Here is a 71,578-nt window from a genome sequence, read left to right as displayed (position 1 = left end):
CAGGCACCTAAATTGTATTTGAGGTCCAAATTTTTCCAGCATAGAGTTTATCACATCCAGAGTAAAGACTTCATAAAGCCGATTGAAATGGCACCACTGAACCTCAACTTGCAGCTGGCAAGCACAACTTCTTCAGTTAGGGTGCCAGGCCTGATACAGAGGTTCTCTAGATGCTTCACCAGTGAAAGTGGTGTCACTGCACCAACACATACCAATTTCCCAACTGGGTTTGCAGCGCAGGTCAGAAAGCTATTGCTGTCTTTAATCACTCAGGTTTTGAGAGCTGCAGCATCTTGTAGTTCACTGAGGGCTCCAACCCCTCCCAGGAGAGCAGGAGAGCTCTATGCTGTGGTGGTAGACGTGCTGCCTGTATCTAAGGCAGACATAGGAAAGCAGTCCTGAGTGTGTCCAAACTGCAGTGCAATTCAAACTGGACAGTGTGACAGATAGCATCCTCCTTGATCTCTTACATATGAGATCTCTTACATGGCTGTTTCATATTTCAAACACTCCATAAATTTGTGTGAGGGATCTTGCTGCCAGGCACAGGAGAAACATCCCCTTTGGGACCATGTTCGCACTTGCAAAAGAAGTCATGACCATTTGCTGTCAGTTTTACTCCTTAGCTCCGAAGCAAGAGATAAAACAGGAGAAGGGGAGAGGGTGTTTATTGTGGAAGTCACTACAACAGGGGCCATCAAGGAGTGATTTTCACTTCAATGCTTTGCTGGAGAAATCTCAGCTCAAAGAAGGGGCTTAACCAAAAGAAGCAGGAAGACAATATTATTCAGGTAATCTAATGTTATGCTTCAGAGAGCATAAGAAGTTTACATGGGAGGGTGAGAAAGCCATTTTTCACACGGCTGAGGGTATTGCACAGCTCACCGGCTGCATCCTGGGAAGAGTCTCATCTTCCCAATGAGCAGTTGCTATCTGAGAAGATGGGATTAACTGGAACAATGGTCTGACTGAACTACTGGACTGTAAGAATTGGCTTTGTCTGAGTACCCATTCTCTTCCCTTGCCTCCCCCTTGAAAACACATATCAAGAGAGATCACAGCTCTGTCCCACCAAACTGCGAGGTGTGCTGCTGCTTGCTTTAAAAGATAGGGCATGTACAAGCAGATATCAGAAGTGCTGGACCTTGCTTCCGTTGGGTGTTTGCACTGCTGTGAAAAAGTCATGACACTTGGCACAGCTACTGAACTAGGTAAGAGATAGAAGGGTAGCCCATATCTCAAAAAGCAATGAAAGGCACCCTTGTGTTGGTACTTCAGTATGAACTCAGCCTGTCATGTTGTGGGCAGGCTTTTTATTAAAAATTCCTTTGGTCAGCAACCATCTTTCATTGCTCTGCCTTGGCTTTTGTTATAGAGCAACTCCTAGACATCAAGCCAGGAAAACTTTTAAACATTCTTAAGATCCCTTGATTTCAATCATGTACAACTAGTTTGCATTTTTCTTTAAGCTGTTTTCCTTTCTCTGCCATCAATGCCACCTTAAAAACAATTTCCAGGGTGTCCTGTCACCCCCATTATCTGGTGTTTAAGATGTCCTGCCCAGTTCCTATCTTGCTCCTTCTAGAAACAATAATCTGTGTATGCAGCGTTGTTGTGGGATAAATATTGCCTGAAAGACTTCAAGATGGAGCTTAAGGAAGATTTGTAGGGAACATACCTTTTATTAGGCCAATTGCTTTAGCCTGAAAAAAACAGAGGAGTTCCCAGGCACATCAAACATTTGACCTGATGTTGGATGCAAACAGAGTCACCAGCATCACACTGCAGCAACAGAGGCACACTGACCTACCCCAGGGCACGTAAACAAGAAAGACCTGGAACAACACATGAAATCATCACAGATTTTAAGAGCTGGGTAGACCAGAGACAGGACAGACAATCTCCATTTTGCAAGAATTTCCAGTGTGATTTGGACGTCACTGCCCTCCCAGTACTCTCTATTCCTGTATTTCCTAATGCAACCCTGGTATAAATGAAGCCACTCACTCAGCATGGAAGGATCCCTGACCCCAGGCTCTCATCTGAGGAGGCTGCTTTATAAAGTGTGTGCTGTGTTGAAACTGCTCTGGGAAGATGTGAAGAAGAAAAGGAAGAGTGCAGTTGGCTCCAGCTTCTGCTACAGAGACTGGATGTACAATGGGCATGAGGTTGTCTGGATTGTACTCACATTGTCCAGAAAAAGAAGGAAGATTTGGAAAGAGGAGAAGGAAGGAAGAGGGGCTGGTGGTCCCTGCTTGCAGGAACTCATCCTTGACAAGAAGCTCTGGCTGAGGACACAGGAACAGGAGGAGTTACAACCCTGGAGCACCTTTCTAGTCCCATTTTTTATGTTTCTCCAAAACTAGCCAGTAGACTAAAATATTGAGTCTTCAATGCAGGGCTGTTGCATGTTCCTGATCCAAAATTCCCACATCTGATCTCTTCTAGTAAAGGCCTGTGGAGCTTCAGTGATTTCCTTGAATCTGTTATTCTTTACCTGTATTGCCTTGGGCTGTTTTGGGTTGAGTCCTGACTTCACACAGTCATTTGGTTTAAACAGTTGAAAACTTCTCCTTCTATTACTCTGTCTTGGATAACATATGGTTATCCAAAGGATCTTTTAAACCTTGTACCCCCACAACCACCAGTCACCAAGTAACCCTATCCAAGCAGGTCACCTCTCACAACAGACAAGTCTAAGGAGCATCTCTGCTTGCCCTGGTTCTCTGCAAGCAGCTTGCTACATGCTTTTGCATGGCGGGCACATCCTGGAGAGCAGACGCCATCCAGTAATGGATTAGCAGCAATTAAGCAGCGCTCATCAACCTGGTCCTAACTGGACCTCCCCTGAACTGAACGGGAGCCACACTGGATCTTGTATCTTTCCATGTCTGGGGCTAATTATTACCAGCTAAACAGCACCAGGCTTTCCCTTTTTCTCTTTGCCATGCTTGTTAGCATTGTTTCTTCCAGCAGCTTTTCATCTCAATGGAGGCAATTGTGCCTGGCTGACATTTTAATTCTTTCCAGCTGCATCTGAACAAAATGACACAAATTAAGTGGAAGGGCTTGAAGAAGAGGGGGAAGGAAGCTCCCAGCCCCCACAGTCTGTCCCACAGGGAGGTTTTTGTGCTCGGTGCAGCAGATGCTCAGAAGATGCCACGGAGAAAGGTTTTGATGCCATGCTGACAGTGTGGTCTGGTCCTGGGGATGCTGTGTTGCACCAACATTACCTCTCTGGACCTGTTGCCCTGAAAGTCATGGTGGGGAAACTCAGAGCTGAAGGATTTGCAAGGTCTCCCAGCAGAGCAGTGACACACATTTGCCTTTATTTAGAGAAAGTTTCCCAAGGCAATCTGCTGCAGTGGGCCCATACCTTGGCTTAAGGACTCCTGCACCCAAGTAAGTGAGGTTGGGTGAGCTCCTGCCCAGGCTATGAAGGGTCTGCAGCTGAACTGTGCTGGTTAAAGGCAGATAAAGAGAACAGACTGGTAAGTTGTGGATCTCTTCAGCAATACATAGGAATCTCAGCCACAAACTAAGACCTCTGGGTAAAATACTGCATAAAAACAGAATAGAAAGCCTGCTTATACCCCTAGAGATAGTAAGAAGACCAAAGAGGTGCATTAAATCTAGTGTACTTAAATATTGTTTTTTCAGGTCTTAGGATGCTTTAGAGATACCCAAGTTGCATGTTTCAGAATCTAAGCCCTTTAGACTAAGCTAGGACAAAAAGAGATGTCAAAAGAAGAATTAAAGGGAAAAGTCTTAGCAGCTAGTATTAACCACAGAGAACAAGATCAGACTGGTTCAGTAAACCACAGGGCAACACAATTAGACTGATGCTGGATTAAGCCTGCCCTGAAACCAGAAGATGAAATCGGAGACGTTTGCTTGCCACATTTGTGTTACTGCAGCCTCGTATTAGTGAGCAGGGCCAGAAAAGGGTTTGGCCTTTCAGCAGTTCCTCATTCTAGCACCACACTCATGGTCACACACGGCTCCCAGCTGCAAGGCAGTAGGAGCCTTGTCTCCTTGATTGCTGCTTGGACACATCCCCATCATGTTGGCCCTTCTTTTCACATTTAGGAAGGATACATTTTTGACACTCAGCTACTTTCTTTGTGCTACACTTGGACAGATTTTCCAAGGTCTTGCAATGCCTAATATTCCTACTGCTTGGTTGCTGTTTCACATCAAGCATTTTAAAGCCCAGCTCCTGTGTGAGGACAAAGAGTTTGTACTATGGTCTGAAGGTGCAGCTATGGTTGTCACCAGAACTAGCATGGGGCTACCTGGCTCAGACACCAGTAGTACTGTAGCCACATCAACTGGGTGGTTCAACATCCCAGGAGCTTCCCATTTCAGCACACAACAGGAGACAGGAGCTTGTGCAGGAGGTAGTAAGGAACTGGAGATCAGAGGGAGTGCAAGGGACCACAGAGAAATCAGGTGCAGGAGATGAAGAAAGAAGGTGGAAGAGAAGTGACAGACACAAACACAGTCCATGGTGAGCTGGTTGTCATTACCTGAAATGCCTGTGCTTTCTCTGCCCAGGCCTCCAAAAGGTAGCACCATTGGGTTTGGAGAGCCCAGCCCAACATTTGACACCAAACCAAAGTGCCTACATGGGGAATCGAATTGCTCAAGGTCATGCTATAGCCTACAGCAACTCAGAGATACTCCTGAAAGGTGATTTGGATCTTAGCAGGACCAAACCAGTTTCTGGAGGCACCCATTTATCTTCACTAACTACAGAGTCATAGAATCATTTAGATTGCAAAAGACCCTTAAGACCATCGAGTCCAACAATTGACCTAACACTACAAAGTCCACCACTAAACCATGTCCCTAAGTGCCATGTCTACACGTCTTTCAAATACCTTCAGAAAGAGTCAAGCACATCTGAGGTCCCAACCCACATGCCTCAGGAATTTGAACTGCTTTTAGTGGCAGAAGAAATAACCCAGGGAAGACCATGCCAGTGAAGGAGAAGTGAAGATGTTTTCCAAAAAGTCTCAGTGCTAAATTTTTCAGCTGCCTCAGAAACTAATGTGAACAGCAGACTCCCACTTACAAAAACCACCTCTGTGCCTTTCTTCCTCACATGCCGTGGGGTGCAAGACCCATTTTCCAGGTGATAATGACTTCTTTCAGGTGGTGGACTTGGTGGCTCTAACACCAAGAACAAACAATGTGATTCTGGCAGGTTTTCAAAGCAGCCGTCCTAACACCTGAGGAAAAGTCATCGGGATGTGCTGAACTGAAAAAGGAGGAGCGAAAGAGGGGAAAAGGCTTGCTGTTTTCAGCCTTTGCCATCATTTTCTTTTTCTTTAAAGATGTATTTGAACAGCTTTCAGCAGGGGTCTGGCGCTACGAATGCTGCCAGGCTTTCATTCTGCCACACAGCTTAAGGTGTCTCTGAAAATCCATGCAGATCTAAAATATTTGCAATCAAAATTGAGCTCCAGGGCACTTGTTTATTTATTGCATTATTCTGCATCTCTGTACATCCTCATGAAAGGAAGAGGCACATAAAGGAGCACAGGGTGAAGGGGATAATAAGTATTTCCTGATTTATAAAGGGCTGTTTGTTTGGGTTTTTTTTCTTGCAGAAAGGATCTCTGTCCAGTAAGTCGAATTCCTTGAGGGATTTAAAGGAACATGACACTATCCCTCTGTTATTTCACTTAGAGGCCTTGCACCTCAGGCTGTGGCTTCTTGATACATTTTTCTTTTGCAGCAACATCAACTTAAACAATTGCCTCCCAGTCCTTGTCCCTTACCCACTCCCAAGTGTTTGCCCCTGCCTTATTATGGTGTAGTGCCGCAAAGCTGTGGCTGAGTAGAGTAGGACAAAAAGAATCAGGGAAACAACCATTTATCCCAAATAAATCTGTTTTGGCTACGTTGCTTTTGAGCTGGATCCATTCCCCAAACCAGCTCTCAGCAGAGCAGCTGTGCTGGCAGGGGAGAAGGGATGGCATGCAGCAGCCTGACAGCAGGAGCGAGAGGCAGCAAGAGGGAAGGAGAGCAGAAAAGTCATCAAAGACAACATACCTTGAAGCTAAAGACTCGATTAGTGGCTTCTCATGCAGCTGTTCCATGAGAAAAAGATGGTAAATCACAGGTCCTGTATCCTCCCCAGCACACAGCCATGCCTGGAGCATTTGTGGTATTGATGCAGAGCCCTTCCCCACCTTAGGGACCCAGCAGGAGAGGAGGAAGGACCAGAGTGCTCTGAGATCTACACTAGAAGAAAGTTTGGAAAGATTCAGCTCACACCTTTAGTCACATCTGTGCACTTCCAAGCCCTGGACCTAAGGAAAATTTTGCAATAATGTATATGGAAAGGGGAATAAGGTGAACACTGCAAGGCCTCTAGAAATGTTTCCAAGCTCCTAAAATCAGTGTAGAAATAGTCTTGGCTAGTCAAACAGTTCGGTAAGGTGGAGATAAATTGATCGTAGGTGCTGCAGGCTCTCATGCTGCTACACTAAGCTCCTGTGAAGGGCATCAAAGGAGCAGGGAATGGGACAGAGTGAAAGCTAATGGCATGCAGCAAGCACACAGGCTGTTCTGATTTAGGCGTTAAGATGAACGAGGCAGTGGAGCTATAGTGGAGCTATTTGAGGAGATGAAGGACTTTCTGTCTGTCTTTCAGTGAAGAGCAGAAAGGGCAGGAGGGGGAAGGGAGCATGGCTTTGCAGAATGCTAATGAGGTGGAGGTGATGCTGCTTGATGTAGAGCTGAATGTGCTTAAGGGACCCTCCAGGGATGATTACTCAAAATGACTTTCAAAAAATGCCACTGGGACACTCCTGGCTCTGCACAGAGTACACAGTGCAATACATCTTCACATGGTGAGATTGACACACAGATGATGAATGTCAACAGTGCAGGAATTCTTCTTAAGGGGAGAAAGGTAATTAACTTTGGAAACAAGGATTGAGGCTGAATGCACGTGGGCATGTTTTGTGCAGGGCTGGATTCAAAAGGAGCTGGGTGAGACGGGTTGTGCAACACTCGTGGATATGTGTCCCCGTTGAGTGTGAGCTGGGGGTAGCTGACTGTCCCAAAGCCTGCCATGTGATGCAGATTTTACAGTCATGTCTTAGAAAGTCCCCAGAGTCCCATTTCTGACCTCAGTAATGAAAGGTGAAGGCAAGGGTGGTTAGTCCTTAACTTCAAGCTCAAGCCCTGAAGTTACAAAGGACTCAAAAGTGAGGGAGACTTAGCATGGCCAGGGAGAAACTGCAGCGCATCTATTGGAGGAACCGTGTCTGTGCCTTCTTATGATCTTACCATGAGAGTGTGTTTTGCAGTTAACACCTCCTTCATTAATACACATGATTACAGAGGAAGGGAAAATACATAACAACTTCCCACTTTATCAGAACCCCACGTAGACAAGCTGGTTGTCTAGCGGGTACCCCCAGCTATCTTGCATATTTAGGCATAGCTAAGGGTGCCAGCGTGGGGTTTGTGCCTGTGTTGGGAGGAGAAGAACCTCCTCCAGCCTTTACCACAGCTTATGAACAGCTGTAATTTGTTTTTGAGACTTTGTTTCAGCTGCAACACCACCCCTATTTCAAACCCAAACCATTTTGCTTCCAGTTCATTGTGCTAAGCAACAGCAGTATCCTCGCACTTACTGGGAGGTCCTTCACAAAACACAATCCAAATAAGTAAGAATAACCTAACGTCTTTCCCTACCACCTCAGAAAAAGAAACACATTGTTCCCATTAAACCCTAAGGAGTATGCTTTTCAGTGACGCAACATCATGTGGAGAGAAAACAAAGGCATACTGGGCAAAAACATGCCAAATTTCATTTCAGGGTTCATGTTTTAACATCTCATAACTCAAAAATGCCTTCATTGGTTTTAGTCTGTTCTGGCACTATAATTTTCCTTTGCCTTCTGTTTTCAACCAAAATTGATTTTGAAGCCGAAGCTACAAAAAAGTCCTAATGCTAGGTTTTATTACTGGAAGGTGATTTGCTCAGGGGAGATGCTGTTGCCTGTTCAAGATTCCTGGCTGGTTTCGGCAGCAACCCTGACATTCATGGTGGTGGGCGGACGTGAAGAAAGATACTGCTCCCATCCTAACAAGCTAAGATTAATGCCTATCATGACAGCCCTATTCAGTACACCTATTGTCAAGCCAGCTCATATTCCTGCTCTGAATTGCCCTCTGAAGAGGTCTCTCTCTTTTTCTCTCTACCGGTTATACCTTAGGTGACTCTGCTCATGACCTGAGCATGCAAACTGAGGTCCTGAAGTAGACAGCAGAAAAGTTCCCAGGGAAGGTTTTGTCTTTCTGTACTTGCAGGACTCAGAGGCAGTTGCTTGGCTAATGCACCTGGAGATTTCTTCTTGTTTTCTGCAATCTCTGTTGGTTATTTGAACAGATGCCAGGCTATGATTCATATCACCTAACTCTACATGCCTAAAAAAGATCAGCATTTAGTCTAAATATTCTCTCTATAGGCAAGGGAGAGAGATTTCCAGAGGGTAATTCAGCCAATCCACCTGGGACACATACATTAGGGTAGTTTGAATCAATCTGCACAAGTGCCTTTCTCTTTCCACCCACTAGAAAAGCAGCTCTGGACACTTTGACTAGTGGCTTCCAAAGACAAAGGTATTTTCTATTCCAGTATTGTACATTTCCACAGATCTTTGTTTCCTGTGAGCACTTGGAAAGCTATTACATTACCTTCCAGTCTCATTCTCCTTTCCAATTATTCTGTGCACAAATGTAGATAGGCTTTGTTTTTAATAATGGGCCAAAAAAGAAAGACTTTCAGGAAACAGCAGGGGTATTGGTTTAGAAATATGAAAAAGATAATAGATTTTCATGGTTTGGACCAATCCTGCAGTTAAACTTATGATTTTATAAGCTTTCTGTTGTGTAGTTCATCGTTTGGAATTAATTAAGAAATTATTTGTCCTTTGAGAGAGAGTGACCAAAATATGGTAAAGGCCAGGGTTACCGTCCTGAATCTTAACTCGATTCAATCCCTCTCTGAAGGCTGAAGCAGTTTATATCAGTCAGGAAAGGGTCCTAGCTCAGATACCTCAGTTAGAAATCCATGACAGGTAGGATAAACTTGGGGTCTGCTGGCTAGATGATCTCAAAAGTGTTTGATCCAAGCCCATCAGAAGAAGCTGTCAAGAAATGTGTCTGGTTAAGAAAGCTCTGGACTGGTCTAGAAGGTGATAACGTCCCCTCACTAGAATTTAAAGAATTTAATAACAGGGCTGCAGGGGTCAATACAGTCAAGGTCTACAGAGTTGTCAGCAGAACATCCCAGCAGTGACAGGAAAGGCAAATTCCCTCCTGACATCTTGGTACTCCCGGGAGGAGTTCATCTCAGATGGATGAAGCTGGGATTTCAGACTTCAAAGCGTGACTCTCTGGTGCCTGGAAAAAATTTGAGCAGGAAGTGATTCATTTAGGCTCATCCGTCTCTAGATGCCTACTCTTGAGGGGATGGAAACTGAATCCTCTGTTATCTTGGATTATTCAGGCCTGAACTTGAAGTGACTCCAGTAGCACCAACATTATTGGTGTAAAAGAGATGTTACTCTGGTCAGATCCTTATAGTTTCTCAAGAGGAACCACTTGCATTACCATGGTGGTGAGAAAATGAGACCCATCTTCTTAAGAGAGTCCCCATTCAGTGCGACCTTTAAGTTCAACACCACATTCAATGCAAGTTCAACACTGGGATCACAGTTCCCTCACCCTCCTCTTCATGAATAGCCAAAGCCCACCACAGGCTCTACACCATGCAGCAGCAGCAGCTGCACCCTGTTTCTCACCCCTGGACCTTCACCCTGGGTCCTACACCATGAAGTTGTTTAGTTGTCCACTTCCTATTCATTTCAGCCGCTTGTGTGGCTGATTCTGAACTGTGGATATTTCTCAATTCCTGGAAACTTCTTGAGACCTCCCACCTTCACAGTACCCAAGATCAAACCAACAGCTTCCAAAGCTGCAAAAAACCAAATACTTAATTTTGAGCTGAATAGTAAGCTTTTCCAGGCAGCCCCCTGCACAACACCTACCCTCTGTGGATAAGCAGGCATGCACTACACAGAGCAAGGACTCACCGTGCCCTTGGAAGAGGGAGGGAACAAGGACCACACACATCTTCCATTGAACCCTGCAGCATCCAGGTATGAAAGGGACAGGGCAGGGGGCACTGGGCTCTCCATGAGGCCAGCGTTGAATGCATGGAGCTGGCAAAGCCGGGTTTCACCAGGGCAGGCGCTTGCTGGCAGCAGCTACTTTTGTTTATCAAGTTCCTTGTAACCGTGTGAATTAGAGACTGGATCATTAGCTTCACAATGAACCAGAATGCTGATTTATTTAATGAATGTAAATGGTCTTTTGCTAGCTAATTAAATTAGGGAAATGAGAACTGTTGGTTATAAAATGGATAGCAAGGAGGGAAAAAGCTTCTGTACCCCAGTGACAGCTGTAATATAGGTCTTTCCATGCCCATGCCCCTCTGTAAAAGCTTTAAACCAAGTTTCTGTCCTTGAGGGCAGGCTTTTAATACATGATCTCTGATCAGCCATGGATTACTAGAGGTTTGTAAAGGTCCTGAGCTAAGACAGGTGATGGACTAGGCCTCACTTTCTAGTGCATCCAGACTAAGCTGAGTGGTCTCCTTGAGTTCTGATCACTGTAAATAAAATAATTTGCATAATTAGTGCAATGAGCTATTTACAATCATTTCCACTTGCATCTACCAGGAGTCAGTTGCTCAGCGCTTTGGAAATTCCCTGGGTTGAAAACTCTCCAAACCACCTGCTTGTGAAAACACACCATGGTCCCTCAGTAGTCAAGTCCAGCACCCATTAAGTCCAGTCCTGACCTTATAATGCTTAAGCCAGAGACAAAAAAAATTGCCTTCACACACAAGCTCACACAGGTGGTCCCCAGCCATGTATTTCAGGACTGTAAAAGACCCAGCACCATAGCAAGAGCAGATTCTGAGTCCTTTGTAGCAGCAGTGGGAGCTCTCATGCTTTGGGACAACACTGTGGAGGACCTCAAGGTGTCAAAGACACCACAATCTCTCTCACTAAACAATATTTGGCAACACTTCAGCTTCACAATGCTGAATTCCCAGTGAATTCCTTACTCCGTAGACTTTGCTCATCTCAGGAACCCCTTCTCCCACGTAACACAGCCTCAGCAATAGGAGACTTCTTCAGGTATCATAATGGCCAAATGCTAGGCAATAAATCTTAACAATTCCTTTCAGATGAGGTACGGGTATGCTTAAGATAATAGAGCTCATAGAGGAATGGCATTTATTTCCTGCGAAAGAACAAAACTAAAAGCCAAAGTGCCTTTTGACAGGTTTATAATCCACCCATGCATTGCCATCCGTGTAGGTCATACATTAGTCAAGCTGTATATTATGCAAGACTCCTCTTAATAAGAAACTTAAAGACTTTTAACAGCCTTTCTGTAGACTGTTAAGAAGTAAAGCAGTAACAGAAATATCAGAAACCACTGTCCATCCAGAGGACCTACAAACGGATTAATTATTCTCAGGAAATAAATCAAGTATAAGACTTCAAGCTTCAGGGAAATAACTTCCATCAATTAAACCATGTAAATGACCACGGTCTTCAAATCAAATGAAGATAGCATAACTAACCTGTCACAAAAGGCGACTCCTTGCCCAGAGGTTATGGAGGAAGTCACCATGTCTATAACTGTTATTAATAGGAATAAGTCTGTAAAGATACAGATCTATGCTTGAATTTTCAGGGCTATATATCTACATGGGAGGCAATAATTAGAAAGCAGTGATTATTAATATGCCTGATTAATTGCACTATCAGAAGACAGGCAATGCAATTACAGAGTCTTTCAGACATGCATGATCCTGCACTCCATCACCAACTGAATAAAGCCAACACAAACAGAATTAATCAAATGAAATGGGAAAGCGGAATTTAAGTAAACGTATGCAAAATGTCAAAGACACCTTAATTCTGGATCCCTCTCAATATCAGCAAGAGAAACGTAAAATTAAAAAGCTGAAGGAGATAAATGATGTCTCCCTAACAAAATCAAGGGAATCTCCCAGCACAGGCTGTTACAGCTCCCTTTGGTCAGCAGCCTGGTGGTGTGGGAGGAATACAAAGTGGATAAAGCCACCTTTGGGGTGGCGTTTCAGGACAGCCTGCAAAGTACTTGAGAGTGTTACCACTGGCCATGACTAATCAGGACTTCATCTGTTCCCAAACCAGCTTTGCAAAGACCTTTGGGCTGTGGTTGACTTGGTTCAGTAAGTCAACGCTGCAATTTATTACTGTTAAAAGGGAGTTGCTTTGCTTCCCTCTCCCATATTCCTCATCTCCCTTGCTCCTCACCAGCCTCTCCCAAGAGGGGAGAAGGACTTCTCTCAGCAGCAATCGTGTTCCCTCAGCTGGTGGTAAAACACCAGCCGTATTTTTGTTGGCAAAGCAGATGTAGCTACTCTCTCTCCACCTCTTCCCCACCCCAGCTGGCTGCATGCTACCACTTTGAATCATTCCCATGCAGCAGACTGGGGGTCTTATGCTAAACCTGTGAATCAATCCAAGTTAAAAATAATCTTGCCAAAAAAAAAGAAGATTTTTTAAAGTTGTAGGAGGGAGTGTGGCAGCCCATGGAAGGAAATAACAACCAGGGGTAGGGTGAGAGATGCTAAGGCCAGTTTTGGCTCCACAATAAGTACTTTCAGAGCCACAGTTTAGCCAAGGCAATAGAGGTGGGGGGTTACATGTGGACTAGGGTCTCCTCAGCCCCTCTGTAGGTCAACCTCTGCATAATCTGTGTGGAGGTCACAGCAAAATGGAGAGAAAAGACAAAACCTCTTAGCTATGAGGAGAAAGCCTTCACAAGAAGACACACCACCAGGAAGTCCTTCCTGGTGAGACAAAGCAGCACAACAGATCGGTGACTTGATGGGAACTGCTGCCTCCTTCTTTGGCAAAAGATTGGCGTGCCTTTTTCTGCTCCAGTGCACAACCTTTTTCTCCCTATTAATCCATGATACCTTTCACCCTTCCCTCTTCACTGGAGACAGACACTAACCCTGCAGATGGAATGCTTTCCAAGAACATTACAACATTTTAATATTATTTTTTTTGTCCCCTAAGGTTTTTTCAGGGGTCTGACATACATATTCCAGCATCTGGTCACGAACAGTCACAGCAACTCTCAACTGAGTTCTGGTACTTTTTTTGTGTGTGTTATTTTTTCACAGCAGGAGTTGAGTGCCAGCTCACAACCCTAATTTAAAGAGAGAGAGAGAAAGCGAGAAAGAGCTCCTCAGATGCTCCACTTTTCCTGAGAGCCCATTTGCAAAGGAGTATTTCCACCATCAGTACAACCTGATGGCTTTCCCAGCACAGGGAGTTGTTTACTGCAAGTTCATGCAACATGTTGAATTTTTCACTTGGAAACCACTTCATCCCTACTGTGGAGCCCAGAAGCCACAGAAATGGACCCAAGAGCAGCAAAACAACCATCAGAGTGATTTGATTGCAGGAAGAACAGAGTGGTGCAGTGTGCTGGAAGTGTAGGGTGTTCAGAGTGGGAGTAAATCACAGCAGCTGCTTTCTTTTCCTTTGAGAGGCACAAGTCCCACCAGGCATCCCTAGAGGAACTTAGCCTGAAAGCCCTTGGGGGTCATTTATATTTGCTTCCACATTTGCATGTTCTTATAAGGTCTGAGATGAATCGCAGACTGCAGGTCTGGATTCCAGTGCAATATAGTTTTCAGGATTAAACCAGGTAATTTGCGGATTTGAAGCAGTCAACACCTGTGAAAACTAAGAGTGGCTGTTAAATGTTATGGGTAGGACTCAGGACAAGCCATAAATTACCTTCCTCTTGATTAATTTGGGTGTGTTTATGCAAAAATATGGTCAGCAGGAAGGGTTGCATGAGCTGCTGATGAAGTCAGCCCATGATGCTGAAGGAGAAAAGGTCATATTCCGTTCCACCATTCCAGGCACTCAACTGGGCTTTCAGTCACGTTGGTATCAAAGCACAAGAGAGTGAGAACAGACTCAGAGACCTGCTGTCACCTGGCTGGTTCCTCTCCAGGCACGTTATAGCCCTGATGGTAGTTGGGCTGAATGCAGTACATCGTGCTCTAGAGGTCTCAGTGGATTTGATGCAGAATGGTGGATGCAGCTCCTTGGGCAGCAGCGTGCCCAGTGCACCTGAAAAGCTTTGGCCCTGCTGCCTGCATATCTGTCAGGTTCCTGCAAAGCCAGGCATGCCACCACCAGCCAAGTATTTCCATCATCACCAACAACTTTCTCAAGAACCTTTGCTGCTGAGAGAAAACCAGGAGGCTACAAGATCCTCTGTGGACCTCTGGGGGATAAGGAGATAACAGCATTATTCATTGCCTTTGTCTCCCATCCTCTGACCCATAAGTCTATGTTTCTCTCACAACAATCCATCCCAGCTCTTTGTTTTTTCCCTTCTCTCTCCAATGGCAGGAGCAGCCCAGACCTTGCAGCAGTGATGTTCATATCTGCTAAGAGGTCTGGAGTTAACCAAATTGTAACCTTTCCACAAGAAATGCTTTGCCAAGTGCCTGAAGCTCAATGCAGTTCAGATCAGGTAAGGATTTCCTAGGGTATGTTGCCGGGGACCTCAACGCATCACCAGCTGTTCAAGGATATCCTTCTCCCATGATGCTAATATCAATGGATATTTTTAGGTGAAAAGATTTAATATCAGTGAAACAAAAAGAAGATGAAGAAAAAAGACAAAATGAATGGTGTTCCCACCGGGACAAACCAGTCTCTGCTCAACCAGGGTAAATTCACAGGTGCAATCCACCCTTATCCTCTCCCCTCTTTCTCATATACAAGACAAAGATTTCCTTATGGGATAAAACAGGAAATGGAAAAATTGCCCACTTGCACAAAATTTAGACCAATTGCTTCCTGTTCTGTGTTTGACCTAAGAGGTCCAAACACAATGGGTTTTCGGCACATATTGCTGCAACTTCTCACAGACACTTCTGCAAAGCCCAAGTGATGTTCTAACTGGTGGAAAAGCCATTTTCATCCCAGGAATTACTCTTATTTGCTGGCCAACTTGCTAACGACCTTGGGGGCCACAAATCTTTCCCGTTTTCACAGAAAAAAATCCAACTTATTGGCAAAATAGAGCTACAGAATTGCCCCAACGGAAGGGTTAAATTGAGGGATAGATACAAGTCAGAATAACCACAGAGCCTTTCTGACCTCATTGATTAAGTAAAAAAATTGCAGGAAAGGAGATGTTCACAGGAAGGGGAAGTTAACCTTCATCTCCCCTTCCGCCTGTGAATGCCAAAAGACATAGGAAGCAGGGACAACAGCTGGGAGGAGGGAGATCAGTGTGGGAAAGGGGGTAACATTATTTGCTTTTATCAGAAATCAGAGGAAAAAAGCACTGGGTTTACTGGAGGAGAAAGAGGAGCAGGAAAAATGGTGGGAGAAGTGGGAAGGGCTGATGGTAGACAAATGTTTGGGGATCACCAGGAGAATGGAAGGTATAAGGTCAAACTGGGGGGAGTCCAAGGGGCTGAAGATTCCCTCCCATATAAATTTCAGCTAGGGGGAAACACTTACCTTCAACCTCTAGGCAGAAAGGGCATTAACAGACAGCAGCATGTCTCTTTTCTTGGAATAGACCCTGTATCGTTCTCCTTCACACGCTCAGGATATTAAAGCAAGGAAACGGACACGTTGGTATGATGCTGGTTGACACAATTTGTATGCTCACATAGCCGCACTGAAGAAGACTGCCAGAAACCTTGAAAGACCCTCTTAATTGGTAATTCTCAGCAATTTCAAACCAAGAAGCATGTACATTGCAACAACTCCAGCAGCTGTCATGTGTGATGCCACACCATGTTTTCCCTTTGCAACCAGGTTCAGATCTAAAGTTGCCCAAACCAGCATCTAGCCTGAGCTTCCTGCAAGCACAGACAAGCAAAAAATTATATTTCTTTCTCTCTGCAGCAGCTTTGAATGTACTTTTCTCCCATCTCCTCACCAGCCCTGCTTCTTTGGGCTAGACAGCCTCCATTTTTCATTATTTTACCCCTAGAATATGCTCTTAGATCCCTCTCCAAGTCATATTTGCTTCAGCTCAGAGAGAGCCAATTTCAGTGCACAATCAGTCAATGCTGCATCAGATGGCAGCAGCACAACCCAATAACTCTCCTTTGGATGGTTTGGTTTTCCTCTGAACAGGGCTTTCTGCTCATGCCAAGAGAGCAGGAGTGTGAAAAAAGCCTTTCTGCCAGGCAGCACATGAAGAAAATCATATTTAGTCTTCAGCTAGGACCACTGGGACACTACAATCTCAGGCTCCCCGTTGTCTCTACATGTACGAGGAACCAAGGGGGAAGAGATTGCCATGGTAAAACCTCATGCCCAGGGTGAACCACAGACTCGGATGCTTGTGCCAGCACCACATTACAGAAGAAGATGACTAAGGCACCGTCAGGGATGATGGAGAAAAGAGAGTAAAAGAGGAGGAAAGAGGAGAGGTCTAGCTTGACCATAACCCAGAACTGCTGATGAAAGACTGCAGTGACTCCACCCTTCAAAAGAAAAAGAAACATCCATTTTTTTGTAAATCAGACTCTGATAAATCACTCCTCAAATGAGATTCCTGAAGACCAGCAGCTAGATTTCCTAATGACAGGACATCAGCATGGGAAAAATTAGCACAGCTGTAAAGTGATAGCAAGGGAAGGTGTTTTTTAAAGTTGATCCCTCTGTGCAATCCAGAGAAATGGGCCTCTGGAGCACTTACTGTGGCAAAGGAAACAATTTAATACATTAAGAACCAACACTACTCCCTTCCAGCAGCCTTGAACAGAATTAATTCTACTGCTTCCATGAAACTAATCCAGGTTTGCACCAAAATCACCAAGGTAGCTTTTGGCCCTAATCCTTTAAAAGTATTTCCAAACAAACCTAATGATACATGAGCAGAACATATTCACAAACATGACTTCGTGTAAATCAGATTACTTTCTGCCTTACAAGGAGCTATTATCGAACTTGAGTGATTTGCCCCCCTTTGTCGACAAATTGCAAATTTCCAGAGAAAATAATTTTACACTCAGAGCAGGAGAAAGATCAAGTTTAGCCCTCAATTAGGAAAAGCTCTTGTTATGTGATTTTAAATGAGATCCAACTGATAAAGAACTCTTTCTTCTGAATCTGCCTTTCCCAAGATGCTCATGAACTAACTGCCAGAACAAGTCACTTTCTGATCCTTAGGGTGAGTATTGAAATCAGAAATCTGAACACAGTAAAAAAAAATTGCTGAATAAACAAACCAAAACCTATCTTCCAAATGGACTGAGACTGTTGGATAGAGCAGCCTTTCAATTTTGTGTTCCTAAGAATCAAAATTTCCCAGCCGTGCTTTTGCTTGGTGTGAACCCCTCTTTGCAGCTGGGGAAGTCAAGCCAAAAAGCAGCTGGTACGTGGCTTGTTCAGGATGGCACAAGGAGTCAGTAAGGGAGCCTGAAGAGCCCAGACTCCTAAGATGATATATATTCTAATAGCAGTGTCCTTGGGCAACTAGGCTGTATCACAGGCGAGGAAGCCTTTCACCAATACATTTGGCATTTATTAAATTCCTTAAATGCTTTGAAATGCCTTAGATACTTGCATATTGCTCTCCGAGCTTGTGTAACCACACGGTAAACAGGAAGATAGGCTCCTGTTGATATCTGGGCTTGATCTGGAAGGATATTGCAATAATAATCATCCAGGGCACTGGCCCAGAAGATTATGCTGAGCCAAGCAAACTGAGACTTTTCCCATCCCGCAGCCACTCAGGCTGAATCAGCCCGACATTTCCCTGACCATAGTGTTTTACCATATGCCATGTGGGGATAGTTGTGCCAACACTGATGATCTGGAGGAAACCTTCCTTGCGTCCCCCCCTTTCCCCTTTCCCAGGCTGGATATAAAAGCAATGCAAGTCAAGGAACTCTGGCCCCTCAGAATAAATGGGAAATGTTTTCTAAATATGGGAAATAGATGTATCAAAAGGAGGTTGGCTGGGTTAAATATTGTGCATGATGTACAAGTGGGGCTGAGGAAAAGGAAGGGAAATAAGACCTGTTCATATGGAAGAAAAGTGCTCACTGCCAGCAGGCATTTGCCAAAGCAGCTCTCTGTTTAAAGGCATGAAGAGGCTGTGCAATTATAAACCCCCTGTTCCTAAAGAAGAGAATTTGTTTTAACCGACAATGATAAAACGGGGAGGGTTTTTAGCATGAAAAAGAGGGTTTTCTCCTGCTTTTTCAACACCTCTCTGGGGCTGGGCCATGCTTTGTTGTGCTCAGTTTTCCCGGTGAATGCAGGCTCTTCTCTGCAGGAATACGGTACTTCCTGAGCTCCCACCATTCCCACAGTGTTCTCACAGTCACGTTCTTCTTTCCGTGTTTTCAGTACAGGATTATTAAATCACTCACTCAGAGGCTAGGAATCAATGACAGGGAGGGTCACACGTTTGTAGGCTTGAGTCCAAGTTTCCAGCTAATGACTTGAACAGAGGCACAGCAGTTAGGGAAGGTCCCTTGGAGACTGATGCTGGAACAGCAACGGCATTTTGCTGGGAAACCAGAAGTGTGAGACGCAAGTTGAAATCCACTGGTCAACCTCAGCGAGCTGGCACTTAGCTATGAAGCAAAGGAGCCAAAGGTGTTATATAGCCCATCCAGCATCTCCATATGCTCTTGGCTACTATTTTTCCTTAAGGACATATCCTTGGAAATTGTATTTGAGAAGGACATCTGATTGCGCAAGAAAGGTCTGCTGATCTAATAGGAGAGGGTGCACTGACCTGAAGGTAGAGACAAATAACAGAGAAGTGATTAACTGTTGGAACATATGACGTTTTTCTTTTGGAAATTAAAAGTTGGTATTTTAGCTGAAAATCTGATTAGGTCAATTAAAATCTACTGTGCTCAGTTCAGAAATAAGTGCAGGATATACCACTGCCTAATGAATTCCTCTGAGATGAACATGTAGAAAACCAAGGTCTCGTTTGCTTTCATTTCCCTGGTGTTTCACATTAAAGATCCAGGGAAGTGTCTGATCTTGCTCACCTGAAGGATGGGAACTGCCAGAGGATGGGGATGAATATAGATGGCCATGAATGAAGATGGTCATGAGGAGAAAAAGAGCACCACCTTCAGTTCCTTCTTGTAGGAGGCACAGGATTCAGGTTGGGTTTTTTTGGAAAGAAAAGGGCAGGTCAAATTAAGTTCTGGACCCTTTAACACAAATTTCATCTGACCGTGCCCAGCAGCCATCAGGGTTAAAACCTAATACAGCTCCAAGTTCTTCCCACTGCATTTGCAACAAGTGGCTCTCTCACATCCCAGGGACGTGGCTACCCTGGGCCAGCACAATTCACAGTCAGTTAGGGCTTGATTTTACAAACCCTTCTCTAACCAGAGCTTTCTCACACAATGAATCCTTTGACCTCACTGGGCTCGATGACGTGCGTCTCGGCAATTTTCGAGGCCTCAGACCCTGACCTGCCAAAAGCATGGGAAAGCAAACGCTCCCCTCAAGGGCATTTCTACATAGGAAGACCAAGGGACCTTGAATGCTACAAGAAGGCCACAATTTTAACGCTGTGAATAAAGTCTCTGTCGCAGTCAGCAAAGAGCACTCTGACACCTCAGGGCTTTGCTGTTGTCAGTGTAAAATTAACAACTTCGTCAGGACAGATAGTGTATATTTGTCCCTTTTTATTTCTTTTTTTTCCCTTCTGAGTTTCCACTGGGGAGATTTCATTAAAGCAAAGTTAGACCATGGGTGTTAGCTGTGTCTGCAGCATATAATTAGCTGGCAAGGCTGAAATAAGGTATCCGCTGTAACCTTGGCTGCTGGGCTGCAAGGCGCTGTGAGCAAATTTTTTAAGGGAGATACTGCATGGGCTGTGGAAATAATGATTTTTCCCCTGAAAGCCTATGGAAGCTGTTCTTTGCTTGCATGAGGACTTCTGAAAATTACAGGTCTTTAATGAGCGGATCCCAGGTAATAAATCAGATTGGGATCTCCCTATTTCACGGTGCTGTGGGCAGCCTGCCTGCTGTATGACTGATGTTTAAGTAAAGGGAAAACAAGGGGCTGTCCCTGGGACATTCCCACTGACCTCACAGGGAGGGCAGGATCCCTAACTGGAAGCTGAGAAGATTTAAGACCCGAGGGCACAAATGCCTCTGGGCTTTATTCAGGGCACACATTTTGGAAACCAACTATTCTTGACAGCCACAGGTGATTCAGATCAGACTATATCAGGCTGCCAGCTGGGGTGAAGCTAGTGCTAGCCATGAACACTTCAAAGCACTTATAGGGTATATCCACAGGCTTGGATCCATTCCTGCTTGGAGCAGCAGGTTGGATTGGTACCTCCTGAGGTCCCTTCCAGCCCAAATCATCCTATGATCCTATGAAAGGTGGGACTCTCAAGCTGAATTTCTCCCCTTCACTCAGACAGTCAGTGAGAGCTTGGAATGTCCTGAAGACACCAGGAAGGGAGGGAGGTTGGTGTCACCCAATGTCAGCCCTATACAGCGAAGCAGCAAGCCTGCACAGGCACTGATCACGGCTGCTGGCTACAGAAAGGGCATGAAACAGACAGCTCTTTATGGCCTTGAAGGGATTTTGGGTCCTGTATACTTGCATTGTACAGACCTGAAGGCAAATCCCTTTTGTGGTCCTCAGGCTTCTAAGTCTCTAGATGTGGGCTCTGGAGGATCAGGACTTGTGTTGACATCCTCTGATGTTTCATTTACGTCCCATTTTAGGTGCATCTTGGCTCAAGGATCTTCAAAACGGGATGTGATTATTTTGCAAAATGTTCCCTCTGACTTGCCTCGTTTTCCTACATGAAACAGAGCTGTTTTACACCAAAAGACACTGTAGGTTCACAAGTTCATTGCTGGTGGTTAAAGAGCTCTCAGTGTGTTGTCATCAATAACTGCAAATGCGCTATTCATCTTTAAATTGAAGTTTGGTCTGAATTTTCCCTTTGGTTTCCAAAGGAGAGGAACACAGGTTGAACTCCGGTGATATGCTTTTGGTGAACTCTCCTGACACAGCAGCTGATGGTTAAACAAACAGGACTTCCCAGCTTGAACTCTGCAAAGGAAAAAGTCCTTGTCCCACCACTTAATCAGCAGAGCTGTCTAGCAGAACACACCCAGTACGCTCAGACCACATGGAGCTCTGCAGCCTTGAGCAAAATGCTGTATTTACAACTGCTATCTTGTCACCTTAACCTTTGCAATATGATCATTTGATACACAGACATGTGTCATTGGCCTGGCAATTTATTAGCTTGTAGTCAGTAGAAAGTAATGGGTGCTTCTCAGCAAAGGGAAACATCTGCTGTGCGTACCAAGAAGCTGATAAAACTGACTTTTGCTGTTAGATCAGAGATAGCTTGTTTTATTATCAAACAAACCCTGCTTCTTTACCTCTTCTCAGGTGAGGAGGGAGGTGTTGCTCAGTATGACTAACACGAACTAACCTTTAATGTGCTCAGATGTCACTAGGGCAAGATTTGCTCAGATGTCATCAAGAGTCATGCAAACTCTTGATCAGGATGGTGCTTTTCAAATAAAACTTTGATTTCATTAGTTTCATGACCAAATTGAATGGGCATTTTCAGTGAAAGTATGTGTGTCCCAAGCCAGGTCACCCAACCTGGATGCTGGCAGGGGACGCTTGGACACGCGTCCCTTCTCCCACTAAGCCCCAGTGCCCACAGTTCATAGTAGGCTTTTCCTCCTCCCACTCACTCCCACCATGAGGCTCAAGTAGGACACTTTGGGGAATTTTCATCTAAAGCCCACTTGGCATCTTGGCATTTAAAGTCACAAGAGCAAGCGTTGAAGATTGACAGAGGTTAACCCAGGTTGTCTGAACACACTTCGAGGCAAACAAAGGGCATGAAGCACCAGATCAGCTGAGCCAAAAGAGGTTTTCAATAGAAGCAGTGTCTTATTACCCACCTGATATAGCTGGAGAAAGTACACAAGATGTTGGGTGCATCAGCTTCTGTAGGGCTAAAGTGAGAGCAGCAGACTTTGAGAGCAAGAGTCCTGCATTTAATTAGACTTGTACCAGTTAGACCATCTCGTACCTGTAGGGTAGAGGTGATGCTAATGAAGGGGAAAAGGTGCTTATTTCCAAGAAATAGGGAGAGAAAATGATATGTGGAGAAGAAGGCTGAGATCATGCTTCTGTCCCCATTTAAACATGCCTGCTGCAGTGGTAGAGCAGCTGGTGTTGCACAAAGTAGCATGATTGGACAAGGTATATTTTCACTGGAAATCTCAAGAGTAAATCTTGCTCACTCATTACTTTATTTCCTTCATAAAAACTTGTTTGTCCAAGAGCCTAGGGTGGGACGCCAGTGCTTTCTTATCATACAGCTTTCTAAACTAGTCAAAATGTTCTGTACATCTCCACACCTACTTTTTCTTCCCTCTTTCACGGCTACCCAGGTATTTACATGGCCTTCATTCTTCTATTACATGAATATTTTGCAAGCTTTCACAAACTCACTGATAGTAACTTTTATCTTGGCAAAGTGAGCGCAGCAGTGATTTTGCATTCTGCTTTTATCAGCTGACTTCAGCGTCGAAACTTCACAGCCCGGGGTTAATCTTGTATCTCGTGAACTTCATAATCTACAGGCAATGGGTCAGGAGAGTTCACAACCGTTTTTATCTGTGTGGGTACATGCAAAGTTCACTACCGGAAAAAAAGGGCACTTAAATAGAGTAGATAAAATAAAACAAGACTCCTGAAAAGGGCTCCTTCAGGATTGTTTGGCTGCATAGGGGATACATTGGAAAGGGTAGGCAGCATTTTCACACCAGCTCTTCTGATTTTACCTCATGTCTGATGAGCCTGGAGGTTTCATTGCCACAGGAATCACTCAAGAATAGCTACTGCATGGGGAAGACTAGTAGGGTTCAAAGTAGGATTAGGTATTTCTAAGGGGAAAGAGAAAGGACAGAACTCTAAGAATTCAATAGGGCAAAGAGGGAGATCAGAGGTGTGCAGAAACAAAATGAGATGGTGAAAATTTCACAAGCACTATAGATGCCGATATGCTTTGACCACCAGTAGCTGCTTCTGTGCTGTAGGATCTGCCCTCTGGGTGGACTGTTCTGGCATTACACCGTAAAGCAAAGCCCCGCACCTCCTCTGCTTTGCCTGAAGGCATCCGGGTTTATGTGTTATCCAGGACACAGGATGAGGCTGAGCGTTAATCTACTCTCATACGCAACTGCTTTGTTAATATACATGGGGCCAAACTTTACTGACACTGAGATCTTCAGAAGCACTAAAAGAGCGAGGAGGCCCTTTGTCTCTGGCTATTGATTCATGCAGATCTCTGGTGGTCTTCAAGACTTGAAGGTCCCAACTTGCTGTTGGTACCTTGAAGATGTTCAAGACATACCCTTAACCCCAATAATGGTATTTAAGAGGAAACCACAGAGAGGATCTGTGCTGTCTGCAGTGATCTTCATGACTGCAGCAGACCACCTCTGGGAGATGGGGCTGAATTCCCACATTCTGACACAAGCAGCATCTCACCCAGGGGCATCTCATTTGCCACCAGGGCCTCCAGACATTTTCCACGCTACAAATAATAACACAGCTTCTTGCTTGCAGATCCAATGCTGTCTAACTAGACCAAGCGATCTGTGTATTCCCAGTACATCTGCAAAGATGTGTAATTACCCTTGAGTAATTTTTCCTGAGGGCATTTGGGGAAGTAAAACGTGGTACCACCTAAAGCTTCCCTCCTTTGGGCAAATTCCCACATATTTCAAAGGGAGGAAAAAGAAATCAAAAAGAGAGATTATTATTTGTTTAATGAATCTACAGAAGTGCATTTCTTTCTGGGAATCTTATTAAAAGTCCCTTCCTCATGGAAATGTGGCTGGTGAGTAGGTACTTTGTCAAGTCAAAAAGAAAAAAACCAGATCGGAAGTCTAATCACATTGAAACCATATGTGCAGCATATGTCAGCAGTTACAGAGAGCTTTAGAAAAAACAACTACAAAACCTCGGCCTCTGACTTCAAAGGGGTTTTAAAAGGGCCAAAATTTCGATCACTAAATTTCTGCCCATTAGGGAAAAGTCATGGGGATTTTGTGTGTGTGTGTGTGTGTGTGTGTGTGTGTGTGTGTGTCTGTTTTAAATAGTTTCACTACAGAAAAATAACCAGAGGTCCCTACCATACAAAAAAAAAAAAAAAAAAAAAAAATCCTATCAGAGCTGGCTTCCTCCCTGGGACCCTGCAGATCCCAGCCCACATTGAGTCAGTCTTTTCACAAGCCACAGCTCTGTTTTAAAGCCCAGTCCCGCCTTTGAAAAATGGCTTTATTCAAGAATGGCACCGTGGGGCTCTGTGTTTCCTGCCTCCCCTGGTTTCAATATGACATGCACATTGTTTGCTCTTGCAAGGCCAAATGGTCTTTTCATCATCAGTCGACACCAAAAACTTATTGTGAGTTGGCAGAGTTAACATGGGCACTTTCCCTCTTCTTCTACAACCATCTCTTACGTTTCAGTGTGTAGATTGGTCGTAACACCCCCTTCATGGCCTTGATCCTCTTCTTTATTGATATGGAGTATCTTTATTGCAGGAAGGCATGAGTTCTTGGCACAAACTGCAGTTGTTGTACTAGGTCCTGCACAAACATGGGTGAAATCCCTAAGCCAAATGCTTGGAGGCCTAAGGGCAATCTGTAAAGCAAGGTGGAGGCAAACTCTCCTTAGGTCCTGGCTTAGCGGTCAGCACTGCCAGCTGTGTCTGCAAGCAGACCTTGGTGATAAGGGTCAGGGCCAAGTCCTTCGTGGAAACTTTTGCAGTGCTAAACTTGCAATGGCTCAAGCAGGAGGAGATGCACAGGGAGATCCCAGCTCTCCCATCAGCTACAAGCTTTCTCAGGGAGAAGATAAACCCCTGTCCCAACAGGGTTTGGGGATAGCACAGACATGAGAGACACATGGATGTGCCAACACGGAGGTGTTAAAAGCCCAATAGGATGCGACTCATTGGGGAAACTGGTTCTACCAGAGTGGTGCAATACTCTGAGCTCAAACACAACCCTTTTTCCTCCCACTCACTTCCACCATGAGGCTCCACTGGGTCAGTCGCATGTCTGTGAGCTGGGAAATAGTAATTAGAAACCTCTTGGAAAAGAGCTGGTGGAGCAATCAATGTTGTGAAGGTGAGGCAGCTACATGGAGCTTTTAGAAAGCAGGCTGCCTGTGTATGTGCAGGTATGTGGACATCATGGAGCCGTGGCAAAGGACACATTTGGGAGGGCACACTGGAGCAGACAGGATGAACAGGCAACAGAAACTGGCCTCTCAGCCAGTCCCAAGCCCACTGAGATGCTTGGCTGACCCCATATCCTGACCCTGCTGCTGCTCCGTTAAGTAAAAGATGGTGACACAATTCAAGATGGGGTTCCTAAAGATGGCTGCAGGGCATGACACGCTGAGAAGCAAAACTCAAGGGCAGACTTAAGGAGCAACCTGAACATGTGGTCCCTGTACAGACACAGTGTACCTAGGACCTGGTCATGGCCAAGGATTACAGCGCAAAGGCTGGAGGGGACTGACTGAGGGGGAGTTTCTATTAGACATTGAGAAAACCAACTGGATTTTTTGCAGTCCTCCTTAGTGGCAGAGGGGTGCAGGGAAAGGTCATCTTCTCTCTCAGGGGACAGGAGATGGGAGCAGTGCTCCTGCCCTTGCTCATGTGGCAGCTCTTCAACAAGGCCCATGCACCATTCCCTCCTCATTCGATGGGTGTCAAATATGAATTCATCCTGATGTCCCAGATAACTTCCCCTAGCACACACTTACCTTTTAAATTCCTACACAGCACAGGAGAACCCCGTCTGAACCTTGCTTCACCTAGACCTCAGCTTTGCTCCTCTCTAGTACCAAGCTCCAGCAGATATGTCTAAGGGTCATGATCTTCTACAGCCCAAAATATGGACTTAGTAATTTGGGATTTTCTCTGATGCTGTTTTCAAGGGACATGGAAAAGCCTTCAAGCTGAGAAGCTATGTGGAAATGTCTCTGACATCTACTGACTCTTTGAGGCAAGATACCCCACCAAAAATATTTGTAAATTCAAGCTGGTGGGAGACCAGAAGGGGACAAGGACTACCCTTCCGGTTTGTATTATGACTCGTCACTACTGTTATGCCCTTAAGCTTGCTGTGTTCCAGCAGTGCCAACTCATCCAGTAAAATACATGACATTTTATTTCAAGATCTGGCTTCTTGATCATCTGCAAACATTTACCTTCCATTTAGAAAATGAAGGATGTATCAACCATTGACAGCAACTGAAAAAAAAAAAAATTAAAGAATTCTCTTGAGGCTCAAGATCTAGGTGAAGCTTTAAAAAACCCTCTCTTCTTTTCACATTCTTGTTTTTTTAAGGAAAAGCTGTTTTGTGGTAGCTTGATTAGTGAGTTCAATGCACTTGGGAGTTGAACACACTTCAGTTTTGGATGTGGTCTGCAAGATTGCAGAAAGAAGTTCAAACAAGCTCAAGGAAAATGAGTTAAGGATGATGGTTGTGACTCACACAAGTCCTAGAAAGTAATTTTGCATTTTTGACCTAGAGAAATAAGAGCAGATAACACCATATAATTGCTTCACATATAGAACCATAAGCGGAGGGAGAGGGGCTGTGCAGGTTTGCCATGGTGGATGGAGCAAGGAAGGGGAGATTAAATTTAGCTGGCTATTAGGAACAATTTCCTGAGAGTGAAGACAATTAGGCAGTGGAACTGTTTTGCCTAGTGAGGTAATTACTGCACAAACACTAGATGGACGCAAGCCAAGATTAGATAAGTATAGTGGAAAATGTAGTACAAGGTCTCTTCTGATGAGCCCAGAGGGGCTGGCTTTGCTGGCAGCGTGCCCAGCTGAGCAGTTGGAGGAAACTTTCCCTGAAAAGTTCTCAAGACAACAAGGGCTTTGCTGGGGCAGGGACAGCAGGACCAGAGCCGGCTGTCTCACCAGGACAGAGAGCAATGCATCAAACCTCTCTGCCATAAAAGCCCATAAAAGATCTGAGGCAGTTAGGAAATGAAAGTAGAAGCAAAAAAATGAAATAGTTGAATTTTTGGGGGACAATCTTATTTAGGACCTTGAAGCCCCTTTTTGTTCTATACGGGGCTTGGGTGTTTTTGCAGTTCATTCCTGCTTTTTTTTTTTCTCTGTTCACTGACACATGCAGATTGTTTGCAGAGTCTGGAGCCAGGAGACCTCCCAGAGCAAGGGGACAGATTTTTGGAAGAGGTCACAGCGCTGAGAGCTGAGCACTTGAAAATCTGGACTGCAATATCTCCCAGAAGGAGGAAACATGGCTAATCCACATTATGGCTATTTGAGTGCTTTTCCCCATAGTGATGTAAGCACCAACATGTAAGGGACAGAGACCTTAAAAAAATATTCACACCCACCACAGAGCCTGCCTGCCTGTAAAAACACCAGCACACTCCACCCCCCAATCTACACAGTGAAACAAAACCGACAGCTCCCCCCATTCATCTGTTCAGTGCTTCACCTATATAATAGATGTTTTTCTATGTCAGAATGAAAATATGCATAGGAACATGCTATTAGAGGGATTTCCTGGCAGGGCAGGACTGCCTTTAATATCTCCATGCCCACGTTTTCCAGTAACTCATGGGATGGGGACAACCCCGTTGCGTGAGGAGCTCTGCCTGACAGGGGAGTATCACTGACATTGATTTCCACATTGAATGATTAGGTTTAAAGTCCTGTCCAAAATACATTTTTCTTGGCTATGACAATACACAGTAACTCCTTCTCCCATAAGTAGGGTGAAGGGATGGGAGAAGGACCCCGTCCCACTGACAGACAAGGCTTCCTCTCAGCAGAAAAACCCAAACATGACCCTGTACCATGGCTGAAGTCTGGAAGAAAAGGCAGCCTGGAGAAAGGAGCAAGTGAGTCACTTTGGGCTGGAAGTAGAACATCATGGAGGCACAGAGTGGTGCTTTTGGGGCACCCAGGGAACCCATCTGGGTACCACACAGAGTAACTTAATCCTGGGGCTGAGCTCAGGTGTCCCTGGGAAGTCCCAGGATGGCAGCAGTGATTCCTCCTGTTCAGCAGCTACTCTGTTACTGGGACATCCCTGGACCTCACCCTGGTATAACCCAGTTAGAGGTTGTCCCAGCTCAAAGAACTGGCTGTGTAAGAGGGTATGAAAGACAGAGGAGAGCATGCAGGTGTAGGACACCCACTCATCATTGTACAGAAAGGATGGGAGCAGAGCAATGCCCAGTCTCAGCTCTGGGTTTTATCTGCCAGGTACTCTCCTTAATGCAATATGTTGTCAGGTGCTTTACACTGAAAATTAGGCCACTTAATCAAACTGCTGTGTTGTCCAAAGGTTTTTATAGCAGTGTATTTACCCACTATATCAGTAGGAAAACTCCTGTGTTTATTTACCTGCCTCTTTATATAGGTGCAACCCTTTTCAGGGAGGGGACAGAAGGCAACCATTCCTGGTTTTTTGGGAATCTCCTACAAAGTGGAAAAAGCCACAACTGAGCAAACACGATAAAGGATGCTGAGCGGCCCAGGAAGCAGGCAGCCTAGCACCACCCTGCCTTTATCCCTCCGTCTTTGACATGGAGTCAGGAAGCCCAGAAGATGTGGCTGGAGTGATAATTACATTCAGGAGGTTGCAGCTCAGCTGCCCCATGGGGTTTTCCCCCAGAGGAGCAAAGTGAGGACCATGCCTGCCCAAGGAGCATCCTCTCCTCTCCCTGCTGCAGCACCATGCCGCTCCTGGGCTCTTTCTTCTGCTCCCCAGTTACCCCAGCCTGCTTTGCACAGCACGTGGGTCATAGAGGGTAAAGGAAGCAGCAGCACACAAACTCTCAATGTTGCCATCCAGGTTGGGCTTTGGAGGCAGACCAACAAGTAATGGAGTTGCTGTTGCCCATGTCAGTCTCTGGTGGTCAGCAGAGACCTTGCTTGTACCAGCTGGTCCTGCTCTCCACCAGGTGCTTGCAGGAACCATACCAGGGAAGGCAGGGTAAAAATCCTCCGGGAAGCACCAACATACATCCTGAAGCCACAGAAGTGACATCTGTCAAGTACAGTTTGGCTCCTTGTCTCAGTGGGGGCTGCCCACCTGCAGGACCTTCTTTGGCTTCCAGCTCTCCCAGAAGGACAGAGACCGTACTCACCCCATTCTGCTATGGTGCAAACCAGGGAGAGCCTCTACTCAATTCAGTGAAGATGCTCCACTGACATGTTTTGGTGGGTTTTTGCATTAATTTATTTGAAGGAAAGTCAGCCACGGAACCAGTCACAGACTGAGACACTACACTGTTATATTTTTTGCGCAGTAGCATCCAAAGATTTGCACATGGGTACTATCCAGCCTGGGGACTGGCATTGCATTTGGGCAACCTTCAGGTTAGCTTGCAGAAGGCTCATCTCCCCCACCCCTGGCAGTGCTGGGTAAAGCAGTGACAGGCTATTGACCATGCCTAACTCCAGAGGATTCTCTCTCCCACATTCCTGACACTCCTTTATCTTTCACCCTCAAGCTCAGGAAAAGATGGAGGAATCCTGTCATCACCTATGGTGCAATCACACCAAAGTTCCTGGGATGTCGATGGTTCCTCCAAGGAGGATCTAACCAGGGCTGTCTAGAGCAGCTTGCACCAAGCATTTAATGTATGCTGTGTTGCCCTAGGAATGCAATCCAGCCTTGCCTCTGCTGTCTCTACTTTTGCTAACTATGGTCTGTTCAGACATTTCAGAGATATTTTTACCATGATCCCAAATTCCTTTCCTGGCTAGTAGTCCGCTTTTGACCTTCTTCCTGTAAAGCAGATGTTTCCCTCTCGAGTACATTAGTCCCAGCTGTTTCAGAGGCTGGATTCATTCGGTTTGATTGTGCTGGTTTTCTGCTGGTGTGCTTCTCCTGAAAGCAGTGATGTTGCTCCTCTTTAAACTGTTCAAACAAGTAAGGGTTACGTGACTCCTGTGGAGTTAAATCATGTTGAACACCCCGGTGTAAAGTGACAGGATAATTAGAGCTCAGCTCACAGCCCCTCAAAACCCACACTGAACCTTGCCCACATCCTAATCAGCCCTGGTGCCTCCCTCCTGCCTGTGCCCCTGCCTGGGCCACCCAGGAGGGGACTGCATGAAATGTCCAAAGGGCCTTTCTGTGTCTCCTCCATTTCTCCTGTGCCCCAGCTGATCCTACATGAAAGAGCCAATCATCCTACATGAAAAAGCCCACCATCCTACATGAAAAAGCTCATCATCCTACAGAAAGAAAGGGACCTGAAAGACCTGAGGTTGTTCTTTAATCATTGCCTCACAAACTTGTGTCTGAATTCACTCATATGACACCCATAATATAAGCTTAGCCCTTGTGCACTCCTCTGGGACACGGTGGTGCATCGGTCAGGCACCGCTGAGGCAAAAACGAGAAGCAAAGATCATGCGTGCTTTGAAATGTTGCAAAGTCATCCTGAAACTGCTTGCAGAAGGAAGCACAAAATGCCTGTTCATCGTGGCCACCGTTCATCAGTCCTGCCTCGGCTCTTGCTAATTTACAACCCAGGAAGGCTAGATCAGGCAGGTTAGGGGAGTTCATGATGTGAACTGCTACCTAAGCAAATATAGGCTGTGATGAATAATTAACAGGAGCTGCGATACTGAACTGTCCTATGAAGGGTGGGAAGGAGCAGGGAGAATAAAGAGACAATATCAGGCTTATAAAAAAGCAGTATTTTCTGACCTTGACTCTAAGCCTGGACCCTACCTGCTCATCTCTGATCCAAGCAGAAGCTAAACCTCTCCTCCTAGAGATATCATTAGAGGAGAGAGGCAGAAGGGGGGTTTTTGTGACATGCTCTGCAGGGCTCCCAGTGTGGTCTGCATATAGCCAGGTTTGTCTTGTGCAGAGAGGCACAAAAAGGGAATGTGAGGATCCACAAACCTAAATTAGGCACCCAAGTTCCCATTTACTGCCTGCTGGCAGGGCTGAATGCCCCCTTCATTCCCCTCAAGAGCTTTTCCCCAGAGCTGAAGTTCCTGTCAAGATACAGCCAGGAGGTGCCTGTTAAAGTCAGCTCTGAAAGGCTATTGGCATGAGAGAAATGCTCTCTGCTTGAGCCAAAACCACCAATCGAATATTTTCCTGTTGTGTGCACTGTGTTTTCGCTCCATTGGCTTAAAGCCATATTTCCTACCCCAGCAGAAGAAGCAGTGTCCATCTACCACTTCAGAGCAGCCTGTGCACCCCTGGTGAGGTGCCTGCTATGGTTTGGAGAGCCCCAAAGCTTCCAGAGGTGCTCGTGCCAAGAGACTGGTATGGTTGAAGGAGGCACCTACCCACTCAGCAGACCAGCCTGGGTCTCTTGGTGCTAAACAGGAGCTCACACAGACCCACTCTCATCTAAACCCTTCAAGCGTGAGCATACTTCTCACCTGTGGCTTCAAGGGCTTGTCCTGGGGGCCTGAGAACAGGCAGGCTTTGCAGCTCAGTAACCAGAGACCCCAGCCTGCAGCTTGCTTTGCTCTTTTCATGCAAAGAACTGCTCCTCCATCTCACTCTAGGTACTTTCTGCAGCTGCTTATGGCCATTTTTACCTCTTGAGAAGCCTTCCTTTGCCTTGAGCAATGTATTAAAAGTTAATCCAAAGCCTCTAGCAGCAGCAGCAGCAGCAGCAGCTCATTTTCCCTGCCCAGAGAGTGCTGCTGACAGAATGGAACAGATTGTTTCAGTTGAAATGGACCTACAATGATCATGTAGTCTAACTGACTGACCAATCCAGGACTGACCAAGCAAAAGTATGTTATTAAGGGAATTGTCCAAATGCCTCTTAAACACTGACAGGCTTGGGATATCAACCACCTCTCTAGGAAGCCTGTTCCAGTGTTTGAGCATCCTCTCAGTAAAGAAATACTTCCTAATGTCCAGTCTAAACCTCCCCTGACACAGCTTTGAACCATTCCCACACATCCTATCACTGGATACCAGGGAGAAGAGCTCAGAACCTCCCTCTGCACTTCCCCTCCTCAGGGAGCTGCAGAGAGCAATGAGGTTGCCCAGTGTTACATGGATCAACCCTTCTCAGCTCCAGGGTAGCCATGCACACAACCAGAGCCCCTGCAGGTTGAAAGGTGGTTTCCAGGTTCCTCTGGTGCTTTAAAATCTGTGTACCAGCACAGCTGAGCAGCATGATCCTTAGCTCGTGTCTACCCTAATACACCAAGTAGGAGTTTTCCTACTGTCTGTGCCCAATTCACACTGCTCTCCAGGGCTGGTCTGCACAAGGAGCATCCTGAGATGGGACTTAGGGGAATCATGCTCATCAAAAGGAGGGGGTAAATGTAGCATTTTGGCTAATCATTGCTGTATCAATTAACTATTTGCTGGTGAAAAGCACAAGGCACCCAAAATACAGGAGGCAAAGGAGAACTCTATACTTTCTTTGGAATACTTTACTAAAGAGACTTATTAAACTATTTATCTCCTTATCTCATTCATAGGTTACTTCATTCCTTCAGGCTAAAAATCCTACACCTGCTCCAGCATTTGGTGGTGCATGTTTTCAGCTCGGGTGTTTGAGTCTGTTCCACTGCCCAAACAAGACAGCTTTCCTTTTGGGCTGAAGAGGACCAACCATGACTCTTCTCAGATTTAACAATTTAAGATTTTCTTATATTTTCTGTAAAGAAATACAAGACAATGATGTAAGAAGTTTCCAGTCTTTCTCATAATGCTTCTACACATGTGGAGCTGTATAGATCAGTGTTTTGATCTTGCGTGACTCAGTCTGGTTTATGCAGTCAAGTACAAATGAAATCACAACTGCTTGTGCTCAATCTCTCTTCCTCCTTCCCTCCCTCCCTCCCTCCCTCCCTCCCTCCCTCTACCTCTGTATCTACCTATCATCTGTGCTGTCCTTGCAGTAACTGAATGCCTTCCCCATAAATTCAGTGGCAATGGAGAGGCTCACAGTGATCTTCCTAGAGGCTGTGGAGAGGTTGGCAGGGTTAAAACGCTTTCTGTGGCCAAGTTCAGGGCTTGGATTTTGAGATTTAATTTTTTTCACTTCTTGATAGGTTTTTATTGGGTAAAATCAACCTACAGAGTACAGAAGAGTTTTACAGAGAGTATGTGTCAGTCCTCAGCATCATACAGACTCCTGTGGGATTTTATCCAAGGTCCTAAACCAAACTCTTTGCTGTTGGTTGGATGAAGCTGTGTCTGGTGGGAAGTCCTCCAGTCTTGTGTTTGAGGACCTCCCATGCCTCTCTGCAATTCTCTTCCCTGAGGAATTTCCACTGCTCTTCTTATTTCCTCCTGGTCTGAATTTCTCAAATTTCAGTTTGGCAAACTAAACTCCTTAAGCAAGAGAAAGAGCTTGCTGGGACTGGTATCAGTTTACATAGAGGTGCCGGGGTAAAAGACACACATTGTTTGGAGTATTGGAAACAACAAGGACTGGTGCATGAGAGGGGTCAAGGCAGGGTCTAGGGAGGAAAGATGAACACCGGCTTATTTTTCTTTCTTTCCCTGAGCAATAGCCTTTGAAGGAATCAGTGGGGGAAGATGTGACCCGACGTGTGTGTAGAGAGCTGCACCAAACTTGAAAATAGAGCTGAGGAGGCTCTGAGGTGACCAAGTCTGAGGGAGCTGGGCTCTGGCTGGGCTGTTTGTAATTGGTGCTTGGCTCTGGAGATTGCTTTTGGAGTGGAATCCAGTTCTCATTTAGCCACCACTTAGGGCTGCATAGAGGGATGGGAACCACCAGAGAGACCTTTTAGTAGCTACCCTCCCATCCCAGCTAATCTCCCTCTCCTTTCTTCTGCCATCCTGTTGGTATTCCAGCTCTTCCCATCTCAGATCTTCCCATCTCTTCCTAAATATGGAGCAAAGGATAGAGAAGGCAGAGGAGAACAACGGTGGGAACGGTGTCAGTACTGGGATACAGTAGGGAAGGGAGGGCAGTTGAAGAGCTAAAGCTCTTTTAGCTCTCTCTAGCACACAGTGATTTAAGAGATGCTTTACACCACTGGTAGTTCTGGACCTGAGGCAGAAGCAGTCTGGATTGAATAATGTATAATCCCTGCCCATCTGGGCATTTCTCCGTGCATGTCCCCAGAAAGCCAATGTACACATCTGGCTTGTTTACAGGGTGCTGCATCTTTGGTGGGGATCTGCTTTGCTCCTGCTTTTTTCTCTGGGATAAGGGATGATAAGGGAAGGTTGGTAGGACAGAGAGCAGGATGTGATGATCCAGGGAGGGGGTAAGAAGAGAAGAGGACAGGGAGTGTTAGGGGACACACAAGGAACTCTTTGTAAACTGCAGAATTTTGTGGTTTCAAAAGCAAAATATCTTTGTTTGCATTTGTCTTGCAAACAAAATATGTGTGACTGGTTTCTCCTTTATTCCTGACTTGGTGTCTAGTGGCAACTCTGGCTCTGTGAAAAGCCGGGAGCAGTGTTACTGCTCCTGGTATGCGAAGATGAACTTGTGGTCGAAGGCCAGGCCAAGGAATCTGACTCCTCTGCCAAGCCCTGCAGCGGGCTGGCTGCCTCGGACACACAGCACGGCAGCCGGGCATCCCTGCAGCTCGAAATGCTTAACCATCAGCAGTCTCCAAGGGCATGTGGCTCCAAGGAGAACGAGAAGAGGGAAGGGACAGCTTGCCCCTGTCAGTTTGGTAAATGTTGAGGAGCAGCTGAAAAACAGCATTTTCCTGGTGAGATGGACACCTTTTCGTGATGAGGATTCACAGCACCTTCAGATCAAAATCTTAACCAGAATATATGCTGAGACTTTCCACGTCCTTAAATTTAACAGGAAACCCTCTCTCTGTTTTCTTCATGAAGGTCAGTGCCTAAGTGCAGTCAGACACATCAGATACCTAATTTTCTTAGGCTCACCCATCATTCCCTAAACCCTGGTCAGGGTGTCCTGGGCACATCCTGGTGCTCCAGAGCTGAACAAGATCTTCTGCCATGTGGTTCCTGAACTCTCATCTCCGTCAGCTTTAAAGAGGATCTGAGATGACAGCACATCATGAGATCACAGGTCATTAGCATATTTTAGCTGGTAGCTGTTGTAATGTACTTTATATATGTGTTGATGTGTCATGTTTTACCATGTTATTGATCACAAAGCCCTTGAGACCCTTAGGAGTAAAAAAGATTTGGGAATCAGGTGATTGCACCCATTGCATATACTGATTTCCCGAGCAGGGAATGGATTTAAGCCCACATTTAAGAGAATTGTAGGCTTAAATGCATCCTGAAGACATCTCAGTTTGTTGTTTTTATGCAGTTCTGCTATGACAGCACCTGCTGTAATATTATTCACTGCATTATTCACACCAAAACTTAGGAGACTCCCATACCTTCAGAGTAATACAGGGTGGTATTTTCTTTCTGTTTTCTGTTTCGATTCCTCCCTCCTTACACAAGATGTTACATGTGGGCTGTAAGCTGCAGGCTGCCCACCTTCCCCTCTTCCTGAAGGTATTTCTGCTATTTCAGGTAAAGTTTTCCTTCCATACCCTCAGTTTTTATTCCATGTCAGCAGCTGGGTTAATTTTGAAGGGTTTGATCTGCAGGGGGGTAAAAGCAAGCAGCCACACAGACAGGGAGATTTCTGAGCCTGGCAAGCCAAAGCAATCTCTTCTTTCTGTATGCCTTCCCATGGTTTTATTGTCTGCATCAGTCAGGCTCTTGGTTCCAGCTGCAAGTTTTTATTATTCCAAGAATAATCGTTTGGCTAACAGAGACCTCTCCCTGCAGACAGAGGGAAGGAACAACCCAAATTGATATTGCAGATGGAGGTTCACTTGGATCTGCTCACAATACCAAAGTAAAATAGAGAAGGCAAGGGGGTTTTTAACAGAAGCATCTACTTTTTTTTTTTTTTTCCCTCTCAGTTGGCCTTTTTTCCTCTCAAAAAAAAAAAAAAGATAACTAGAAACAAAGAAACATAAGTGAATAACTGCATAACTGGAAGAAAAGCAGCAGAGGAAACTTAAGGTCCCCTAAAAGGCAGATTCAAAACTAGTGGCTTATAGCACATTTGGGTCAAGTCCTTTGGAAGAAATGGAAAAGATATCCAAGAGAGGCACCTACAGCATCCAGGTACCATGGGTTGTTATGAGTTCTAGAATGGCTGAATGGCTTCTCACTCCTTGAACAGAGGCATCAGAAAAAGGGGTCAGAAGATGGTCCTTTTGCCCCAGTTCTTCACCCATCAGATGGGGGTCAGCACCAACACAGCAATGGGCACAGGAGCTAGGGAGGACACCAGTTACTATGGCAGTCAGGCGATACAGGTGCCCAGGACTGACAATGAGAGCTGTGCTGGACACAGAAACATTATTCAGTCTTGTTTCTCTTTGGTTAACTGCCTGGTTTTGCTGACCAGGTTCATTCCCTTCTCTGTGCCAGGTTAGCATTAATCCAGAGCAGCAGTGCTTTCCTCCATGGTGCACATCCTGACTTCTGACATTGTACTGGGGAGCAGCATACATGTCCAAATGCCTGTGAGTCCCAAACAGGCTACTCTGCCTGCAAAAACACCCGAGACTTCACTTTTGCTAGTCTTGCAGTCTGTAGTGCTGAGGTCCCCAGTGCTCGATCCTGAGTTATTGTTGCTAATATGAATTCTACACTTAACCCACAGATCCCAGTTGCTCTCCACAAGGGATCCAGATGTATTCCTAGGCTCCACAGACCTCACTTTTCCATAGTCACAGCTGCATGACTCAGTGCTGCGCAGCAGTTTTCATTTCCAAAGTGTTTTGCAAACACGAGCTGACTAAGCCTTGCCAGACCCCATCCTTTGCCAATTGGATTGAAGGGGCCTCTGAGGAGCACGGCTGCAGCTCAGCCCAGAGGTGTAATTTCATTTTCAATTGTATAAGCATTTGGGGGGAGGTTGAGAGACAAAGGAAATTGTTGTTCAGCTGCTGCTGAGATTTTACGCGTATTTCTAAAATGCATTTGCCGTGTCTCCTTGTTCGGAAATGCAGCATCCTAGGTGCCGGTAAGAAGCTCCCCTCAAAGCATGGGAACTTCTGTGCCCCAGGGGAAGTCAAGAAAGGTGATATTTAATGCCTCTCCGGTTTTAAAATCTGTAACTATAAGAAAGCTGATATCCTGTTTCTAAATCTGTAATCCATCTTCCTTGTCCCACCTCTACCCCGAAGGCTGGAGGGAACTAGAGCAGGGGTTGCAGTTTGTGCAGATTGACAGTTCTTGCTGCAATAGATCCAATGGAAAAGCAAGTTCTGGTCTCTCAGACTTTTCATGCTATAACCTCCTCTTCTCATTTTATACCATCTGGAGACTCTCCCCATGTTGCACTGGTGGTGGCACTGCATGGACAGATGGGTGACGTACCGGGAACAGCATAGCATGGGAGAACATCTCCATTACATGTCTTCACAGTTATTTAATGATTTTAGTCTTCTAAGAACTAGTAGGAGCCCAAGTCGAAATAGGATGTACTTGCCCCTGGGACAAGAGTTGGCCCAGTGGTTTAATGCTGTGAGACACATGACAAATACATAAAAATTAAGTTCTAGGGACTCTGAGACTGAGATAGGAGAGTTAAGTGCTCAAATCCAGGAGAAAGAAATTCCTTGTATGAGTTCAGACCGCTTGCTTTGCATCTCTGCAAAGAGCTGGGATTTTCCAAGTGGACTTTGTATTTCGAGGTTTGTTTCAATAGGAAACACACATCCAGATGCCCACAGACAGCTTGGAAAACCTGTCCTGTAAATGCTAAGCTTTATCACTTTTAATGTGTTTTGATGGAAAAAGGAAGTAGGAAGTATCACTGGAATTCTTTCCAGTGGAAACCGTGAACTTTCCTTTACTCACCATCACAGCACAGCATCAAGAAATGCTGAGCTGTGCTTTGGTTCTCATTAACACTCGCTGTGATTTAATTAGGCATCCTCTGGGTATTGAAGTCTGTGGGCCGGTGCTTTGAATATGGGAGGCCCAATGCTCTCGATGCCATCACTACCTTCAGCTCTCTTCTGCATCTGTTGGGATGGTTCAGTTTTAGGGTCTGTGAACTGAAGCTCAGGAGAAAATAAGTCTCTGCTTAAAATACTGTCACAAGACATGAATCCATCTGGAAGAATAGCTTGGTTTCATCAGAGGAGACTTGGCCTGGGGAAGAGCATGTCTAAGCAAACCATGGTCTGGTCTGTACCACCCTGCAGTCTAAGTCACTGAATGCATCTATATCTTGGCTGTGCAAGAGGTCACTCAGAAGCACAACACACCCCTGAAGGCATAAGCAGAAAGGAACAATCAAGAAAATTACCAGGAGAGGAAATCATGTGTTGGCAGCTCTCTGGTCTGACCATGGTTTTACTGATCATTACGTCCTATAGAACAGCTTTGGTAATTTGATACATTTCATTGATTTTCCTAAATGCAGACTCTGAGTTATGTATTTTTGAGAATTGTCTATCAGTTTCTCTCATAAGTACATATTTCTATTAAGGTATTGACTGTTCCTGTAAGATGCTGTGAGTCAAGAGTGGAGGTCTCCTGAGAAGATGTGCTCTGGCATAGTCAGTCCCATATCGGTGGACTTCATAATGAGTGAAATTTTGTTGCTTTAATGTTGCAGCAGGTCAGATTAGATGCTCATGCTGGTTCCTTCCAGCCCTGTGATCTCTGAATCATTGTTGGGACTTTGCTATGGCTGGTTAAGAAAAAATATCAGTTATAGATGGTTGTGTCCTTCATTGTCCTATTCCAGCCCTGGTTAGGCCCAACTGTATATTTTAGCTGTTAAGGGGGGAAGGTGATATGCAATGAAAATACACATTGGCATAAACGATTCACAGAAGGGAATGAGCTCCATGATCACAGAAACATCACAGCTGATCTACATTTATATCACCTGCCTTAGATATATTTCTCTTGAAGCATTGCACGTTGCTTTTTCTACATTGAACGTGACAAAACATGGACCAAGCTCCTCTGCTCATCACATTTCAGCTCTTTCCTCCATACAGTGTTTTCAGGTCTGCTCCAGTTGTTCAGAAATGCCATTAGGGATCACTACTGTTCCTAGTTTGCTGTGCATTTTGAACCCTACACTCTGGGATCTCAAGGAGTGTCGGTCTGTGGGATACTAGTTGTGGCTAGTAGGAAATTCCCAGTGAAATTCTGGGACTTGCCCTGGACTTATTCATTTACACTCCACAAAATGAGTATCAAAGACCACCGTCAGGCCATATCTCGTGCTATTTTGCAGCAGTTTACGTGACAAAACTGAGAGCAATGCAATGGTGATTTGGGCTTGGCTGTTTCTGGGAGGATTCTACAACAAACTACTAAAAAAACTGCATTGAGTGTCTCCTGTTAATCCAAACTCTGGGTGTTTTGAGGTGATAACAGAAGAGGGTTAATTGAACCTGATGACATCATTCCTTGAGGTAGGTGACTCCCCTGTTGCACCCTGGTGAGGCACATAAGCGTGTCTCCGTGATCATCTGAGCCTGCACCACAATCAGTAGAGATTTGGTCAGCACAGTTGATGGGGCTGCAAAGGGCTTCAGTTGCCTCTAAAACCCAACACCTGTGTTTCCTTAGCTGAACTGGACTACAGCGACGGTGTTGACTAGAGGCTCAGCTAGTGCAAATGAAAACACCAACTGCCTTTTGAGGTGGCATCGGGTGTCTGACATGTCCACATGGTGTCGGGTGATATGACACGACCTGTTCACTCCTGTGCCCTAAGGGACTGACAGCCATAGGCCAGCAGGAAAGCCCAGCCAACATCTCACATAGCACTGCATGGTTGTACTCAGGCAGCAACTGCATTTCTGTTCACTTCTGTGGGAGCTTAGATGCATATCTCACATGCAGTCACCTAATGCAGATGCCTAAATGTAGGTATTTTAATTTCAAACTGAATCCCATCATTTTATGTCCTCTCTGTTCCCTGTGTTTTCTACTTTTAAAAGTGAGTGTAGTGATAGAACAAGGGGTAATGGCTTTAAACTGAAAGAGGGTAGATTTAGATTAGATATAAGGAAGAAATTCTTCACAGTGAGGGTGATGGAATGGATTGCCCAGAGAGGTTGTGGCTGCCCCCTCCCTGGAAGGGTTCAAGGCCAGGTTGGACGGGGCTTTGGGCAACCTGGGCTAGTGGAAGGTGTCCCTGCCCATGGCAGGGGGGTGGGACTAGATGATCTTTAAGGTCCCTTCCAACTCCCAATTCTGGGATTCTATGATACTTCAGAATATTTTAATAAACATCTTATCACATAGTCTAAAAATTAAAGGAAGACATATTGTTTCTATGCCGGGATATAGACTATTTGCAACTCCATATTTAGGTGATGGATGGGAATGACCCGGAAATGTCACATCAAACATTATTGAATAGAATGTCATGAATTTTTCTAAGGAAAAAAAAAAAAAAAAGTCGCATCTTCTGCTAAAGAAGGTCACTTCACCTTGTCTGGGCAAGATATGTAGGCAGAGAAAAACTCAGATTTTGAGTCAAAGCAGTATAAACTTCAGTTGTGAAAGGCAAGATATGAAGGTAGCACTGATACCCATGCTAACAAGTCCTGCAAAGGATGGCAAGGCTTTCACATAAACCAGATGGGCACAGCTGGTTATTATATCCAGAACTTGTTGCAGAAAAAATTTTGCAATTTAATCTGACTGATGACCCAAACATATGGAAATGGTCATGGAGGTTGGAGAATGGCTGAACATGCCACACAGCTTCTGAGATGGGCTCCTGGACCTCCCTCTCACCCCAGACCAGTGAGCAACACAGCTGAGATATGCATCCACAGCTGCCAAACTGGAGATACCCTAGAGGCACAGGTAATCTGGATATTATGCTTCTTTTTTTCCCCCAGATGAGTAATACTGCCTCCATGTGCAAAAGGAATAAGGACTTCTTTGAACAACAGGAAACCAATGCCTGAGAGGATCATCACAGCAATATTTACTGCAGCCTGCAGTAATCTCTGCCTAGCTGTGATTTGCTGTTATGCACCAAAACAAGTTGCAGAGAAGGGAAAATATAAATTTTATCAATATGGCATCTGAAACGAGGCCCCAGCTTATGAGGCAGTTGTGAAAGTGAAATTTGGGAACATAGAGGATGAAAGCAGAAATAACAAGGAAAATAATATGCTGGGCCACGTGGGACTGGGAGGAGTTGAACTGGTGAGAAGTTGAGTAGTTGCTGTGAGGTGCATAGTCTGATCACTGGTGGCATTTGGCTCCCTCATGGATTTACAAGGGGTCACCAGCTGGTCACACACAAAAACAGATGGACCACATGATTATCTGCAAAAGGCACAACAGAGTCACTGCTGGATGTGAAAGTCTATAGCGATGCTGAAGGGCAGCAGAGATCATGAATTACTTATTGGAAAGATGACGAACACATTCAAGCCCAAGGGAAAGATGGGTGACACTGGAGTTAAATTTGATCCTGCAAAGTTAAAAGGCAAGTCTTTGAGAGAGACAGAGAAGGTAATGCTCGGAGAGTGTTTCAGGACATTAATCTGGAATGATAAAGAAATCTCAGTAGAGACCAGATGGGAAATATTTAAGGAAGCAATAGAGAACACAGTAGGGAACTTATTGGGAGGCCTAAGCAAACAAGGAGGAGCTGGACAAACATCAAAACAAGAGCATTAGAGGGAAAATGCAAACAGAGCCAAGGATTATGGGAGAGTGGAAATAAAAGCACAAAACAAAGCAGAGGAAAATTTCCAAAGGCAAGTAAACCTTTTCAGGGTATAGAGAAGCACCAGGAAAACAGGGTGTGAAATTGAGATGGAAAAAGATTGTGTTCGATAGCAAAAACAGTGTGCCGGTGCTAGGAGCACCAAGAGGAGTCTGGGTGGCCTGAGAGCAAATGTGAATGAGAAGGTGGGGCTATGGAAAGAGTATTTGGCTGAACACTCGCATCTACCTGGATACAATCATGCCAGACCGAGGCCAAGAGCAAAACAAAAAAGCCGTCAACTCTGAGCCAATGTCAGATGATGAAATGGAAAGGGCTATATAGCAGCAACAGTCCTTTCCATCCCTTTAGCAGCGTATGTTCCTGAACTGTTAGAGATCACCCCACACCTAAGGAAAAGAGAAGGTATCAAACGATTGGTCAAAAATAATACACACGTTATTGCCACCAGTGAAACTATGAAGACATACATTATAGGGCAGTGGGAAAAATCACAATGGAAGTAATTGTTGACTGATTAAAGTAAATTACATAGGAAGCAACGGGTGGAAAATGCTAAAGTGTTTGAACAGGTTCGATCAACTGCTTGTGCTCTGGCTATGAGTAGAAAAAGAGTGAGGATGGCGATTAAAGGTGTTTTTGAGGATTTATTTTATTTTATTTTGAGAGAAGCACCATAGAAAGTAACAGAAACAGACATTTTCAGCTGAACGCATTGTAACTACAATTGCTCTGTGGAGCAGTAGGGGCAAGGAGAAAGTTAAGTAATGCTTCAAGTCAGAAGGCTGCACAGAGTAACTGTTAACGTTTCATCATCTTCCCGTACAGTGTAGTAACAACCCAAGCTGAGATGAATCTCATGACAATGGGTGTTATACCATTAAGATCCTTATCTTATGCAAATGACACCAAGCAACTGGCAGACATATGAGAATTGGTGATGATGATCTTCACACATAGTAAAAATACTTTTGTTAACACAAACAAGCTTCCAATAAACACTGAAGTGGCTGGTGCAGGAGTAGGGACAGCACTCGGAGAGAGAAAAATGCAGGAAGAGGACAAAAAGATTAATTTGTATTTCTCAGACAGCGTAAGCATACCTGAGGACTTTCTCCAGAAGGAGTTTCTAAAGACATCTTCCTTCAGTAATGCTGTTGCATAGAAAGTCACAGCCTCAGAGACTAAGGGTGTCTTCATGGAGGTGTATCAGTCTAAGATACCTATAGTATGGGCAACTGGATCACCTGCCTTCAGTGGAGTAGACATCAAACAGAAGGAACCATGGATGTCTTTGGGCCAAAGCAGATGCAAAGCAAAGCAATTTTAAGATTAACAAAGAAGAAAGAGGAGAGGACTCAGGTCAAGAGAAGAGGAGAATCAAGGAGCAAACTGGAACTGTTGAAAGATAGTGAAGGTAAGACAGAAAGCAGAGAGGTGGCAGAAGACCAAAGAAATACACTCAAGCCTGATAAGCGTGCCTTAGTCAAGAGGTTATCAACCATGAGCAATTATGCACTCCAGCTCCTATGAGTGACCTGGGTTACTGGGTGGGAGTGGACAGAGAGAGGGGATTAAACCCCAGCATATATAAAGACCCACAGAAGTCTCTGTCTGCTCCACCCATCCTTTGGCTCTTGTTTACTTGTGTTGCCTACACGGGCAACATTAACATTTTTCCAGGCATTCAAGAAAATCCACCTGACTGAGTTTAAAAAATTATTTTTCATGCACCAATCTGATTGGACCCTACTTGTGTGAACCCTAAGGAGATAACCCATATTCACACCCTCCTAGGAGCTGCAGCACCAAGGCTGCAACTATCACTTAAATCTTGAAAAGAGCCATTTTTTCTCATTAGTGACACCAAAAAATGACACATGGATGGGAAGAAACCCCAGGCTGTCCCAGCCATGGCTTACCCACACTGGGAGGAAGAATGGAACAGAACCCTTTGCCACCAGACTTGGGAGCTGCCTCCTGTGATAGCATGGGCTATCTCCATTTAAAATGAGAAAAAAATCAATTTACAATCAGGGAAGGATCAGAAGTTGCAGTCTATCTGAGGCCTGTCAACCTCATCACACTGTTCAAAAGACAAAAAGAACAGAGAAACCATGAAATTACTAGGGACACCTCTCCTACTGAGATGGTCTCACCATGTAAGCCAGAGCTTCTCCTTGCTCCTAAGAAATCCTTGTGTTTAGCCTGTTTTTCTATGAAACCAGGTTTTTGCATCCCTTCTCCTCTCTGCTTCTGCCCTCCATGTGCTGTTGGCCAACAGAAGGGCTCAGGGGTAATTACATTTCCTTGGGCTTGGAAAGAGCAGGCTTCTCCTGGGAAGCCCAGGTTTCAGGTATTCACTCATTCACTCACAACAATGTCTAAAACCATAAACAATTTGGACAATAGGGTCCAGCAGCCTCACCAAAACACTCAGTGGGAGGAGGTTATAGGCAGACATAGCAGAAAATCTTTATATCATTCAGAGGAAAGGATAATCTGCCAAGAGAGCCAGCTCTGTGGGAAATGCAGCTTCATTACAGCTGGCACACACAAACGTGTGTTTTTACCTTAGCCGGAATAACACGCACAACCCCCGCCAGCCCAGGTGTTTATATGCTGAAGCACAGTGGCAATTCCTGCAAACGTGCCTCCCAGTAAAATAGAGCTGCCTTATCTTCCTCGCCTTTTTATCTCAGGATAACTCGGGCACCTTCATTACTCCATAAGAAAAATGCAGCTTTTCTCTCCCGTGGAGCCCATTCTTTGCTGCGCAGCTCTCTGGCACGCTCTGAGTCATCAGTGCACTTCAGAGGAAACCGCAGGACTCAAGGTTTGGGATTTGGGATTTGGGATTTGGGTGGGAAGTGAGCTCCTGGGGAGCTTTGCTGCAGGCAGGATGGCAGAGTAAGAGTAAAAGGGGGTAAAGGAGGGGGATGAAACCCACCAAATATGCTTTTGCCCACAGATACAAAATATGATATTCCTCAAAGAATTAGCAAAACCTTCTGAGACATTATAACTATGCCTTGCTAGCTCTATCTCACAACTTGAGACAGAAAACACTGCATTTCCAGCTATAATACATTTCTGCCCCATCATATCCAGTTGTTCATGTTCCAGAGGCAGTTTTCAGCTTAACTAGCTCTTTTCCATCCCCAGTGTTTACATCCCTGTGCATTTAGGTAGAGCAACTGTATGTTCATTCAGCTTCTGTTTGGCAAGGCAAGGCCAAGCAAGGGTCACTCCTTCAACCTTCATGTTTACTTCTTGAGGGGAAGAGGATAAAAAAAAAGGAAGGCAACACAGCAAGCTCAGTGCTCAGGAGGGGAAACGAGAGGACCTTTGTTTGCTGCGCAGCACTATGGAACCAGCATGTTATTGCTGGACTTCTTCAGATCACCCTGGCCAAGGTTGGTGTGAAGTCTGGTTGATATCAGGGACTTCAGCAAGTCCCTTTTCTTCTCTGTGTCCTCTTCCCATCTAAAGCTGTGTGTGCCTGTCCCCGCTGACATGTAAGCTCTTTGCAGAAGTCATCATCTCTTACTAATCCAGCTACTGTCTCAGTGAAGGCTTTCGGTGATCTTATCTCTTGCAGCAGAAATAAAGTCTACTTGTTGCTGAGGGACTCCAAGGGTGGAGACAAGCTGTGTTAGCAGCTAATACCACTCCACACATCCTTCTGTGATGGAGAAGACCAACTTCTGCCTTTACCATTAAACCTCGAGCTTTCTCTGCAGTTAACTCTTTGTAAGATGATGTAAATCTTCTAAGCATTGGTGACAACTGTCTGCTTGTTTCATTATGACCCCGTCCTTGGGTTCACAAGGCTTCTGGGCATTGATGGGTATGTATTTGGGAGCATGAACAAACAGCCAGCGGATCAATGTTCGCTGGTGCAAACTTGCTGAGATAAAATATCGGCTTCATTTGTTAAACTTTAATGACTGACCTGCCTGACAAAGCCAAGAATGCAATAACTCCCATTTCTCTAGGCATGTTTAGCTGTTGGGTAATTACACTTTAAGCTCAATGAACATTGTTTCTTTTAAAATATTTTCTTGCCACTCAGTTAAGAATACATGTAATTAAACCTCAGAGGAATGCGTCACAAACGTATGGTCCGTGTGAAGCTGGTTTGAATGACAACCCACCAGGCTTCGCGGCGCCAGCGGTTCAGCGGGTGAGCGTGGCAGTTGCCCTCAAGGAGATGCAAACCCATGAAGTCAGCGTACGGACGTCCTTTGGGGAACTCGGCAATGAGGGAAGACTGCAGCCTAAACAGAGGAGCTATTAAGGCAGGAAAAGATGCATATGTCATCTTGTCTGTGATACATACCATGCTCGGTTACCATAGTGATGGACATTATAGGTAGCTTCAGAGGAGGGAGAGAGTGATTAGCAGACAGATAAGGGAGAAGGCTGTGCTGTACCCTCTGTAGTCAAGAGTATTTTCATTAAGATTACAAGTAACAGGATCTAGATATTAGGCAGTAGGTGTTTTCATTCTTGTCTTAGTCTAACTTTAAAAGTATTAGCAACAAGGGCATCCCTTGCTTCCCTCAGCAGGCGATTCCACCAGATAAAAGATTTTCCCAGTATTTGGCCTCCTGTTGTCTTTATTTCCCACTATATGGTGCTTAATCTTCTCAAGTGACAAGCAAAAGCACCCCAAGCCAATGTTTTCTTTTGAAATTTGGCTGCTCAAAGGCTAACTTCATCGAGTAATGATTTTGTGCTTTGGGCTAAAAACTTGCTTCCAAAGCTTCGATGCATAGGTGAATTATATCTTTCAAATCAAAAGAAGGAAAAAACTTTCATAACCATTTTATCTTAGACTAAGAAAAGCAGAATGAAAAAAATGTTGTCTTTTACTGGACTGGAGTTATTTTGCTCTCCTAGCCTGGTTCCTGAACAAAATTATGGCTGTGTGGTCTTTTGCCTAGCCATTAAGCATCCTCACTTTTAAGCCTGTTGGCCAGTATCACCCCACTTTCAGAAAAGGGTCTTTGCTGCTCTGTGCGGGTATGAAGTTCCTACAAGTTTCATTAATATCAGCAACCAGGGAAAGGAGAATTAAAGGCAAATTAAAGGTGAATTAAATGCAAATTAATCTATGTTAATGGGCCCACTAACGGAAAGGCAATTCCTTACTCATCCTGCAAGGCAGCAGCCAAATGATCAGTCAGCAAACACCTACAAGGTTCACCAGCTGGTACCTCAGGGCCCTACCAGCAATCATGTGGGTTGCCCTTTCCTGACCAAAATGGTGGGGGACACTGGGAGGAACTGGGAGTACGGCAGGATGCAAATGTGCATGGGGATTAGGACACCAGGTTTCATTGCTTAGGGAGCAAGAAAAGTGTGTCAACAGCTTTCTCCAACAGCAGCATTTAAAAAATATCTAAATATCGTCCATTGTTTCCTTTTTTTCCACAACATATGTTGCTGCAGGGCTTGTTTCAGCAACGTACTTGCAGCCACATTTAACAAAAGCCACAGGTGTTTACTGAAACTCACAGTCCTCAGTAAAAGTTAAGTCAGTGGAGCTTTAGCAAATACAAAATGTTAAGTGAGTGTTTAAGAGCTTTCTGTGATGAAAGTTGGACATAAGTTTGGAGTTTTGGACCAAAGACCTCCAGAAGTCCCTTCCAGTCTAAATTATTCTTTGAGTTTCCATCTTGAGAGCTGTCTCTGTGGTCTGTATGCATGGTACACAGCTCTCACATTATTCCTCCTTAGTTCTCACCTTGTCAATGCAAATTAGTCTTGTTTTCCAGACTGTCCTCCAAGAGGATTTTCAAGTCTTTGATTGTCTGGGTAAAGGGCCTCAACCCATGCTTCAACATCCTTTTTGGGAGATGAGATGTCCAAAGTAGCTTGCAGCATCCAAGTAGGGTGCTGGCTCCCTGAATACACCACACAGACTTTCTCAGTATGGATTGATGGGGTAAACAGGGGCCACACAGTCTGGCTTTGATTTTCAAAGATTTCCACCTTCTCAAACGGATTCTGATTCCATCTCGTTTATATGGGAAAGAGACATGAAGAAAACTCTGGAGGATTCAGAGAACTGGAGGATCCAAAGACATAGAAACCCCAACATGACATTAGAAAGATGCCAACACCCCTTCAATCTACAGATTGATCTGCTAATGCCAACATGAAGCTGTTCAAACAAAACAGAGAAAAAAAAAATTCCTGTGTTTTACTTCCTTCCTTGTGTGATCTTATGAACCATAACGACTCCAGGTAACATTCAACACAGCTGAGGATGTGACCTTTCATGAGTGGAATGAATTCAATCTACAAATACCATTGCAAAAACAGGTCTTGAAAGCATGACAGGGTTTTCCCACCCATTGGCTCCAGGACTTAACCATGAATGATAGCAGAAAGAGCTTAGAACACATTGATTTAGTCTAAGTAAATCTGCATATTTATTAACTCAAGAGCTAAATATTGACTGATGTCAAAGGGAAGTCAATATCCGCAATGAGAGACTCAACATATATAGAAAGGAAACAAACAGGCCAGTGAGCAGCTTGCTGAGAAACAACCACCCACTTGCTGGAGCAGCTACTACAGCCAGATGGACAAAAGCCCACACTTCCCTTGGACAGGCTATTTAGGCTCCACGGTACCTGAAAAGTAGATGTTTGTCTCCAGTGTGGTAATAAAACTATCATAAGTGCCCAAGCCTCCTCCACTGTCTGTGGAGAGAAGGGATCTAGGGATGATTCACTAGACCTGTACAAGCCCCTTCTTTCCTCCCTCAGTGGATGGGATCGGGTTGATCCCATAGGAAACTCAGTGCTCCTGCATGATATTCAGTGAGCCAGGCTACTGAATAGCAAGGGGAGGGAGCTGCCCTCCCTTCCTGCAGCTGAATTTTGGTCAAAGTGCAGAAAAGACGGCCTTCCTAGCCCAACGGAGCTGAAATCCACTGATCCTGCCAGCCAAAACAGTGTCAAATCCAACTGACTATAGAGCAACTGGGGTGAGGGGACAGCAGGGACGGGGAATAAACAGTGAGGAAGGGGCTCTTTTCTGTCCCTCTTGCTCAAGCTGGGTCACCAGGCACTAAGGAGAGCAAAATTCATCTGGCCAGGCAGGAAGAATGAGCAAGAGGAACCTTGACCCATGCCAACAGCCATGGGGCTTCCACCAGGAGGAGCTGGGTTCTGCCTCCTTTCCCAAATATTCTTTGTGTATTTTTCCTACTGGCCCTCAATCAAGAAAGAGACAATTCACACAGTTAGCAAAGAGGTGACACAGTTTTCCATACAAGTCCATTGGTCAACACAGACCAAGTGAGATGACTGCAGACAATCATTGATGAGTGGACTTCCATCCATAACACATGGTCTAGTGACAAAGGGTGATGATGGACCTACAGAACAACCCATATAGAGTGCAATGTGTTTCCAAGATTGCTAAGCTCCCCTGAATGCCAGAGGCACAGATGCAGGTGGTTTTTTTTAAGTCTTGCTTGTTACAGGAGTTAAAAAAAAAATCTCTACTTCTAGTTCTGACTTATGACAGGACTCTCACAAGGATGGGAATCATTCCCAGAGCAGACAAACAGACCTACCTCTTTCACATTTTCCCAGTGGGAATTGGTGGCAGTTGTTTGCTATTATTGTGGGCAGCTTTTTCTCTTAACTTCTTGCAATAACTAAACTCTTCCACAAGTAATCATGCTGGCTGCTGCTGTGGGTGCTTCCTTCTGAGAAATCCCATCAAATGCAATCGAGCTTGGAGAACTTCCTAAGACATCTGCTCTAGCTCAACCACAAGGGAGAGAGTTCATGATCAATCCCTTGCACAGCAGAAAGGGAAGGCTCCTTCCTCCACAGGAATACCCAGGGAGGGAGACACATAGGGGAGAAGATCAGAGTTGGGGATTGCAAGGCACTCATCTTGCTTTGTGGCTTTTTCCAACAGTTTGGTGCATGAGAAACTTCCTTTCCTGGGATTGCATAAGAAGAGAAAGGGAAATGAGATCTCAGGGAGGGACTCAAACATCATGGGGCAAAACTCCAACATTAGCTTTTCTTACTAATCCAGTTTATGTCAGCCTCATTCACTCTTTAACCCCTTTTGCCTGATATGTGTCTATTAGAATTTACAGGAGAAACTCAAGAGTGACTCGGATATCTTTCCTTCAGTTTAAGAGTTGTCTGGAGTTTAACAAGCCAAAGCAGGCATGATGTTATCAGATGTTGAGAAACAAGGAACTGAGCTGGTGTCTTCTGGGAACAGAAGGTCAGAGGAAAGCTCAGCATGGCCCTGAGCTGGAAGAAGATGTCTTACGGTCCCCAGATATGTTAGGGTCTCTGCAGCAGCAGAATATGAGGGCTATTTGGAGTGATGCTGTTTAGGGACAGAGAGAAAACTGAAGGTCCATCTGTGCTGGTGCAGAGCTGAGCTGGAGAAACAGGCCATAAACACAGACCAAACCCTCACACTTGGATACAGCAAGAGAGGAAAAATGCTGGGCTGAGGGACAGCATAGGTACCTGCCTCTCAGCTTTCTGATGCTTCAGCATGGTGCTGGCAAAATTCTGTCTAGACCTTAAAATCAGGGTGAAATAGAGCAAATAGAGCAGAACTGCCCTCATCTACTTTTCCAAAGTGAAAAAGGAGGGTAACCCATGGCTACAGCAGTGCCTAAAACCCCAGGTGAGGTCATACCATCATTTGGTGCTGCATGGCCTCAAGCAAATTCCTTTCTATTTCCATCTTTCATCCTACCCTGGTGTATTGTGGACAGGTGGGGAAATTTGCCCAAACACAATGTGGCTGCCTTTGCATGTGAAGGTTCAGCCCACGGGACCACAGAGCTCTAGGAAAACCCTGTTCTATTTTTAAGAGGACCCTGGTTTATCTTTAAGAATACGTGCTCCCATGTGGGAAAGAAATAGAAATAGTAATGGTGGGAAACATGACCTTAAGACTAAATGTCCTCTAAAAATGACCTTGGAGTTATCACGATAATTAACTGGGTTTGATCTGCTGGAGGGAGCATCCATCTATGGACTGTCCAGCCAAGGCACTGTGCAGTGGGGGGTTTCATGGCAGAGATGTGGACCATGGCAGCATGAGGCATCACTTAGCCATCCATCTCTGCAGGGCATGGACTGAGCACCAGGAGGACTCCCCACTTTCAGGAGAAGTGCAGATTTCAGTGGAAGACAGTTGAAGGAGCTACGAAGCAGAGATGGACACACACCAGGGCTAATTTTGTGTTAACACCACACCAGGGCTAATCCCTATCCCCAAATAACCCAGATTTAAATTGTCAGTCCTCTCCCCGGCATAATTTTGGCCAACTCCATTAAACTGGGGAAATTTTATTAAAATCTCTCTTAGCATTAGAAGTTCAAGCCAGAACACCTCTCAGTTGATTATTTTTTCATCTGAGCAACAATATTTCTGAGTACACAATTTTCCCATGTCCATCTACCAGCAGCTATTGCAAAGGCTTCAAATAAAGAAAAAAAAAAAAACAAACAAACAAATTAAAGATCTTCAGCAAAATTTAGAGGTTTTAAGCCAGGTTCATGTTTTCCAGTTCTTCATTTCAAATCACCAGATCTGGCAGTGCTGACTGCTGGACTTTATCTCAGCTAGAGAGTTTAATTCCCAATTTCTCCAGCTTCAAATTGGCGTTTTGCTTTACTGAAGCCAACTTTGACATGGCGAAGGCCTAGCATGAGGCACGGAAAAATGAACAAAATGGAAAATTAAACAAAAGCTTCCAGCTTAGCAACTTCCCCTACCCAGAGCTATAAAAATGAACAGCGCAAAGACCTGAGTAAATGGATCCTTACAGCAAACTGTTCATGTCTGGAGATATCACCACCACGATTACATGGAAAATCACAGCCCAGATTAAGGGGTTTTCCCAGGGTTTTCCCCAAAAAGCACTTGGCTCAGCTGAGTCCTGAGCACAGATTTCCTCTGTCTGGCTCCCCAGGGCTGCTCGTCCCTCCTTGGCAGAGCTCTCAGAGTCTGATGGTGATTCCCAAAAAGCAGCTCCTGAGACGTGGGTGCAGAGCGAGCACATAACCCAGATAAGCCACACTCAGAAGTTCAGAAGGTGGAGAATAACCACTGTGATCTCTCCAGAGGCCCGTGGTATCTCTTGCCTTGAGCCCCAGCCCCTCTGATCAGAGATGTGTTCATTTGGGGGGGGGGGTTACCCCGAAAACCTTCAGGCAGGTCATGGACTGATGGGCTCGGAGAAAGCAGCTGAGCAAAGCAAAAAACTGCCTTTTCGCCGCCTTTTCATCACGAAGAGATGCTAAATGCAAATCTCAGCAACACGCTTGCTTGAGGGTCATGGTCTGAGCAAACTTTGATCATTGGTATGGGGTATGTGGTGTATTTTAAAGCACCAGTGCTACTAAAAGTAAACAAAGGGAGCGCATTTTTACCTTCTCAACCCAAACTTTTTAAGAAACAGAACACTAATCATGGCTAGCACACGAGGGGTGCAGTGTGGGAAGCTGCAGCCAGTGGCAGGATGAGTCCCTGTGACTCATGGACCCTTGGGGTCCGTTTTGCCTTGCCTGGTGTCACACCACCACCACACTGGGTGGGGTCCTGGTTCTTTTTCCGGTACCATCATCACGACTGGAGCCACGGCCAGGCCATTACACAAGCAATTCTGGTGCGGGGCTGCTCTTTCACAGCCTCCTTGGAGAGGTCCCAGGGACTGCCGATCCTACAGTGATGGGGTCCAGCCTCTGTTCCCCAAACTGTGGATTACTACCTGATTTTTTTTTTTTTTTGCTTTCTCCTATTTCAGGGGTTGCACCATACAATTTATACGCCCCAGCCTCCCATCTGCCTGCTCAGACCTTGGTGCTGCCTTGTTCTACCCTGCACCCTGAGGTGCTGGGACTGACCTTGGCCCTATACGCCTGGAAAATTGGGTGCAGGTGATGATCAAGAATAGGACTCACTCCTGCGAATACAGCCCTGCAGAGGTCTGGGCTGGAACCAAGGCTGTGCTGGGAGGGGGACTCTGGAGTGACCCCCAAGAAAGCAAAGGGATAACGAGGGATTTTACCCAGGGGGGATACAGAGCAGCAGGGAGGGGGGGGGGTGTGGTGTGTGTGCAAAGCCGGCTTGACACCCCCCTCCCTTTTTTCCCCATAAGGGGGGGGTCTGCCAGCTCAGGAGTGGCACAGCCGAGCACAAGTCCTGCCTCCTTCCTCCTCCTCCTTCTCCTCCTCCTCCCAGATGTTCCCTTGTGTGCAGCCATCTGTTGAGCTCCCTCCTCCTGCGAGGAAGGGGGCAGCCCGTTTGCCCAGCCAGCTGCACGCCTTGGACGAGAAGGAGGAGAAGGAGGAGGAGGAGGAGGGAGAAGGAGGAGGGAAGAAGGGGACACCCGGCCCCAAGCCTTGCTGCTGCCGGCTCCCTGCTCCCCGCCGTGGGAACCGACCCCGGCCCCGGTGAGTCCCCCCCAGCCGCCCCCATCCCCTCCCTGGGCTCGCAGGCACCCGCCGAGGTATTGCACCCCCACCCCCCCCCATCACCCCCAATTCTCTTTAATTTTTTTTGGGGGGCGGGGGGGAGTGCTCGGTGTATAGGGGTGGGCTGAGCCCTCCCTGCCGCCTCCCCGGGGAGCTGGAGATGCCCTGGGGGTGTCTGCTGGGGAGACACCCCCCCCCCCCCGCAACCTCCGAGTGGGGAAACTTTTTTGGTGTGATGAATCTGCCTCGCGTGGGGGCTCAGCGGCCGGCGGTGTGGGGTGAGGGGGGAGGTATCGGCTGCAAAACACCCCGGGTGGGGAGGGGGGTGAAAAGACGGAGGTCTGGGGTGGAGGTAAACTACTTTTCCCCCACCTCTGCCTTTCCCAAAGGGGGGAATTTTGGGGTGTAGCGGGTGCGTAGGAGCCCCCAGCCCGGCTTCCTCGCCCCGGAGGGCTCCAGCCGAGGTGGGGGGGGGGGGGGGGGCATGAAGAGTCTCCAGCCAGGATCTCTTCCCTTCTCCTTCCCCCGGTGCAATGGTGGTTTGTGGAGTGCTTGGGATTGCCACGGCTGCAAAGTAATCCGAGCAGCAGCTGGAGGCTCCGCACCGCCTCCCCTGCCCGGTTTCGGGGCTTTGATTTCACACAGGGCTCCCTGTCTCCCCTCCTCCCCCCCCCCCCCCCTTTCCCCAGCCCTCCCCTCCCAGCACGGCAGTCGGGGAGGGAAAAAAAAAAAAAAAAGAGGCTTTTTGGTCGGGTTTTGGTGCTGGGAAGCTCGCAGCTCACCCAAGGTAAGGGGAGGAAGGAGAAGGGGGGTGGGGGGTGTAAAGCTTAGAAGGGGTCGACTGGATGGGGTGAAGAGGCTGGAAGGTGCAGAGGGGGGGTCCCCTCCCCCGGGTTTCAGAGATAAAGGCAGGGCAAAGCTCCCTGCCTGGGAATTTCCCATGCCTGTAAGTGGATTAAGCTGGAGGGGAAGGTGTGTTTGGGGAGGGGGGGGTGGGGGGGTGGGGAAGGGAGAGGAAGCAGACTAGGATTTATTTGTTCTCTTATTGAAAAAAAAAAAAAAAATAAAGCTGCTGGTTGTGACTTTTGAAGCAGGAGGTCAGAAAGCACGGGGTTCCCCTGATAACGCACACACCCTGTAAACTTTTAAGCAGCTCCATGGAAACTTGTTATTAATGCTGCAGTCATTAAAAGGCGCAGACCACGGCAGATTTATTAGCCCAGTAAACCACAACACGTGCCAGCTCTCTGGAAACAAAAGGGTCCGTCAACTTTACTCCTCTGCTTGGGATTTGGGAAGGCTGGGAGGGGAGCGGTGAGGATGGAGCTGGTGGCTTGTGTCGTAGGGAAGTGGCATCGCCTCCGTTAACCGACGCTCTCCATCGTGGTTAGCTAACGTAATTCGGTGGCAACGAAGGCATTCGAGCAGGGGTGTAACGACGAGAGCACGGCGAGCCGTGCCGAGCTCACGGCGTTCATCGCGGCAGCCGGGCAAGGAGCCTCCAGTCTCCCGAGTCGAAATCTGCCATGATAAATCAGCTGCCGTTAGCCTGAATAACCACATTCACTGAAGTTACAGTAGGAAACTTGTCTGGGTGGACACTGTGCCATTGCTCTGCAGAGAGCAGCCGGTGCTGATCGCTGGCGTTGCGCTGAAATATTGCATTGATCACCGCTCCAAAGCTCGCCTGGCAGCGCGCGGGGCTTTATTGCAGCGGTAGAGAGCAGAGCGGAGACCGGGAGAAGAGGCACTGTGGAAAGGCAGGGTTAGACCAACGCCTCGTCGATCTCTCCGGGAATAAGGAGCACACTGGATGTCTTAGATGCTGAAAGGACCGGAGGGAGCCTGGTATGTCCCTGGGAGAATTTGCAGTCTAAACTTGGCTGGCTGCTCGCCGCCGGCGGCCAGGCGCTGCACAGGCAAAGTGGGTTAGTGTCTGCCGTCGTGCTGGCACGGAGCACGGCTCGTGTCCCTTCACAACCCACAGGAGCCAGTCCCCATCCCGGAGAGGACACGGGAGGTGCTTGCTCACATGTGGGCTATAAATGGCCCGGCGAGGCCCTGACCCGTCTCCTCTCCGGAGGCGGTGGGTGAGCGATGCTCTGGACCGGGGTAGGCAGGAGGTTGGGTGGCAGCGCCCGGATGGGTTTTCCCTTGCAGCATCCTGGAGCGGGTGTGCTGCGGGGAGACGCTGCTGGTTTGTGAATGAATTTGAGCAGCTGCTGGCAGAGGCAGTGGGGAGCAATTACAAAACGCTCAGAGGGAACGAGGACGTGACGGACATCCCAGGGGACATTAATTTTTGACAGCGAGACGGACTGGCAAGGAAGGCTGCAGGGTCGGGGTGAGGGTCTCCTGCACCCCTATTCTTTAAGATTGAGTGCAAGGAATAAACCAGCATTGAATGGGTGGGAGAAAATTGGGAGAGCCGTAAAACAAAAAACATGAAAAAGTTGGTTTGCCTTTTTTTTTTTTTTTGATACAGAAAAAAGCATCTTGTGCTCCCCCAGCCCCCAGTGAACAGCAGCGTGTGCCACCCCGGTGCGAGACAGAGCTGGGAAAAAAAGGTGAGCCACCGTCTTCCGGAGGTTTAGAGTTTTCCCTCCATCCCTAACTGCTTTTTTTCTGCTCTTTTGGTCTCTTCTCCCTCCTCCTCCTCACTTGTCAGCTGGTTGTCGGGGAGAAGCAGAGGCTGGAGGGTGGGATAAGACAAGGCATCCTTGTCCGGCAGCCCTCCTGACCCCCAGCACCCGGGGCCGTGCGCGGTAGCCGCAGTGCTGGCCGCCTGGCAGGCTATCAAAAGAAACTTCCGAATGCCGTGATGATGTTGAGGGCTGGGAAGAGATAAAGGCTGGCTTGAGCAAGCTGTTTCTTGTCTTAAAACTTGGCACCTGGACCTATCAAGGGGAATGTATGATCGGCTCAGTCATTCATTACAAGGAAGCCTTGAAATTTTCATTTGTATTGCAATTTATTTTTTTTTTTAATTTCCTGGGAGTTTCCATTATTCTCCCGTGGAATATTTAAGATGTGGAGCAGGGAGGGGAAGGAAATACGTGCTCTGAGAATCACCCTGGCCTCCCCCCTGGCTTGCAGACGCTGCAAGAGATTAAACCAACCTGGCTGCCTTAGCACGGGACATTCCTGAGTTGCATTAACCAGGCTGGAAATCTGCCTGTTGGAGCAGTGGCAAACTGGAAAAAAGCACTTTATCTTTGCTGTAGCTGAGCAGAGGGCCATGTGCTGTGTGTAATATCTGAGTGCTGGCATCTGTGGGTTTTCTTTCCCTTCCCCTTTCCCCCCTCCTGCTTCTTTTTTTGCTGTCCATGTGTCTGTGATGCTGACTCCTCTCCTTTCCCCTGGTTCGTGCCCAGCAGCTCAAATCCAGGGTGGGGAGAGAAATAAGGACTTTTTTTTTTTTTTTTTACTTTGAATAAGATAACCCTCATCAAGAAAAATTGAGACTTAAAGGCAAAGCCCTGCTGTGGCAGATGGGTCAAACCAGATGTGATTCCTCACCCCCGTTGTGTCTGAAGTGACAAATGTGCGCAGAGCTCTCCAAGTAGGGCAGGACAAATCCCAAGTCCCTGACCCCAAAATCACCCATTTTTCTCCCATCCTAGAGAATGAGATGTCTGTAGCAGGGGGCATGGCAAGGCTCTTTCACACAGGAGGATGGAGAAGACCCTTCCTCCAAAGCCCTTTAATCCTGGTGCAAAGGCTCTGTTCCCACCCAACATGCAGCTCTTGTATCTACCCAGGACCGGAGCGTTGCAACCTCTTGCAAGAGATCTCCAACTCAAAGGATTACAAGGTCATAGGGTAATTGAACCTGGCCAGTATCATGCACTGGTGGGGGGAGCATTGCTCTTCTGAACTGCCCCCAAATGTCCCATAGTGATGTCCCTATCTCCTGTGTTCACAACATGGTGCAGGGTGACCTCCCCTGGCTTTGGGGGAAGGAACAGGGTGCAAGGGGCCAGCACCATATAGCTCGTACAGAGGACACACATGAGAATGCTGTAACTTGGGAAGTCTTACTCTGCTGGTCAGTGAAATCAGATCAAATTAGAGTTAGGAGGTGGTTTAAGACAGGGTTAAATGGTAAAGGAGGATGGTTGCGTGCGTCCTGGATGACTCGCGACATCTCCATGGCATGGCAGAAGTGCCACAGAGCTGTGCCAAAAACAAGGGGACAGGGATGGGGACAGGATGGAGCCAGGGGAGGTGAGCAGCATGGGTGGGCAGAGGTCCCTGGGCAGGCAGGCCTGTTGTTGGCAGCCACCGAGACTGCAGCCACACTTCAGAGTCCACAAATGCTGATTTGAGAGGCACTTAGCTACTTCTCCACCACAACCACCTCCCCACATGTCCCCTTCCCTGTCCCCCAGCCTGGCTGCTCATTTTGCAGAGGGCAAAGCAGGGCTGGTGACCCTAGAGTGTCCAGGCAAGGCAGGAGCTGGACATGAGGACAGTGTTGGCATTTGCTTGGACTGGTTGTGGCAGTGGTGGTGTTGGCAGGGGGCTTCTCCATGGGGTGAGACTGGGGTGTCTTGGCTTGTGCTCCGTTCCCAGTTAAACTGGTGGGATTTGAACCTGAGGGTGGTACCGCCATCCCCACTCAGGGATGAACATCTCTCAGCCCTGGGGTTAATCAACCTTAAGACATCAGGAGGGAAACTGAGGCACATGAATGGCAACTCGTGGTAAAATCAGGGCAGAGAAGTGGATCTTGCTGGGGACGTGGCTCTCCCAACCTACTTTAGATGACTCCTCTCTCCAAGACCCTGCACCAGCCAAGAGGGACTGGAGGATTCTGGGCCAGGGAGGGGAGGCAAAGAGCTAAGGAGACACCACAACACCACATCACTGGGGCAGTGAAGCATCATCTGGGCTGGGAACCGTGGTGAGGACAATGCCCTGCTGCTAAACCCTTTGTCAGCTTTACCCAGACCCCCTCCCCAAATCCTCCCTTCCCAAATCTTGTAGGAGACCCGCTGGGCGTAGCGAATGTCTGGCGTGCTTCGCCGGAGTGGGGGCAGCTCCTGAAGTCCCAGCTGATGCTCTACCGAGCAGTTTCGCTGGCGTTCATTGTTCACAGCGTCACGTTGCAAGAGTTATTGGGGGGGGAGGAAGAAAAGCTGAGAGGGGAACGAGACGGGAGCCTCCAGCTGTGCTGTTTGCAACAATAACGGCCAGGATTGTATTTATTATCTCCTCGGTGGAGGGTCTGCAGCTGCACGCTGAGAGCCACAGGCGGCAAAGAGGCCTGGAGATTATTGTGCATGAAAAAATAATACCCAACCACAAAAATAAATAAAAAGCCCACAAAGAAGCCCTGGGCCAGCTGGGGCAGTGCTGAGGGGCACCCAGACCTAATGTTGCCTCCTCTCTTTGCCCTCTGTTATTGAAGCCAGCAGCTCCACAGGGCTCTTAGGAGAAGGGGAGGTTGGGAGCTGCTGCCTTTCAGAGAGCTAAACCCACATGGGGTCCTCTTAAAATCCTTCTGCCAGGGCTGGAGGCGTTGCCCAGCCGGAGTCCCACCGGGGCAAATTTCTTTTCCCTCTGCTTTTTGCATGATTTCAGCTGGTGCCAGCTGCCTCTGCTTGCTGGAGCTGGGCAGAGCACCGCGACCGAGGCATGCTGTCAGAGGCGGCGTTTGGACAGCTGATTTGCAGTCACCTCTGCTTCAAGGAGAAAGACCTGGAAAGCCCTTAGAGATGCAGGATGATGGGGCTACTATGAGCTCTTTGCTCCCGGTGGGCCATGTCTCACCTGGAAGGGCAGAAGCATCACCGTGGGATGTATCGCCTTCCCCCAGCACCATCCCTGCTCTCCCTTCCTTCCCCCTGCCCAGCTCATCCACTCCAGGGGAACCCATCCGTGTCCATCCATGCAGCACAGTCCTTCTGCAGCTCAGGCCAGCCCACTGGGGCGGTTGAAAACAAACTACATTGGGAATGTGGGGTACATCCACAGACATTGTGCTTTTCCCTCATGGACCAGACAGCCACCGGTGGGTCCTGGCATCCTGCCCTCTCCTGGGGTGGGATGTGGTGTGTGCCATCCCAGGGACATGCACAGCACGTGGCATTTCCCAGCTGGGCACGATGATATGGCCAAGCAGCTCTATCAATAGTTAAAACCAAGAAGCATCCATCGTGGGTAGGAGGTTTCCTTGCCCTGTGCTGCACCTCTTAATGTTTCTTGCTGGCCTGGTGTGTGGTGTTCGTCCCTGAGTGCATTCCTCTTGAATTATATCACATCTCTGGGAGCCAGAGGGCTACAAAAAAGTATGGTCATAGCAGGAGCTGGCACAGGAACCAGCTGGGGTTGGGGGTCAGGTGTGGGAGGGCACAGCCAAGGGCTCAGGCTATAGAAGCAGTTTGCTTGGATTGTTTTAGCTTTCAATAACTGACCAACTAAGAAATGAGGCCCTGCCTCAGTTGTTTTATACTTTAAAAAATCACATCAGCTTGTTGACTTTCTTATTCTGACACCAGGAATGGTCAGAGAGGAGAGGGAAGCATGTGCAACCCTGACGTTGCAGATGAAGCTGTGACCCATCATTTTTAAATTGATCTTTTGCAAAGGGGGATGCAGCCCCAACGAAGGAAGGTTTAATCCTCACAATGTTACTGCTGTGATTTGGATAAAACCTAGGTACTCACAGCCTCACTCCCTCCACCACAGTGAGCCCCTGGGCATTGGAGATGACGGGGCAGGGGGACCTGTTGGTAGCTTCAACAGGTCCCTCTACAGCAAAATGCATTAGGGCTGGTGTAAAACTCAGTGTAAACCTCTCCTTTTGCTGTGAAGTGCCATCCTGACAGGCTGGTCTGTCCTCCCATTTGTGCCAAAATAACTCCTCTGCAACAGAGACCTCCCGTTCCGGGAGTGTGGCTGGGTTTATGATAAAGATCCTATTCGGGCTGAGTTTGAGGCGGTTAAGAAAATATTTGTGTTCCCGGCTGAGATGAGGTCTCTTGTGCTCAGCAAGTGCCAGGATAGCGAGACGTCTTGTTCCTGGAAACGCTCACGGTTAAAAAGCAGAGGGGGGAGGATGGAAAGCAGGGGTCATTGGGGGTAAAAGGATTTGGGGTGGTCACCCCCAGGGTGATGCTGGAGCAGAAGAAAGCCCTGAGCTCCTGCATCCCTTGCGGGCACCCTGTTTGATCCTGTGCATCCTGGAGCTGCTGGAAACCAGTGTGCGGCTGCTGATGCTCCCAGTTTGAGCGGTCCTGATGCTGGCATAGCCAGGAGGGAATAGCGGGGTCGGGATGCTCGTGTCCCGTCTGCTCCCAGCACCCCCTTGAATCCCCCCCCCCCCCCCCCCCCCCCCGGTGCTGCTGGGAGGTGCCACCCTGCTCCTTGCCTTCCCCTGGCCACGGCAGCTCCAGAGGCTTGGCAAACTTCATTTCCTTTCAGGAATGCCTCCTCCGGGCACAAGCACAGCTCGGGGTGAGGCTGGCGATAAAAATTGCTTTCAAAATCCACGGGAGACTATTTCTCCCACCCCAATAAAACTGCTATTAACCTGAAACCTTCCTGGGCTGAGTGGGGAAGGGGGATTTTTGTGCAAAACCCTGGTGCCACGGTGATTTAATTCCTAATTTGCCCATGCTGGAGGTAGCACCGACTTTTTCCCACTCAAGGCAAAATTCCCAGGAGCTGGGCTGCTGTTTGGTTCTAAGATGTGGCTTTTTTAGGTGTGCAGCTCTCGGGGCGTCAGAAATTGTCCATATTTCAGCCACGGATGTAAATCAGCTGGAACTTACTCTATGGGCTGGCAGACCTGCCTGCACAGGTTTCCTTTTGTCAGAGCCCAAAATACACCGCACTGCGCCTTGATTTCCTCCTTGGAGGTGATGAGGGATGCTGGAGGGGGGAGATTGCACAAGTGGAATAAACTATTAGCTGTTTAAACACTAGGATGATAAATTAGCTGTGGCTTCTTGCAAAGCAGATGGGATTTGTGACATTAACAGTTGGAGCAAAGATTGTTTTAATAGATCTCTCTTTCTTTTCTAAAGAATTATATTTATTGGGTTTTCACTTTAAAGAAAAAAATAGAGCAGAAACTGTTTCAGCTGAGCAAGGGATGTCACATGTTTGAAAACAAACCCATGGTGTGGAGCAGTAGGGTTTGGAGGTACTGGGTTTCCTCCAGATCAATCCCATATGTTTTTTCTGCAGTCCATGTGGTAGGTTGAGGGGCTGCTTGGTTTTGGCTTTGGGGTTGTGAAAGGCTTCTGATGCTTAAGAATTTGGCTTTGTGCTTGCTAATCTTATCTATCCCATCCCCTGTAATATCTACGAAAATCTCCTCGAAGGATGGAGAGCATGGGTGGGATGCTGGTTCATCACTGTGGTTTTGGCTCAGCAGTTTCTCTGTCCAGAGTCGAGAAAAGTGAATGGAGATAACTGAGATCTGGGGAAAATGAGGAACGGTGTCTTGTTTTTTCCCTTTCTCGCCTAGAAAACTGTCCACAACCCAAATTCCATGTTTTTTGGTAAGATTCAAGTCTTGCAAAGACAGACTTGATGCAGAGCAATGGGGTTCTTGTCCAGATCTGGGAGCAGCATCTGGTCTCTGTTTATGGCATTTTTGTCCCCTCTTGAAATCTCTGGAATGGGGACAAAGCACCCCACAGAGCAAATAAACCATTGGCTCAAGGTCTGCTTGGCTTGACTTCCTCCTGTAATGCCTGGGGACCCACAGCTTAGAGAGGATAAATCCCATCCTGAGCCCACCCGTCCCCATCATGCAGCCCACCCTAGTCTGCCTTAAATACAACCACATCTCTGCACTGAGGGAGGAGAGACGACTTTTTCTTTCCATCCCCAGTTTGGTGCCTTTTGTATTTTATTCTTCCATAGCCTGGTAATGTAGATTCCTGATACCACTGGGTTAATACTAACAACACCCCCTTTGGTGGTGGGGCTCTTGACTGAATGCAAAGGAGGTGCTTTTACATCCAGTATTAGAAATCATTAAAGCAAAAAGGAATTCATAGAGAAATCTTTTATTTTTTTCTTTGTTTTCTCATTCCTGTGCTCATTTTCCTCATTCTGATTTTCCTCAGCGAGCAGGAGGATGGAGCAAAAAGTGTTCAGGTACCTGCAGGATGATTTGAGCTCCTGTTCAGGCCCTTGGTGTCTCTTTACATTGAGCCATAAGGGCTGAAGCCACCAACCCAGTTGCTGAGTTTCCCCGCATCCCAATGCTTACATGCACTGGTGGGGGAAATAGGGTGAGGAGAAGAGTTGCACATCCCCTTCTTTATATCTTGATGGGTAATTAGGGATCACTCTGCTGTCTAAGCAGCTTTGCACTTCCCACTGATAAAACCATCAGTGTGAAGTGAAGGGTGATAATAACTTACCACCCAAAAGTGACTTGTGCAATGGCTTCTGATGGAGGGCTCCATGAAATCAAGCTAAATTTGGAAGAGCCAAGGGACTAATTCTCATCCGCTGTCACTGACATCTAGAGTAACTCCACCGAACTCCCCCCAAACCCATCTAAGCAAATGCAGGATCAAACCTAAATACTTCTTGGATTCTCATTAGCTCTCCTCTCCCTAAATCCAAGAAGTCACAAACACTGAGTATAAAACCAGGACTGGTATTTGCAAAGCGTACCCCAAACCAGCAAGCAACAAAAAAATAACACGTGGGTCAGAAAGCCCTGTTCCCATTTACACCAAAACTCCTTTGTCAGGAAGCACTAATTGGTTTAATAAGCTTTATTGAGGGGGTAAACACAGCCCTTTGCTGCATGCATGTGGGGACCCCTTCTGCAGGGAAGAACCGGTCTGAAGCAGGCAGAGCAAAAGCCTGGATGACCTTTACTTTCAATGGATTCACACCAAAAAAAAAAAAAAGAGTAACTTTGTCAGCAGCAGTTTCTTTATCATGTGAGGGGTGTGTGCCTGTGAGTTAAGGGATTAATAGTCTCTGGTTGTAGGCTGGTTTGAACCAGCTTTGCTGTCTGCTCACATTGGCACATGGGATCTGGAGACCGGGCTGCGATTGCATCTGTGGCGTCACTTGGACTCAGCCCGGGAGAGTCTGCACTGGAAAAGTGTAGCTGTTGCTAGTGCTGCATTTTACTTGATAATTATTCTTATTTTACAGAATAATTAATGGGAGCAGAGGAGGGGAAAGGTCTCTGAAGCAATTTTGTTGTTGGAGAAGCAACTCAGGAGCATCCTGGTGCTCTGGAGCTGCCGTCCCAGCTGCCTCTCAGAGCCTCCTATTTAAAGAGAGAAAGAGCCAACTATCTTTTTTTTTTTTTTTTTTTTTTTCAGTCTGGAGGATTTATGGCCTCTATCATAACCTATGCAGCTTGTTTCACTTTCCAATAGCGTTCCCTTTCCCCTGCCCCCAATTAGTGAATGCAGCCAAGTGGGCCTTGTGGGCCTTGCTATAAAGACTTTACTTTTTTTCACTTGGCTGATGCAAGAAACAGAAGACAATCCCCAAATTTTCTTCTTGATGAAATATTGTTGCTAATCCAACTCCTCCATCCTTTGCTAGAACAGCAAATCCATTTAGGATAGGAGGCCTCCAGACCTCCCTTTTTGCCTCTTTCCTTTAAAGGTTGCGATATTTATTATTAATCCAGAATTAATCCAGCATCACATTGGCAAGAAACCTGGAAATTACCAGGATCAGTCCGCTGCGTCTCAGACCCACGGGGATTCGTGATGTACCTGATCTGCTGTAATGGTGGCTGCTCTTGAAAAGATGGGTCCTGTTTTCCCCATTCCTGTGTCAGAGCTAGTAACCCTGTGGCTGGGCAGCCCAATTTGCTTGAAAACTGACCCACCAAAGGGGAGAAAGGAGGATTAGGGGGTTTTTTGTTGGATGAGTGAACTGGATTGATTCATCCTGCGTGCACTGGGTTGCTGGGTGGGACTCGAGTTGGGAGGATGCAGCCAGGGATGGGGTGGGAAGCAGCAGCCCAAGGAGAGCGGGCATCCCGCTCCACCATGGTCAAGGGAGAGACGAGGCATCTCCAAAAATGGGTCTGGTCTTAGGTGGGTTTCATCCCCTTCTGGAGTAATTTCTTTCTCGTCACACCACTGTAGAGAAAACCTGGGGTTTCTGCACTTCTTTCTTATCTACTTTAAGCTTCACTGTGTGACTTTGGGTCTTCAGCCCCGATTCCAGCTTCATTTCAGCTGGTGCTTTTCCAAATTACACATTCGGGGAAGCCGAGGGGTGCAGCATGAACAGGGGGGCCATTTCCTGATCATCAAACAATTAACTTTCAAATATTTGTATTATTTTTTTAATTAGTCCTTGATTTATGGCTATAGGGATTTCTGGCTTGGTGGTTGCCAGGGCAACTGGAGGTAGTCTAGGTAGCATCCTCTTCATCTCCACATTCCCACGAGGTGGGGACCAGTCCCTGAGCAATGGGCTGCCATCCAGGGTGGGATGTGTTAGCACATCTCCCTTGGGTAGGAACAAGGTGGCAAAGTCTCAGCCATGGATCGAGGAACACTAGTGAGAAAAGTCTTTAAGGAAGTGGAGAGGGAGGAAATCGAGTGCAATGAGAAGAGTGAATTTGCAGCCACACCATAGCAGGTCTTTCCTCTCTCCTACCTCCCCAACCATCAGCTGACACCTAAATTTCCTCTGCAGTCTGCTTTTAAAATCAGATTTTTAACAGGTTTTTTGGCAAGGAAATCTCAGTGTGAGGTTTCCACCCAGGTCCTGCCACGTGATGGTCCCGGAGATGAGCACAGCAGGGTGGAGGGGTCTGGGCATCTGTGGGCTCAGGGAGAGATGTGGGATTTGGGAAGGAAGGCGGGCACCCTGATGGGAGCTTGGTCCAACCCTGGCTCCATTACCCACCACTGGGTCTCCCTGGGGTTGTCTCAGGATATTTGCTGTACAGAAAGAATGAGCAAGATGCAAAGACCAGAGCCCTGAAGCCACTCCGGTCACCTGAAACATGGGGGACGATGCTGCACCCTCAGCAGCTCCTGTTGAAATCAGTGGGTGTAACAAACCCCCCCAGACAAGAGCTCTCAGATGGCCAAAAATTTATCCCTGGGATCTCTCCGCACCACAACAGCCATAGAAATGAAGAGGTCATGGCTGAACCAGCCTGAAAGCAGACTGTTTTCTCCTGGTGGCTTTCCCCTCACCATGCCAGGTGATGGGGCTGGTGGTTTCTGGCCCATGGTGTTTCCTCCAGGTGAATCTCCCCAGTGAAGCAGGAGGAAAACTCATCTTCCTTTTACGAGGGGATACCTTGGCTTCCTGCCTTTATCAACAGAGCAGCTCGTAGGCAGCAATCCAAAGGCAATTTGATGTGGTTTCAAATGCACGCTGTATACAGATGAACTGTAAATGCCTGTGGCATGTTTCTTACCCCATTTCAAAGAATGCTATTGATTGCTCCATGCGATGATGAAGCATGCCTGTACCTGACTAAGCTCTTCGCTGATTATCTGGCAACGCAGGAGTCTCTTTCTTGGACTGGAAGATGACCAGTACCTTTATTTCTCCTATCCTTTATCATAGCTATTGGCCAAGTGGCTTGTTAGCCTATGAATGCTTTGTGCTGCTCCATAAGGGAGTTTTTAACCAGTGATAATGGATTGCATCTCATCTGCAAAGCAATTGCAGAGCCTGTAAGGGAGAATTTGAGGCAGTGCTGCGAGGAGGGAAGAGGCAATAGATGCTGTGCAAATCCCTAAGCTGAGCTTTGCATACTGCATTTCAGCTGTGTGATGTTTTCCTGTTGCTGCTCTCTGGAGCCATGGATGTTGCAGTGGGAGTCATTGTACCTGCCCACTTCTGGTCATAATTTTTGGGGCTGATTGGGAAGGGAATTCCCATCTCAAAAGGGGTTTGGGCAGTCACATATTGAAGCCCAGCGCTGGCTTTGATTCTCCTCTCAGTTCATAGAATCGTAGAATCACAGAACAGTTTGGGTTGGAAGGGATGTTTAAAGGCCATCTAGTCCAGCACCCCTGCAATGAGCAGGGACATCTTCAACCAGATCAGGTTGCTCAGAGCCCCATCCAGCCTGACCTTGAATGTTTCCATGGATAGGGCATCTACCACCTCTCTGGGCAACCTGTGCCAGTGGTTCACCACCCTCATCGTAAAAAATGTCTTCCTTATATCTAGTCCGAGTCTACCCTCTTTTAGATTAAAACCATTGTTCCTTGTCCTATTGCTACAGTCCCTATTAAAAAGTCCGTTCCCACTTCAACTAGGACTTTGGAGATTGCCCTCTTGCTGTTCTTCAGGTGGCCCATGAAGGTCTTGGCAGTGCTTAGAAAGCCAAGTCTCACACTGATGTGTCTTTCGACCCGCTGGTTTCTGATCCAGCTCCCACTGGACCCAACAGAATTACATGAGGAACTGAGCTTGGCTTTTGAAGGAGAAGTTAGGAGGTGCCTTCCCTGTTGAGACATCAAGTGGGAATAGCCACTGGGTGGGATTTGGGAGAATAAATACCAGTAGACTGAGCTGACATTAATGCAGGTACTTTCCTGTACATGAGACATTTAACATTTGAGTTTTTGCTTTTTTAGTTTCCAAAGAGCTCCCCACTGCTGTAATTTCCCCTGGTAATAAAACATTTCAGTGCGTTCCAAATGCAGCTTCATGAAAAAAAAAAAAAAAAAGTAGTATTTAGTTTAGGGGGGACTGCAGAAGTGAGCAAGCTATGGTCTGTCTGCACAAACCCAGAGGGGATCAGTCTTATGTCATTAAGAAAGGGATATCTGGAAATGTATCTGCAGAAAGGAGCTCTACCCCCTACATCCCTTCTGCACACATGTGTTTTCTCAAGAAACAGTTGAGATGGGCTGGGACTAGGGCTCATCTTACTGATTTTCTGTTGTTTCTATAGAATAATGGACCCCAGAGGATTGCGTGTTGGCCTTTAGCAATGCTTTGGTTGCAGGCACTTTGGCCAGAGTCCCAATCTCTGCTCTTTATTTGCAGGAGGTCTGGGAGTTACCGCCAGACAAGTCGTATCAGTGATCAGGACAATATTTTTGCAATGCTTTTTCCCCTTTGCACTTCTTTTGCACATTGGCAAGTAGTCCCTGATCCTGGGAAAAAGCACAGGGCCAGGAAGACCATGCTGGAAAGGGAGAGAAACTGCTGCCAAGGGGTGGGTGAGGGAAGATGAAAGGAAGCATGAACTTCTAGGAAATGGTCCTGGGAAGGTGCAAGGGCTGTGGGGAAGGCGCCTCAGCCAGATCAAAGGGTGTGTGGGAAAGATGATACTGCAAGGAAGTCAATAAAGTGCTTTTAAACAGCAGTGGGAAAGGTAAGAATAGAGACCAGGGGGGCCGAGGTGGGGATGGGAACACACATTTAAGGGGGATTTTTTTTTTTTCCCCCCACTAAATGAGTGCTCGGCACATGAGCCTCTGTTTATTGCCAGCAGCACAGCCAAAGAGCAGTGCTGATCGATCTGCTTGCCTGGTTTGGTGAGAGCTTTTGTTGCTGGCCTCCCAGAGACTTTGTAAGACACAAGGAGCCATCACCCATGACTGCAGTGGGAACCAACGAGGACAGCCCTTGCTGTCTCTGCTGACCTGCAGAATGCTGTCACGCTCCAGTTTACCCTCTCCAGAGATGCAGAGCTAAAGCTTTTTTGTCTGGCTCTTGAAATCACGCAGCTGCTGTTGCGCGCAGTTGTGCGGAGGAGCTGTTAGGATGCAATCTAGACAGGTCCAGCAAAGGCAGTGAGGTGCAGATCAGCTCTCCTCCTCCCTTGGCTGCAACAATGAAGGGACAGAAATGTCTCAGCTGGAGGAGGGTCAAAACCAGAGGGGTGGAGAGAGCTCCTTCCTTGCTGGTATTGTTAATCAGAGATAATACTTAATGTAATTAGCAAAGACTCCCCAGAGGCTCTGTATGAAACAAATTGGCTCTCTGCACTAAATGCCTGTGGAGGAGGCTGGGCCAACCACAGCAGTCTGGGTTAGACTGAACAGTTCTTGGTTCCTCTGCTCCAACAGACAAGGAGCTAAGTGGCCGTTGTCTGTCCTGCCTGCCACTAGCCTGAGGAGGGTTGGTTTTAGCCATAAAGCAATGATCCTTTTTAGGTAGGTCTAAACACATCTAAGTTTGCATCTGAAGTCTAAGCAAGGGAAGGCATGCTGTATACTTGGGCAGTAGGCAGCTGGCCCTTCAAGCTGTTCATCCTGGAGGATGTTCTGATGATGCTGCTATTTCTGTCACTTACAGGAAATTTGAACAAATCTTTGTTTTTTCCTTCCCTGATAAGGGTTTTGGACACCTAAGGGTCCCACTGGGCACACAACCTAAATGATTTCTCCAACCCGGCAGTGCAGAGTCTTGAACCCAGCACTTCCAAATCTCACACGGATGCCCTGACATGAAGACCTCTGCGTGTAAAATGCCTCAGTGTGTAAAACACCTCAGTATTTGAGCTGTTATTTAGCCTCATGCATGATCCCATCAAAAGGGTGTATGTCGCATAGATCTCACTTTAAGGCAGCCTGCTGTTCTTACACCTAATTTCCAGATGTGCCTTAACTTGGTTATATCTTCAAAGACTCTTAACCTTTTTTTTTTTTTTTTATTCATTAATTTCCCAGTGGGGTTCACAACATGAGAGACAAAGTGTTTGGGACATCCATGCTATTTAAGGGTATACTTAATCTATTCCTTTGGAAAGACAGAGGAGAAGACCACATGACTTAAACTGTTACGCATCTTCAGTAAAGTAATTTCTACAGCAATTAAATCTATTTTCTTATCGTCTTGTTTTCCAGGTCAACAATGCAGTTCCTAGCCTGGTTCAGTTTGCTGCTTCTCCTTCCCTGTTTTGGTACCACCAAAACCTGCTTCCCCGGCTGCCACTGTGAAGTGGAAAGCTTTGGTCTCTTTGACAGCTTTAGCTTGACCAAGGTGGACTGCAGTGGAATAGGCTCACACATTGTTCCTGTCCCAATCCCTCTGGATACCTCCTACTTGGATCTGTCATCAAACAAACTGGAAACAATCAATGAATCAATGCTTACTGGCCCTGGATACACCACCTTGGTGAGCCTCGACCTGAGCTACAATAAAATTGCCAAGATTTCCTCCACAACCTTCTCCAGGCTGCGGTACCTGGAGTCCTTGGATCTGAGTCATAACTCTCTGGAAGTCCTTCCAGAGGACTGTTTCTCCAGTTCTCCTCTGGGTGACATAGATTTGAGCAATAACAAGCTTTTGGATATAGCAGTGGACATTTTTGCTTCAAAAGGTCAAGGAAAACCCCTGAATGTGGATCTATCCAATAATATGCTCAGCACAATTACAAGGCACCGTGAAAAGAGCATCCCCAACATTCAGAACTTAAATCTTTCTGGAAACAGGCTCACATCTGTGCCAAACCTTCAAGGGATTCCTCTCCGATACTTAAACCTTGATGGGAATCCTCTAGTCAAGATTAAGAAAGGAGACTTCACAGGGATGAAAGATTTGATTCATTTATCCCTCAGTGGCCTGCGTGGCTTTGGAGAGTTATCTCCTTACAGCTTCAAGGAACTACCAGCCCTCCAAGTCCTGGATTTATCCAGCAATCCCAACCTGAAGTCACTGACTGCTGAAGTTATCTTTGGTCTGGACTCCCTACAAGAGCTCAACCTCTCTGGGACCGGCATGTCATCCTTGCCAAAGACTGTGCTGAAGTACCTACCTTCCATCAAAAGCATCACCTTGGGGAAGAACATACAATGTCTTAAGACCATCAAAGAAGGACAGTACCACCGACAAATTGGGCTGACCAAAAAAGAGGTCCTCAGTTGCCACGACAGTCATGGGTCCGTAGCAGCAGCGCCTTATGTTTCGTGATGAAAGTTGGGGAGAAGGGGTGGGGAAGGGAGGGAGGGGGGCCGGGGATTTGTACAGGTGTCGGACTGAGATGGCTTGCAGTGTGCCTTTTGTAAAACTGTCAATAATTTATATATTTGTATATGCCAATACTTGATTGTTTGTGGATTTTATAAACTCTCAAATCCTGGCCCAAATCACCTGCAGGCTCCAGATTTTGCCCAGTGCATTGAGGTCCTGCATGCAGCCCGTTAGCTCAAGAGCAGTGATGCTAGACAGCGGGGACCAAGCTGTTCTGCAGGTCCCAGGGCAGAACAGCTGGTCTGGAGCAAACCTTCATGCCCCAGACACGTTTGTAGGAGCAAAGCTACGTCTCTTCTGCAGAGCACACACCAAAACACACCGACTCTGTAGCTGCTTGCTTCCAAACCCATGCATCATCCTTTTTTTAATTACTCCCCAAGAAGTGCCTTCTGGATGTTGCCTTCATTAGCAGCGCCCTGTTCCCTGTCATGCACTTTCAGTCTTGAAGAAACATTTCCAGACAAACCTGAATACAGGGTGCTCCTAATGTGCTGCTTTTTACATGTTATTTGCATAGGTGTGCAATGAACATTGAGTAAGTCAAGAACTTTTCCCACAATTTTCTCCCTAGTTTCCCATCTTGATCCTTTTCACATCAAATTACTTCAGGTCCAACCTGTCTTTCTAACCTTAGCGAGCTATTGCTCAGAGATGATGTGCAGCAGAGCAAGGGAAGCAGAGAGGTCTGCCAACAGCCGCATCTCATCCAGGAACCAGCCTTCAATGAAGCAAATTATCTGAGCTGCAAAGTGAAGAGATCATGTAGCCTAGCTAAAAAAAAAAAAAATAAAAAAATCCCTCCTCCCTTTCCGGGGAAGCTTGGAAGAAAACCTGGACAGGGATTCTCATCTTGATGACCTTATCAAACCAAGACGCAGACCCAGAGGACGTGAGAGTAAGCCGCTCCCATGCTGACGTCCCCCATCTGAACACAACATCTGTGACTCAGCTGGGCTTGTGTGAGGCAATTTCCAGTGCCGAAACATTCTCAAGAACGTGCCAGGGGAAGAATTAACACTGACGCCTGCAACCCTGGAGTGCTTTGCTTATCAGGGGAAAGATCTTGGGTTTTTTTTTCCAGAGTTGTGGCTTTTCTTTCTTTCACACAGCTCCTTGGCTGCCAACTGAAATCTGATAAAAAGCCTGGTCCTCAGAAATTTACTCATTTTTTCCTCCATTGCTGAAATGCTGGCAAAGCAAAGGGGAGCCCCTCTCATCCCTCTTCTTCTCCAGGCTAGGAGAAAGTGGGG

General features: G+C 46.6%; 1 protein-coding gene across 3 annotated transcripts; it reads left to right on the top strand.

Annotated features, from left to right (window-relative positions):
• The first annotated feature begins 53,254 nt into the window (after nt 1-53,254).
• On the top strand, nt 53,255-70,265 carry TSKU (tsukushi, small leucine rich proteoglycan). 3 transcript variants are annotated; one of them, XM_074817030.1, is made up of 3 exons: nt 53,255-53,390; nt 55,897-55,978; nt 69,200-70,265. In XM_074817030.1, exon 3 carries the CDS (start codon nt 69,207-69,209, stop codon nt 70,263-70,265), a length of 1,059 nt encoding a protein of 352 aa, XP_074673131.1. In that variant the 5' UTR covers nt 53,255-53,390; nt 55,897-55,978; nt 69,200-69,206. The 3 variants fall into 3 exon arrangements, with proteins under 3 accessions (XP_074673131.1, XP_074673132.1, XP_074673130.1); XM_074817031.1 differs by lacking the exon at nt 53,255-53,390 and adding an exon at nt 54,141-54,198; XM_074817029.1 differs by lacking the exon at nt 53,255-53,390 and adding an exon at nt 54,464-55,259.
• The last annotated feature ends 1,313 nt before the right edge of the window (nt 70,266-71,578 follow it).

This window comes from Strix aluco, chromosome 2 (assembly GCF_031877795.1).
Source record: "Strix aluco isolate bStrAlu1 chromosome 2, bStrAlu1.hap1, whole genome shotgun sequence".
Taxonomy (NCBI): domain Eukaryota; kingdom Metazoa; phylum Chordata; class Aves; order Strigiformes; family Strigidae; genus Strix; species Strix aluco.
The sequence above is the reverse complement of the archived record's forward strand: the minus strand, read 5'-3'. Positions and strand labels throughout refer to the sequence as shown.

Coding starts and splice junctions, on each gene's coding strand:
- TSKU (XM_074817030.1), top strand. CDS start 69,207: ATGCAGTTCCTAGCCTGGTTCAGTTTGCTGCTTCTCCTTCCCTGTTTT.